The sequence below is a fragment of the Mus caroli genome, unplaced genomic scaffold, assembly GCF_978045245.1.
Source record: "Mus caroli unplaced genomic scaffold, Mus_caroli_1 scaffold_4, whole genome shotgun sequence".
NCBI classification, from domain to species: Eukaryota; Metazoa; Chordata; class Mammalia; order Rodentia; family Muridae; genus Mus; species Mus caroli.
Window position 1 is genome coordinate 109,342,688 of NW_028227259.1, and position 61,625 is coordinate 109,404,312.

Genomic DNA, 61,625 nt, shown 5'->3' on the forward strand with positions numbered 1-61,625 from the left:
AAATAACTTCTCTATTAGAGGGACAGAGATGGTCAAAGGTTAAGAGCATTTGCTCTGGCAGAGGACATATGGGCTGTGTCCCCAGCACACACATGGAGGCTTACAACCATCTCTAATTCCAATTCCAGGACATCAGAAGCCCTCGCAATGCAGGAAAAGTCCCCATATACATAAAATAAAAAGCAAATCTAAATAATGTTTTAAAAAAGAAATCACTTGTGTGACTTCACTGAAGAAAAAATAGTGTTCTCATATTTTTAATGCTACTTATATTTTATCTCATATTTTAATGCTATAAAGATGGGGACCTTCATATGTGGAGATATATGATACGACCAACATTCTGAGAAGTATGAAGCATAAACACACATTTCAATACGGTATACCAATTGTGGTGATTTTATCCTTAGGCTAATGGATTTGAATGCTTGGTCCCCAGTTGATAGAACTGATTGGGAAGGATTAGGGGGTGTGTCCTTGATGGAGTTGGTATCACTGGGGTGGCTTTGAGGTTACAAAAGACTCACATTCACATATAGCTCTTTCTCTCTGCCTTGTGCTTCTGCATCAGAGGTAAGTAAGACCTCAGCTACTGCTCCTGGGCATGCCTGCTCATCTGTGTGCAGGTTCCCTGCCATCATGGTCATGGAATCACCCTCTGAAACAATGAGCATCAAATAAAGTCTGTCTTCTGTACATTGCCTTGGTCATGGTACCTTAGTACAGAACTAGAAAAGTTACTAAGACATGAATATTATCAAATACCTATTTCTGTATAGAAAGAAAGAAAAGTTCTCTGTGGACATGTTGAAGCTTTCAGCTCTGGGGTTGCCTCCTGAGGATGAGGGAAATGGAGTTACACTGAGCAGTCTTGCAGTGTCATAGGCTTCTATTTCTTCATTCCTAACCAGGTAAACACTGCCATTACCAGTATGATGGTTTGTATATGATAGGCCCAGAGAATGGTACTGTTAGGAGGTGTGGCCTTATTGAAGTAGGTGCCTCCCTGTGGGTGTGGACTTTAAGACCCTCATTCTAGCATTCTGGAAGTCAGTATTCTGCTAACAGCCTTCAGATGAAGATGTAGAACTATCAGCTCATCCTGTACCATGCTTGCCTAGATGCTGCCATGGTCCCACCTGGATGATAATGGACTAAACCTCTGAACATGTAAGTCAACCCCAAATATATGATGACTTTTATAGGACTTGTCTTGGTCATGGTGTCTGTTCACAGCAGTACGACCCTAAGACAGCCAGCAAGTATTTATTTGTGGTCCATGAGATACTGAAAGATGCCTGAGGGAGAATGTGATCCAAAAGCACCCACAGAAGTGATGTAGGGTCTAAATAATGTTTTAAAAATAATATCTAAATAATGTTTTAAAAAAGAAATCACTTGAGTGACTTCACTGAAGAAAAAAAAAGTGTTCTCATATTTTTAATGCTACTTATATTTTATCTCATATTTTAATGCTATAAAGATGGGGACCTTCATATGTGGAGATATATGATACGACCCTCATTCTAGCATTTCATGCTAGATGATTAAAAACCCTGATATGAAAGGGTTTTACAGTGTTCACTATGGACTTTGATTTTGTTTGGGCAGAACAAATATCAACTTAGAATTCAGCCTCTTGGTCAAATATCTCTAGACACTTCCACTTTCTGTCTGAGCTGGATTTTCATGGTCTTCCATTTCAGATACCTTCATATTTTCACATAGAAAGTCAGCAGAATACACTGAAGATAAAATGGAAAATCTAGAGTAACTATTCCAGAGAAAATGAATGTAGATTCAGACATTCAAGACCCTTAGCAGCTTACAAGTAAGGAAATAGGTCTGATGTGGCTGTATCTATGATAATGAAGGTGACTATGTGCACTCTGGGCATTAGTTGACATGGGTAGAATTAGATGCCATTGGAGTTTGGCTCGACCTCAGGAAGTGTTGAGCTGATAGTTTGGTACAATTATTATGAAGAAACTCAGTGTTGGAATTATTGCTGTATGTATATGTATTTAGGGCTGACCACTTATGACTGGATAATCTAACAGGGGACTCCTACTTGGAGAACACAGATTCTCCCTCTCAGCAGCATTGATTGCCTATAGACCTTCATCTAGGTGGAGTGCTTGGGAAATTCCCCTAATGTGGCAGCCTACCCTCTGAGGATTTCCTGCCATCGTGCTATGTACACTGCCATGGAAAAAAGCAGTCAGTAGTCCTACCCTGAGCTTTCTAACACCTTTCTGAGTTCTGGGAGGCAGGCTGGAGTTCCACAAACCAACCACAGACCATTGTGCAGTAGCAGCAGCCACATCAAAAGAAACAAAATCCCAGGCTGACCAAAATCCTGCACTACATAAGGAAGCAGCAGGCAGCAGGCTGCAAGGACTACAGCAGCACCCAGAACTCCTAGAAACCTGTGACAAGCATCTGCAGAGGGCTTAGGCTGGGACAGTTTTCCCTGCCTGGTCTTACTTTCTTTATATGTTCACATTCAGACAATCTGGACCCAAGTGATCCTTAAATCTGTCTTCTGACTGGAACAGCCTACACGGTGGCATGTGAATACACGTGCATGCACAAAAATGAACGAATACATAGTACTTTTTGCAGGGAAAAAAAAAGACTGACCAGGTACAGAGGAAACCTGAGAAAAAGTATTTAAATCTGAGAGAAAGGAGAGCCTCAGGCTTCTCCCACTAGCTAGAGCTCACTGGAGCTTCAGCACTTGTCCTACAGTTGCTGGCCCTGGGACAGGCTCCCACCTCAGTTTCTGCTGCTACTTCTGTTGTCAATAGACAAGAAGTCACTTAAAGATCCAGACCTCCTGCATTAGAGACAAGGATGCAATCACACTTCTCAGAGTGGCACTGGATCTTTGCTAACAGCCACGAGTCTCAAGAGTTCAAATCCACTCCCAATGAATTGTTGGATGCCTGTGGCAATCAGTTTTATTTCATTTGAAGTTGTTAAACCTGAATTAGTAAGCAAACACCTTTGTTAGACTACAAGTCTTGAGGTGGGGACACTATCATCCCCTGTAACATAACTCAGTTTAATATATACATATAGCTATGCTCTCCGTAATCACTGGCCAGGTAGGATATCCTCAGATGAGTTAAGTAGCACTTATGTCTTGAGGTGGCAACAGATGTTTAATTGGATTTAATGTCTATTGAATTCTAACAAAATAAAGTAAAATTCGCTTTCTATCTGCCTACCTCATTCTTAGAGAAGTCTGGGGAGACTCAGTTGGAGATATTCTCTGCTTACCATACCAGCAGGTCAGGTCAGGAATAGTGTGTGTGTGTGTGTGTGTGTGTGTGTGTGTGTGTGTGTGTGCCTGATTGACTGACTGACTATCTGACTTAGATGTGGAGAATATATGTTTAAGAGCTGGTGACATATGAGTGGATACACTGGGGTTCACAATGTGTCCACTTCCTGTGTTTTAAAGACTGTTAAGTTAGAAGTCAGGATAGATATTTCACAATTGCCTTCTCTGCATTTGGGAAAATACTCATCACCAGCACACCTCTTTCTTGTAGACTTGACCTCTATAGAAACTTCTGCATCCCTTGGTGGTTTTACTTTCTGAAAATTATCTAAAACCGACCCTGGAAATTCTACCTTCCTTCCATCTAAACACGTGGTTGGAGCTCCCATGTTCTGCTTTCTCAGCTCACATTCTTCTCCTTTCTCCCTTGAAGTGTCTCAATCATCGTAGATATTCATTCTTCTTCTTCATGTTATCCTCAGCAAAGCCACTGTTCTTCTGTTCCTCATTGGTGATTTACATTTGACTTGTCCCATTTTTCCTCTCATAACTATTATTGACATTTACAGTGGCTTCAATGTCCATGTATTGACCAACACAACACACTGTTTCAGCCCTTGTAGTTTCACTCTTCCAAAACCATTGTTAGGCACTAGACTAAAATCCCACATATCAACAAAGCCTGATGTTTAATTTTGCATTAGTGAGGACCACATCTCACATTATATTTGGTCAAAGTTTTGTTTTGTTTTGTTCTGTTTTTTCTTTTTCTGAATGTTCCTATGTTTGCAGCTCTTCTTCCCCATCAAGGGATCTACCTTTGACACGACATGTTTCTGGCCACCTCAACAAAGTCACTACCAAAATTAAAGGCTGTGCCTGTCCCTTTAACCCAAAGTCAAGCAGCCTCTGAATGGGGAGTGAGGATGATTCAAGGAAAGTCAGAAAGAAGACTCAGAAACAAAACTTAGAATTGTGAAGGCTGCAGGTGAATAGCACATCAGCCTTGAGTTTATTTTATTAGTCTTCTTATATTCCTCAGTACCATGGGAAACAAAGTCACAAGGAAGCAGAAACAATGGGTTATGTACACACAGGACATCTGTTCCTATCTAGAAACTTCCCTGTTCCTTACAACAAAATTCATATAATTTTCATCCCTTTGACTTGAAACTCAAGTGTATTTCCTCTTATTGTTCCATGAGTCAGCAGGCCTGGAAATCTGATAGCAGACCCTCACCTGCCTTGACTGTGCCTGGCAGGCAGAAGCAAACAAAATGGATCCCAATAAAACAGCACCAAGATCTCTCCTCTACACAGTTCATTCTTTTGAACCTCCTATCTTACAAGAGATGAAGAGAGAGGAATTAAGCTTCTCCAAGATTCCAGAAATCATAGGAATGTCTATACTTTAATTTTGAAGTAATAAATTTAAGTACTTTTAAAAACAGATCATATTGTTCTAAAATAATATTTTTTGGATATGACGGGGCTATGACAGTAGTTATGATTGTTGGCACAAGATACACATGATCAAGCCAGTCAACATCCAGTATGGAGAAGCATTGAGCTCTTGAGACCCCACTCCTAGCTGAGGAACTACTAGCAGTTGATATCTGGTCACTGGGAAAGGGAGAGTGTGTTTGATATGGGGGTGTGGGTCATAATAAATTGTCCATGGTCTGGTAGATGGTGTCTAATGCCAGGGACATGAGGCCAGCATTAATTTATTCAGCGTAAAAAGAAAGAGGAAGAGGTGCAAGATGAGAAGACATGAAGGTGGGAGGGGAACTTGAGGATGACTTAGAGTAGCTGGGGGTGTGTACACTCTACTTACATTATATACATAAGTGCACTAATAAGGGTCCTGTGTCTCTTTACTCATATGGCCCCTTATCAATGTTAACAGTATATTCCTTTAAATCTTCCCTGTAAGTATGTATATGTGTAACCTGGGGACATGTGATGGAAGTCCCAGGGGACCTTGAGTTTGAGAAAAGGAAATCACATCCCTTGGAATTAGATTTACAGGTAGTTGTTTCCTGCCCCTGGAACCGAGCTACCCTGGATGAGCATTCTGCATCCCTGACCCTGAGCTATCTCTGAACTGTGCACCTCCCATGTGCCCCATGGATTCTCTTATAAGCTATGCTATCATTTCTCTTTTAGTACAGTTTCCTTATTACTTTGCTAATAAATAAATGTGATATAAAAACTGCATGCATAAATTGTATTGCCTGCTTCTAGAAATAATATTGTGATATATTGGTTACATAAAATGCATTATTGCAATTATTTTTAAGATAGGAAAGCCACAAAGGAAAACAACTTCAGGCTACAAATGTTAGGCTTCCTGGTACTCAAGTCTCGGTCTTGGGTGGCTTCTCCTGGCTTCTCCCATTCCTAGAAGCTGAGATTTCATCGTGCAGTGGTGAGTTTTAACTTACTGTCACTATCTTAACTTTTAAATTCTCTTTTCTGGCACTCTTCATGAAACATGTAAGACTGAGAATGTCCTGGAATACACGCATACCTTCAGCTTTTGATTCCAACATATTCTCCCTAGATGAAGCCAGTAGATCAGGCTTTTTATTAATCTTCCAGAGGGCATTTCATTTGTGTTCTTGTATGTTTGCATGGGATAGTAGCATTTCTAATAATAATCGCACAGTTGTATGGTGTTTTGACTTTATTTTTAAGATATATTTTAGCTCAATTTAGATCATTATACAGATAGTTTGACTGACATTTGTTTCTTGACTATACAGTACTCCAAGATCAAATCATATTAAAATTTATTGCGAATCTAACACAGGGATGATTAAGTAGTTTCCAGGATTATCACCATTATGATATCAGTGACTTTTCCTCTTGCTGTGATGAAATACCCTCACAAAACCAACTTATTGAACAGTTTGTTGAGCTCCATGTATCATGATAATACATTTGGTCAAGGCTGGAGAATGCATTCTGAGAGAAATCAAGGCTGGCTTTGTATGGCATCCACAGTTGAAGCCACAAGTGGTAGGGAGACTCCTTTCATCTTTCTACTGTGTCCTCAGTCCACAGGAATAGTGCTGCCCACACTTAGGATGGGTTCCCTACCATATTAACCTGAGAGAATCCTGTACAACCTATCCTGGGCTACATGGTACTCATAGGAGTACAGAAAACCTTGTTTTTTTGCAGATTCTATATGCAGTTAAATTGGCCAGAGGTGATCGCATCTGATGACTAAATGCATAGCTTTCATAGGAATGCTTTCAAAATGTGGTCTCTAAAGGCAAGCATTGTCTGTGCAGACATGTAGGAGCGGTTCTGTCTTCTGTGTGGGGCACAGATGTGCTCTAATCAGCACTTTTTATGTTTAAACCTCTCTGCAGAGTGAAAATGGAAAACAGGCAGTGTCAAAGTAACACAAAGTATATATCACAGTCTATCATTTTTACTAAAAAAGGGACCTTATACCCTTTTCAATCATTGAAATGGGAGAAAAAAGAAATGAAGCAACTTCTCTTATAATAGTATCGAAAAAGGAACCACTGTTTTTTTTCATATCCTCGATGTTATGTTTCAGTTGCTGTATCTCTCCGCCCATTTCTTGAGCTTTCTTCTTAAATCCTTCCTCAAGCAAAGCCTTTTGCTCCTAAAACAGTGAACATGACAGAGAAGTAAGTATTGTCAAGTGCTAACATTGTAAGACCTACAGTTTCAAAACTTCATCAAGGAATCCTTAGTGTATTTCTAAAAGCTTTCCCTTACCATGAAGAAGATGAACCAAAGTTAGACCTACATGTTATAAGGAAGCAGGGTTGGAACTTCATTAATCTTGATTCACTATGATTGTTTCAGCTGTGATGCTAGCACAGCTGTGAAGATGTGAACATGCTCATGACCACAAAAATGTCACTGGCCTGATTGCAGAAAGCTCAATCCATGGAGACTGTATGACAACTATATCATGCAGACAGTGGCAACTCATTGGATGACGAAGAAGCTGATTACAATTTTACTTGCAGGAGGACAATGAGAACCACTCCAATGTCCTGTGCTTCTTCAAAGAGGCTGCCTTTCTTGGGGACAGTTACAGAACCTGCAGAAACTGCCAGTTCACTGTGCCTTTCAGACTGGATATTTCCTTCAGTTTAATATCATCATAGATCATCTTGGGGAGGTTGGGGTGGGGCCATCAGGGTTGTAGGGGCATTCAGGTGCCTGATGACCTGGACAACCCAGACAGACCAGCTTCTGGCATTACTACACTACCTGGTTGGGAAGTTTGTTTAGTGAATCCTAAATAGATCATTTTTAAATATCCCAAGTCTATAAGCCAAACCACTGTAGTCATTAAAACCATGAAAGAGCAACATAAAACCTGATGTCTCCAGAGTCTATATAACAAGCAAAATTCAAAGTCTACATGAAACATAATACATTTTGTTGAGAGACTCTAAGCAATAATATATTATGATCATAATCCTCCCATGCCCTGGCTGCCAACTTTCTTCCACTGCCTGAGATATGAGGACCACCAGGAGAATGAGGGGCCCCACCTTCAGTTTCTTTTCCACCATCATGTTATGGTCTTTGATGAGCTGCTCTCTCTCCTGCTCCAGCTTCCTTCTCAGTTGCTCTAGGTTTTCCTTGTTACTTTTCTCTTGAGCCTCCATATACTCCTGCTGCTCCTTCTGCTTCTGTCTTAGCAGCTCTTGCTCCTTCTCTGCTGCCTCCTTCTTGGCACGCTCCTCTGATCCAGGAAGATTCAGGAAAGTGATGGGTCAAGTAAAATGTCTACATTCCAGAACCCAGAGAGCAATTCAATAATCTATAAGGAAGCATAGGAAACCAGACTTCCCCCTTGGCCCACACCTGGAGAGCATATTTCTGAAGGTTCTGGAGAAGACCCTGCCCAAATGGCTGACACACACCCAGAACTGCCTGTGGCTTCCAAGTTTGACATTCACAGAAATACAGAAAGCTACTGATCTTGGCATAGATTTACTCTGGCTTCTATCAGAAAGCCAGGGTTAGGAGTCTGACCTCTCCTGAGAGCCAAGAGACATGTACCTGCAATGGCCTTCTGCCCAGCAGTGAGGGCTGTGTCTGCCTGCAGGATGGAACTCTCGATGATGGCCTGTGACTGAAGAAAGTTCTGGAAGACTTCCCTTGCCTGTAGGACCAAGAGGGAGCAAAGAACCCTGGTAAATCCTGAGAGATTGAGGACCCTTGAGACTCACCAGAGTCCTCACTGTGCCTCATTGTTAAATGCCACAGTGAAGCCTGCAGATGGCCCAAGCTCTTTAGTGGCCCTGAATACTTCCTGATCTGTGGCTGCCTCCAGTAACCTCTGCTAGAGACACCTGCATCCGCTCAAATGCAGCCTGTCTATATCATGTGCAGCTGTGCATGCTGCAACCTATGATGCCTTCAGATATTTTATTCCACTGCATGATAGCATATAAGCCACTTGCTCTTCTGCTCTTGCTTGGTGTATTCATAGGCAAATCACTTTAGCTGCCCAGGCCTTCTAGTAGAGATGTGTGACTGTGCACAGTAGTGTGGGGGGGGGCATTTCTTAGTGCATTTAAATAACTAAAGAAAGGTCTAGAAGAAGTACTTACAACTGTATCACTGGCAATAACAGAGTAATATTTTAGCTATGTTATTACACTCACTACTCCATAGGTAGTATGGAGACTTATAGAGTTATCACTCAGAATACTTTGTGAGAATATTTCTAAGAATTCATAGTTAAAGGAGCCATTTTGCGCCAAACATACTCCTGGTAAAGCACTTGCATTGCAAAGCAAAGCCCTGGCTTTGGTCACTAACACCCACATAGAGCTAAAGGTGTCAGGCTACATCCTCATGCTTTTTATTCCTCTTAAGCTGTGTTGTGTATTCATGTTTTATGACATGCCCTTCCCTGTGCGCTAAGCTTCTGTTTTCCCTGCTCCTCGTCTTCCTCATATTCACATATTCCCTGCTCATCTTCACCCCATTCCCAGCATGGGAATGTTCCCAGGTCCTCACCTTCACTTCATCTCTATACCCCCTGCTCCTAATCTTCATCCCATTCCTGTGCTATTTGTTTCTCACCTTCTCCACTTTCCTACGCTCCTTGCTTCTCACCTTCACCCCTTTCCTACACTCCTTGCTTCTCACCTTCACCCCTTTCCTATGCTCCTTGCTTCTCACCTTCACCCCTTTCCTATGCTACCTGCTCCTCACCTTCACCCCTTTCCTGGGAACCTGCCAGTAATCATGCTCAATCTTCTCCCTCATGTCCATGTAGAGCCTATGTCCCCCAGGAACAGAAAATGTTGAGATATTTTCCATAAAATCCTTCGAAAGTCGATCCAGTTCTTCCTGGCAGTATTCATCAGATGCCTCTTCATTCTTCAACAGGAAAAGCACTTTTGCCTCACCTATTAATTCCTACAAAGGAAGTGTACAGAGATCTGACATAATTGAAGGAAAAGAAGGAATAAAATTCCAAGAAACATCGTAAAAGGGCCAACCTATTCCTCATGAGAAAGCATTCCAGTGTAATAAGAACTCACGGGAATGTGAAGTGCTAAAACCTGAACGCAGATGCTGAAAAAGCTGTGGAAGACCACAATAAATGTTCTTGGTGTTCCAGATCTTCAAGACCTTCTGCAAAGAGATGGGGTACATCCAACCATCTCTGGCTCTTTGTAGGTGTCACATCCTGGAATTCTAGCTTCAAGGACACAATGATATAACAAGGGGCCATAGAAGAACACTGGGCTGTAGTGAGACTCCAGTGAGAAACAGTTTCTTAGGAACAGAAGAATATAGCAAGTTCAAGGATGCACTATAGATGCCCTGGGCAGGATCACAGTCCACAAACATTAACTGGGTAAAGGATTTAGGACACTATATACTCATTATTCCATCTGTTACACATTACTAGACTGAAAGCACCTGAAAATTTTGGAAGGAGACATGTAGTCGTTCATAACTGTGTTATTCATGATACTCTGAAACATGTATCTTTGAATAATAAATGCACCTATGGCCAATGAAGACTCATCAACACTACAGTCTTGAAGGGGTAGAGCCATGACAGTTAATGACATCAACAGATTACCACCAGCTTCTTCAGGAATTGCTGATTTTCATCCTTGAAGGAATGCTCCATGAAGACAGCCATGGCTTCCTTCTCACAGGCTTCATGCACATCCAGCAGCTCCTGGAGCGTGTCTGTGGGAAGCCTCAGTCGCTGGGCCATCTGCTCACTATAGTGGCTGGCTGCCTTCTGCACAGCTACTGAGTTCTCATGCTGGGCCAGAGTTGTCACAGCATCATCCACACAAGGCACTGCTCCACTGTTGATGGCATCTACATAGGTTGTCACTAGAATCCCCAGTCCTTTGTGAACCAGAAGTTTTAAGGGATAAATAATAGGTTATAAGTGAATGGGGTCCAAGATGTCAAAACAATATTTCCAAATCTCACAACACATGCACATTCAAACACACACATACATGCAGACACACACAGACATACATACACACACATACGCACACACACACACACACACACACCAACTCCTTCAGCAATCTATCAGATTCTTTTTTGTATTGTCACTTTATTTATTTGGTTTTAAGTTCAGAATGTTAAAAAAGTTAATATCCATCTTACCTAATAAATTCAACTATCTATGAAAAGATAATTTTGCATTTAATGCTTTGAAGGAAAACAAATGCATGAAATAACAAGTCTCTGAACAACTAAATCAAGCCGGGCGGTGGTGGCACATAACTTTAATGCCAGCACTTGGGAGGCAGAGGCAGGCGGATTTCTGAGTTCGAGGCCAGCCTGGTCTGCAAAGTCAGTTCCAGGACAGCCAGGGCTGTACAGAGAGGCCCTGTCTCAAAAAAACAAAACAAACAAACAAACAAAAAAGAAAAAGAAAAAGAAAAGAAAGAAAGAAATCAAAGAAGATCTCAGAAGATGGAACAACCTCCCATTCACATGGATTGGCAGGATCAATATAGTAAAATGGCTATCTTGCCAAAAGCAATCTACAGATTCAATGCAATCCCCATCAAAATGCCAACTCAATTCTTCAACTAATTAGAAAGGGTAATCTGCAAATTCATCTCTAATAATAAAAAACCTAGGATAGCAAAAACTCTTCTCAAGGATAAAAGAACCTCTGGAGGAATCACCATGCCTGACCTCAAGTTGTACTACAGAGCAATTGTGATAAAAACTGCATGGTAGTAGTACAACAACAAACAGGTAGATCTATGGAATAGAATCGAAGACCCAGAAATGAACTCACACACCTATGGTCACTTGATCTTTGACAAGAGAGCTAAAACCATCCAATGGAAAAAAAGACAGCATTTTCAACAAATGGTGCTGGCACAACTGGCGGTTATCATGTAGAAGAATGTGAATTGATTCATTCTTATCTCCTTGTACTAAGGTCAAATCTAAGTAGATCAAGGAACTCCACATAAAACTAGAGACACTGAAACTTATAGAGGAGAAAGTGGGGAAAAGTCACATAGATATGGGCACAGGGGAAATTTTTCTGAACAGAATAGCAATGGCTTGTGCTGTAAGATCGAGAATTGACAAATGGGAACTCATGAAATTTCAAAGCTTCAATAAGGCAAAAGACACTGTCAAGAAGACAAAAAGTTCACCAACAAATTGGGAAAGGATCTTTACCAATCCTGAATCAGATTGTGGACTAATATCCAATATATATATATAAAGAAATCAAGAAGATGGACTCCAGAAAATCATATAACCCTATTAAAAATGGGTTACAGAGCTAAACAAAGAATTCTCAAGTGAGGAATACCGAAGGGCTGAGAAGCACCTGAAAAGATGTTCAACATCCTTAATCATCAGGGAAATGCAGATCAAAACAACCCTGAGATTCCTCCTCACACCAGTAAGAATGGCTAAAATCAAAAATTCTGGTGACAGCAGATGTGGGCGAGGATGTGGAGAAAGAGGGACACCCCTCCATGGTTGGTGGGACTGCAAGCTGGTACAACCACTCTGGAAATCAGTCTGACGGTTCCCCAGAAAACTGGACATAGTACTACTGGAAGATCCAGCAATTCGTCTCCTGGGCATATACCCGGCGCTGTGCCAACTTGTAATTAGGGCATATGCTCCACTATGTTCACAGCAGCCTTATTTATAATAACCAGAAGCTGGAAAGAACCCAGATGTCCCTAAACAGATGAATGAATACAGAATATGTGGTACATTTGCACAATGGAGTACTATCCACCTATTAAAAACAATGAATTCATGAAATTCTTAGGCAAATGGATGCATCTCCAGGATATCATCCTGAGTAAAGTAACCCAATCACAAAAGAACACACATGATATGCACTCACTGATAAGCAGATATTAGCCCAGGAACTTAGAATATCCAAGATACAATTTGCAAAACACATGAAACTCAAGAAGAAGGAAGACCAAAGTGTGGATACTTTCTTCCCCCTTTGAATGGGGAACAAAATACCCATGGAAGGGGTTACAGAGACAAAGTTCAGAGCTAAGATAGAAGGAAAGACCATCCAGAGACTGCCCCACCCGGGGATCCATCCCATATACAACTACCAAACCCAGATACTACTGCATATGCCAGAAAGATTTTGCAGACAGGACCCTGACATAGCTCTCTCTTGTGAGTCTATGCCAAGGCCTGACAAATAAAGAAGTGGATGCTCACAGTCATTTCTTGGATGGAACACAGGGCCCCTAATGAAGGAGCTAGAGAAAGTACCCAAAGAGCTAAAGGGGTCTGCAACCCTATAGGAGGAACAACGATATTAACTAACCAGTACCCCCTGAGTGGGAGGAGAGGCCTTTGGTATTGCGAAGATCATATGCACCAGTACAGGGGAATGCCAGGGCCAGGAAGCAGGAGTGGGTGGGTTGGGGAACAGGGCAGGGGGAGGGAGTGTATAGGGGGCTGTATGGATAGCTTTTGAAATATAAAGGAAGAAAATATATAATAAAAAAGAAATAAGAAGGAAAGGTGTATCACATTGTTTCTATGGCTAATTCTAAAAAGTATAGGTTTGTTTAAAAACTAGTATTTATATTAGAACTGTTTAAATATTCAAATTACATTTCACTTTTGTCATTCCAAAATGTAACATACAACACATCTGCTATAAAAGTAGGTGTCAGCTTTAGTGATTTAAACACAAATTCTATAATAGATTAAGTACCTTTTTACTGGTGATTTTGTTATCATTTGAGAATTTTATACAGGAATGGTGCATCTATAGATACCAATGATATGGTCTGCATTTTAAAGATTTCTAAACTACAGTTGTAAAATATATGCATTTTCGAGTTGGAATACATTCACACTACCATTGTATATATCATTAAAAACATACATGCTAATAAGTTCAACATATACTACTCTGTACAGAAGTGTGATTTAAAAATAAAAAACTCACCATTCCCAGTGACCTTAATTCCCTCTTTGAGGGTCTTAATCTTGGCATAAGTGAAGATATAAGAAACAAAAGCCTTTGTTCCTTCCCGAAACATAGGATCCAGTTGGTTTTCTGAGATAGTCTCAAGTTTTTGTAAGAGTTCTCTGTCATGCGTTGGCCGGTCAAAGACAAAACACTTCCGGTTAGGAAAGAAACGTCTGATGCATTCCCTGGCTGAATTGGATGCTTGCATTCTGGGATTGTTGCCTAGTGTTGGAGAAAACACAAAAGAACAGGAGTCATCTTAGCACAGAGAACAGATGAAGGAGGAGCTGGTCTATGTGAAATGTTTTGCACTTACAGACTCTTTAATATATCATGCAACATTTCTTTGCATGTCAAAGGTATAACAAGTTTGTCCTTGGTACAAGTCTGATGAAATATTTCAGGAGTTATTTGATTCAGTGGAGAAGCCTATGGCTGAAATCCACAGACCTGAACATGGTGTCAAGCATAGTGTAACTGTGGTGTCCTGTTCACTGAACAACAAGAGGCTAATGGTGATTTCTGGCCTAATCACTGCTTGTAGAACAAGAGTTGTGAGGGGGAAAAAACCCACAAATAAAGGGTAATCAAGTATTAAGAATAACAACATTGGCAAATCTAAGATCAATTCCATGATTATTAAAGGAGAACAACTTTAAGACTAAACAGAATTCATTTTTGTAAAAGTCAAATATACACTCATAGAAAGTAAAAGTGAGGAGGAGAGGAGGGACTGTGGACACATAGAGGATACATAAGTCTAGAGAGCTAATGAGTAACACAAATATAGAACTTCATGAAACTGTATATGTATGTGTTGTATATGTGTGTATTGTGTAAATATGCATATCTGCTTGTGTGGGGGTGCATGTGGAAAGAGTCATTCCCCACCTTATTGGCGAAGGGTCTCTCAGGTAAGTGGAACTCTCTAATACAGCCAGTCTGGCTACCCATCATGCTCCAGAGCTCTCCTGTGTCCTCATCCTGTGCACTGGATTGAAGGTAGACTATCATATCCACCCAGCACTGAAGTAATTCTGGAGATCTCACCTCCAGTCCTCACACTTGGCTGACAGTGCTTTAAGCATGGAGGCATCTCCCAGCCCATATATTTGGGATTATTTTTTCTGAATCAATTTTAGTTGTTAGCAGAAAGTTAGCAATGTGAGATGATAGATGTATCATTTGCTCTACTGAGCAACCATTGCCTTAGTATCTACATGTGTTCTATAGTATCCAGTTCAAAGCACAAGTTCAACACGGAAGTGTTTTCTGAAAATTGTATACAGTGCTGTTAACTTTTCATCAAAAAAATATGAGGATCTCTACAATTTTGAGGCTACCCTGTTCTACATAGTGTATTCCAAGTTAGCAAAGTCTATACTGTGAGATATTGCCTTCCAAAAATGAAAGAAAAAAAGAAAAAAAGAAGGAAGGAAGGAAGGAAGGAAGGAAGGAAGGAAGGAAGGAAGGAAGGAAGGAAGGAAAGCTAGTAGTTTGGCGGACACATCTTTAATCCTGATACATAGGAGGAAGAGGAAAGAGGTATGCTGTGAGCTCCAGGCCAGCCCATCTGGTCTACATAGAAATTAACAACAAGCTAGGGCTACACAGTGACATAGTGTTTAAAACTAAAGAATAGTTTAATTGTTGAATTGAAGATGATATGTAAATTGTAAGATTCTGCCTACTCCAAAAATGCTCCACAATGAATAATTGCTCTGATTTCACGGGCTGCTCTCTACCAACTACATGTCCAATGTTTAGAGAACGCAGACAGAAAATGAGAGCAACGAGCATTCCTGAATTGGTTTGACTCACAAGGCTCCATCAGCTTCATACTCAGGCTGACAATGCCCATGGAAATGGTTTACAGACCATGAATGTAACTGATTCTGATACTGTAGCATGAATTAAAATGGGTAGCTATGAAAGTCAGACTCAGGATAAACTATAATGCCTATGGAGAAGACATAGCCTGAGAAGACACATCTGTAGCAGCTGCTTTTGCAGACAACACAATCAAGGCAGCATCAAAAACCTATGTTCCCCCATAAGGAGAATGATATATATTTCTGTGAAATATTATTTAAGATGGGCTATTTACAATAAATTCATGAATAAGAATTAGGTAGCAAACAGTTTCTTAAAGGAAGGCAGACACAAAAACAGACAATACAAATGTCTGGACTTCAGCATGCATCCATTGACTCTACATGCTAAAGTATAAACTGGAAAGAACGTCATTTAGAATAATTTTGCTGTGCTATGGGCTCTATTCTTTCCAAATGAAATTAACAGCACTTCCCAAATGTTATCAACCAACTACCTATAAGCACTTCTGCAGACTTCCATCCCATTGTGAATAGGAAGGACTCCACTGAGCATGGGAGCCACTCTGCAGATGGCACCTCTCCCGAGCCCTCCGTCCCCAGCCTTCCCACCCCAGCCCTCCCTATACCTGGGATCAGCTTCAGGGCATTCTCCAAGTAGTCATCACTTGTGATGTCTTCCCCATTTAACTTCAGCTCTAGCATGAAATCCCGAACAATCCAGACAAAGTCTGGAAAGAAACTCACAAACTCTGTGGAATTCTTTATTCCATCAGGATTTGGGGAAGACTTTGCTCTGATCAGTTCAGTGAGTTCTGTGACATAACTGGCACTTGGCTAAGAAAAAAGGACGTCATGCACATGCTCTCTTGACTCTCTTATTAAATTAATCATTCTAAACACACGGCTTTGCCCCATCAAAAGACACACAGTGACAGAGCAGGACAGCAACTCCATATTCATTCCAGACACTCAAAGAAACATGATGGCTCAGATCCCAGAAGGATACTGTAGTTTCTCCAGGGAATCGTGGCTGATGGTGTTCATGCTGTTGTAGATAAAGGTGCTGCTCAGAAGCACACCAAGGGCAAAGATCCACAAGTCATTCTTAGGATCACCCTGGAAGATATGTGAAGGAATAGGGCTGAGCAGAGCACTCCTCAGAAGGGACTTGGGCTGGCCCTGTGGCCTTGTTACTCCAGGTACTCTGGGGGCCAGAGCAGGAGTAGCACAAGACCTTTACCTGGTTAAAGAAAGTATGTAAGGTCAGCCTGAGAAACTCAGTGGAATCTCTATCACTCTGTACAGAACAAAAACTTCAAGTGAAGCAAGGACCTCAACATATGATCAAGCACTCTGAATTTCATAAGCAAGAGGAGGGGAGAATAAACTGGAAGTCATTTGCACAGGAAGACTTTCTTAAATACTTCACAGATCACACAGACTCTAAGAACAACAATAAATAAATAGTGCTTTGTAAATAGGAAAAGGTCTTTAACAATTATAGGTCTGATAGATGGTTAGTATCCAGAATATATACACAACTTAAACAAAAAAAAAACAAAAAAACTTGATAGCATGCACTGCTACAGACCTTCTGGGTCACCCTCTAGGTCCCTTGTCTGAGTGGAACGAGTCTCTGGTGCAGGTGGGCAAGGAGTCAGCGGGAGTTGACAGACAGACTCAACACAAGGGACTGTGGATCGGAATGTAATTTGTCAAATCAAGCATCAAACTTTTTATACAAAAGAAAATAGGGAAGTTGGGTGATGCAGGCAAGGTAGAAAGAGGTTACTGGATTCTTACACAAAACAAAGGAAAACAAACATGGAAAAACTGGCAGGAACCAACTGGGGTAAAACTCAATGTTAACAACTGGGATCAAAAACAGCTCCACCTAAGGTCCACTTAATCTTAGAAGCCAGGGGGCAAGGGCTTCATGCCCTTGACATAGTTCCTACTCTAATCTATTGTATAGTCCATTCCCCCCCTAGGCCATTGTAAAAACTTGTTTGTGTATGGGTGTAACTCAGCTACCTATAGTTCTAAGTATCTACTCTGGTTCCTCATTAGGTCACAAACATCCTTCTTCCTAGATATTGGTAAATTTCTGTGTAGGGCAGTGACTTACCTATCCATGCCCAAGGTTGGATCAAAGACTGCCTAGAATCTAACTTACCTATATGTCAAAATAGCAATCCTTAGGAGCACTTGTGATAAAGCAATATTAAGGGAAAGGACACAGATCCATTTACCAACTAAAGCAAGGACATTGGAAAATTCTTTATACAGGATGCCAAGGTTCTAGAAGACTAAGTTTCCATGAACTTTTCACCTTGGCACAGCACCCAGGGTTTTGGGGCCTTTTGTGCTTATCACTACTGGAGTGGATTTAGCAATGCACTTCTTGGCATCCACAATAGTGTCTGCGTTGGGTGACTGTTCATTGGATGGATCCCTAGGTGGGGAAGTCTCTGGATGGCCTTTCTTTCAGTCTCTGCTCCACACATTTTCTCCTTATTTGCTCCTGTTCTTTTGTTGGTCTTTCTAAGCCTGATACAGCTGTCTCCTGAGAGTCAGTGCCAGAGGCTGAGAAATACAGAGGTAGAGATGCTCGTAGCCAACAATTGGACTGAGTATGGTGCCCACAATGGATAAGGTAGAGAAAGGACTGAAGGAGCTGAAGGGGTTAACAACTCCATAGGAAGGACTACATTATCAACTTATCAACCCCCCTAGAGCTCCCAGGGACTAAACCACCAACCAAAGAGACACATGGAGGAACCCATGGCTCTAGCCACTCTCCTGAGAGTCAGTGCCAGAGGCTGAGAAATACAGAGGTAGAGATGCTCGTAGCCAACAATTGGACTGAGTATGGTGCCCACAATGGATAAGGTAGAGAAAGGACTGAAGGAGCTGAAGGGGTTAACAACTCCATAGGAAGGACTACATTATCAACTTATCAACCCCCCTAGAGCTCCCAGGGACTAAACCACCAACCAAAGAGACACATGGAGGAACCCATGGCTCTAGCCACATATGGAGCAGAGGATAGCTTTGTCAGTAATCAATGGAAGAAGAGGACCTCGGTCTGTAAAGGCTCAATGCCTCACTGTAGGGTAATGTGAGAGTTGGGAGGAAGGAGTGGATGGGTGGGTGGGGAGCACCTTCATAGAAGCAGTGGGGGGGGGAGAAATTTTGGGGGAGGAACTAGGAAAGTGGATAGCATTTGAAATGTATATAAAGAAAATATCTAATAAAAACTGAATATGAAGAAAATAAGCAAAAATAAATGTCCCAATTTAAAATTTGGATAGAACTAAACATAGGAGCATTCTCAAATGATGAGACACAAATGGCAAAGGAACACATAAAAGGTGAGCCACTCTGTTGTACACCTGGGACACAGTCGGCAGAGGTGAGCTGCTTGCTGTTCCCTGAGTTCCACTGTCAGGCTGAAGGCTCTGCATGCCTCCCTGCAGAGTCCTATCAGCAGCAGGAACATCCAACTAACTCCCAGCACAACCAGATGGCTAAAGGACAGCATAAGAACACAACCAGAAAGAGCCAGGGCAATATGGCACCACCAGGGCCCAGCTATCCCACCACAGCAAGCCCTGGATACCTTAACACAGCCAAAGCACAAAATGATGACTGTAAACCCAATCTTATAAAGATGACAGAGGCTTTTTTTTGTGGTGTCTATGTGTATTTATATGAAAATCAAAGACTAATTTCTCATTTTTACCACAATTAGAAGTCTCCAGTTTAAAGGAACATGAAAAGAAATCCACACCCCAAAATATGTAGAGCGTGGCTTGCTGTTTTTCAGTTTGTTTGGCCATTGCACAGCAGCCCTTGCGTTGGTCTGTTTTCCAGCCAAAGGTCCACTGAGGTTGTTTTGACTAGAATGAAGGAGGTTCTTCAGGGCCAGCCCACTACTTACAAGCATGGGACAGTTTTCAGTTAACACCTGTTCTGATGGAGGCACCCTCCCCTAGGGCCATGCAGTCTCTATCTTTTGAGTATGTGACAAAAGAATAAAGGCTGTGGGGAAACAGGCTTTACAGAAATCAATGCCCGTTTGCTCTCATGTTTCAGGGTCTTCTGGCTAAAATTGCAGTATCCTGTGAAGACAGCAGAGTGGTGAGCTGCATCAGGAAGGTACAGCAGGGCTCTGCACATTCTCCTGGCGATGACACTGAAGATGGCTAACCAGCAGGAAAGGCTGCTCTCCTTATCCCAGATCACACGGATGGAGTTATGGGGGTAAAAATCCATTTTTGTATTAAAATATTATAAGTTGAAATTTTTATCTCTTCCATTTGTCCACATAAGAAAAGCTGAGTAAGAAAAAAATTGCAATCCTGACATTTCTAAGTAATTTAGAAATATTTACAGCCAGTGCCATTCCAGCTCCAGGAATTCATCTGTTAGATTCCTTGGGCTCAAGCTGTTGCAGCATGTGTTATAAAAATTCGCCTCTCAACTCAAGGCTTTTCATACTCACTCCAGATTTCGGCTCCACTGAAGTGACATAAATATTAACAATATAAATACTTTAGGAAACAGAACATACAAGAGCACAGCTGCCAGTGTAAAGGGAACTCATGTGGCTTTGACTTTGGCCATGGGCTCTGTTTCCTGTTCATACTCTATTTCCACATAGGCCCGTTTTTTCCGCAAAGGTCCTTTCAAGGGTGCTTTGCCTTTGTGCTTAGCCTTATGAGCCTCTTCTTCATTGGAGGATTCATCATCCTGGTCTTCCTCACTGTCAGTATTCAGTTTATCCATATCCTCAAAGTCACTCAGGTCACTCTCCTCCACCTCCTCATCTTCTACAAACTCTCTTTTCCCCACATCCTCTTCTTCGTCTTCATCTTCATCATCTTCTTCTTCATCTTCAGAGTCACTTTCTGCTTCCTGTTTCTCTAGGGCCTTGTCGAAGGCATGGATGGGGAAGTTGTAGATGTCGCCATACGTATCTTGTTGAAGTCTCTCCAGCAATTCCTTCTCAATAGCATTGTCCAACTGGGCAGCTATTAATGCTTTTTCCTCTCTTCGTTTTTCCCTTCGTTCAACCTTCTTACTCAAAGGAACAAGCTTCCTCTGTCGTTTCAGTGTAAGTTTTCTGATTCGAATCAGGTACTGGGTTATCTTGGTAAACCTCTGCTTACATTTGTGTCTGATAAAGCGGGGCCAATAGATCAGATTTTCATCTATTTGTTCCAGTGCTTTTTCATAGCTTTTACTAAGCTGGACCCGTTCCCAGAGACGCCTGGGGAAAGCTGCCCGCTCTATAACCTTCATGTACAGGTAGCACTGCCCTTTCTCTTCTTTAATGGTAGCATACTGACTATTTGCCAGGGGACAGGACGACCGATTGCACAGACCAGTCAGACTGTATTCATTTCTGCAAAAGCCCTGAGTCTTGGTTCTTATTTTGAAAGAACAAAATTGCTTGTTTCCTAGTGTATTCCAGATTACGTCGTCCGACTGCATCGTGCCGGCGGCTCAGCTCGCTGCGTTAGCAAGGACCAGGGAAGCAGCCACGCTTCTTCCGCGGAGCCACTTCCCGACAGAGGCTTTTAAAGAGGAAATGAGTAAATCCCTTAAAGGAATATAGGGAAATAGAATCAAACAGGAAATGAGTAAAACTATTCAAGACATAGAAATGGGAATAGAAGCAACAAAGGAAACACAAAGGGACAGAATCCTGGAGATGGAAAACTTAGGGAAAAGAACAGCAAAAGCAAAGGCAAGCATCACCAATAGAGTACAAGAGAGGGAAGAGGAATCACAGGTATAGAAAATTTAATAGAAGAAATTGATACATCAAGAGGGCCAGATAGTTTTCATGCAGAGTTCTTCCAAACTTTCAAAGATGAGCTAATACCAACACTCCTCAAACTAATCCACAAAATGAAAACAGAAGGAACATTGCCAGACTCACTTTATAAGAACACCTTCACCCTGATACCTAAAACACACAAAGACCCAAGAAAGTAAGAATTCCAGACCATTTTCCCCTAGTATCATTAATGCAAAAAAAATAATCAATAAAACACTTGAAAACCTAAGCCAAGAACATGTCAAAAATGTCTTCTACCATGGTCAAGTAGGCTTCATCCCAGAGATGCAGGAATAGTTCAACATACAAAAAATCCATCAATGATATACATCATATAAACAAACTGAAAGAATAAAAATATTATCAGGTCATTGCATGCTAGAAACAGCCTTTTGCAAAACCCAACATCGCTTCATGATAAAAGTGTTGGAGATATCAGGGGTATAAGTACCATAACTAAACACAATAAAGACAATATACAGCAAGCCAATAGCCAACATCAAAATAAATTAAGACAAACTTAAAGCAATTCTACTAAAATAAGGAACAAGGCAAGGGTGTCCACTCTCCCATATCTATTCAATAGAGTGCCTGGAGTTCTATCTAGACCAATGAGATTACTAAAGGAAATCAAGGAGATACAAATTGCAAAAGAAGATGTCAAAACAACATTATCTATAGATTATATGATAATATATATAAGTGACCCTAAAAATTTCACAAGGAACATACAGAGCAGATAAGCACTTTCAGTGAAATGGATGGGAAGAGGGTTACCTACAATAAATCAGTAACCCTCCTATAAACAAATGATAGACTGAGAAAAGAAACAGGAAAACACTACCTTTCACAATAGTCTGACAGAATATAAAATATCTTGGTGTAACTCTAACCAAGCAAGTGAAAGGCCTGTATGACAACAGTGTCAAGGTTTTGAAGCAAGAAATTGAAGAAGGTATCAGAAGATAGAAAGACCTCCAATGTTCATGGATTCCATACGGTTAAGGAAGTGAAAATGGCCAGCTTACCAAAAGCAATCTACAGATTCAGTGCAGTTCCCATTAAAATTCTAACACAGTTTTTACTATACCTTTAAAAAACCATTCTCAAATTCATATGGAAAAACAAAAACCCAAGATAGTGAAAAGAGTTCTGTACAAAAACGAACTTGTGGAGGTATCACCATTCCTAATTTCAAGCTGTACTACAGGGCAATTGTAATAAATCGACATGGCACTGCCATAAAAACAGATTGATCAGTTGAATAGAATAAAAAACCCAAAAATAAATCCACATACCTACAGACACTTGGTTTTTGAAAAGGATTTCAAAATCATAAAATGGATAAAAAGAAAGCATCTTCAAGAAAAGGTGCATTTAGAAGAATGCAATTAGTGTACAAAACTCAAGTCCAAATTGATCAAAGACCTCAACATAAAACAAGACACACTAAATCTAATAGAAGGAGGGATTATCCTTAACAAATTGGTTCAGGAGACAACTTCCTAAACAGAACACCAATAGCTCATGCAGTAAGACAAACAATAAATGTGACCTCAGGAAACTCAAAAGCTTCTGTAAGGTAAAGGACACCATCAATAGGACAAAATGGCCCCCTACAGAATGAGAAAAGATCATCACCAGCCCTACATCTGACTGAAGGATAATATCCAAAATATATAAAGAGCTCAGGAAATTAAACAGAACAAACCAAATAACCTAATTTAAAAATGGGGTACAGACTTAAGTAGACAATTCCCAACAAAGGAATGTTTAATGGCTAATAAGCACTTAAAGAAATGTTCAATGTCCTTAGTCATCAAGAAATGTAAATCAATATGATTCTGAGATTCTATCTTATACCAGTCAGAATGGTTAAGATCAAAAACAAAATGGATAGTAAATGCTGGTGAGGACATGCTATAAGAGGAACACTCCTCCCTTGCTGGTGGGAGTATAAAGATGCACAACTATGTCACAACTCAATATGGTGGTTGCTCAGAAAACTGGGTATAGTTCTACATCAAGACTCAGCTAAAGCTCTCATGGGCATATACCCAAACGATGATCCAGTATACCACAAGGACCCTTGCTTGACTATGCTCATAGCAGATTTATTCAGAATAGTCAGAGACTGTAAACCACCTAGATATTCCTCAAACAAAGAATAGATAAAGAAACTGTGGTTGGTTTATACAATGGAATACTATTCAGCTATTAAAAAACAAGGCATTATGGAATTCAAGTCAAGTGGATGGAATTAGAAAACGTTGGAGTCCATGGAATCATCTGACAAACTACATGAACACTGCTCTCAGTCTGACAGGATAGTTTATTGAGCATATGGCCCCGGACTGATCCAGGGCCTTGGTCCAGATTCAGAAACTAAATCATGATCCCAAGTTGGGTCCTACAGGACTTTTTAAGTCTAAGACCTAGGAACATCTGTGTGCATGTTATTCCACTAATCAGGATTTAGGAATAGGGGGAATTTCTTTAGGATATATCATTGGAGCCTGGTGCAAAATGGAAGACTTCTTTTACCAGCAGGGCTTCCCCTTCTCTGACATTGTCTGGAGATCCCTATTCTCCACACCCTCTACCTGGGGCAGGTTGAGCAATCCTTAGCAGACCTACAAAATTCCTTTCTGTCCCATCAAAACCCACCCAGCAAATACCTGGGATTCCTGACTGCCTCTCCATGAAATGTGGTAATCAAAGAACTTTACACCTTAGCCAATAATTTTCATTGTCTCTGAAAACTCCTTCCCACTCTTCATGGCCCATATATACCGCCTGGTTCACCCTGAATAAAGTGTATGCTTTCCAGCCCATCCCCAACTTGAATAATGGTATGTGTATAAGCTAAAATTGTGTAAGAAGTATTTCATCGAAGACCATCAGAGAAGGCCTTCACCTAAAGAGCTCCAACATTAAGATCCTTGGAGAAGACCTTCTTTTCCCATGCCCTCACTCCCAGCCAGTCCAGGATCCTGCAGAACTCCACCCATTCTGAACTCCCCTTGATTTTTCCAGCCAGGTGTGCAAGTCTGTACACACTGAGGAGGATCAATCAGAGGACATGGAACCACAGCTGTTCCCATAGAACACCCCCACATTTAACAAAATTAAGGTTTAGCAAGAACAGCAACACACATCCTGATTTAAAATAAACTATCAGGAAAACGTTGTGGGGAATTGCAGGCTGGTCTTCAGTCTAGCTGAGGTCTGAACCCCGATGGTCATAATTCACCTACATGATAAGGTAGGCGTTCCCTCATGCTCCTGGAACTCTGGCCCCTGCCTAAGGTACCACCTCCGACAGCCCCCACAAGAGATGCACAGTCAGTAGTCACATAAGCCATGGCCCAAGCTTCTGACCTTCAGGCTAAACTTCTCCCCAGTTACCTATCAACAGTGAAGACCATAAAAAGGGGTGCTCAGCCCACACTTTGCTCTCTTATTCCTTTGTCCTCTCACCTCTCTCTTCTCTCACTTCTCTCTCCTCTTCCCTTTCTCTTTGTCTTCTTTCCTTTCTTCTCTCTCTTTCTGCCTCTCTCTGTCTCTCTGTCTCTGTCTCTCTCTTTCTCTCTCTTTTTTCCTCCTTTCTTTCTTCTCTCTTTCCCCTGCATTTCTATAATAAAGCTCTAAAACCATAGAGTCTCTGCTCTGCTCCTTCAAGTTCCACTGTGCACTCTGGTCAGTGTTGGGAAGTTCTTCCCTCTTCCCTCTCTCCCACAACTCTGGTGGCTTTAGCAAAGTAGCTCTGGGGGGGGGTGTCCCCAGGCAGGACTGCCCCTTGACCACCCGCTGACGAGTGGGATAGAGGAATGCCCACCCAGGGATGAGTGGATAGGGTAGATAGCAGCCCTCCCACGCCTGACTGACCAGAGAATAGGGAAACTCTGGTGGGGTGTGGGCATCTTTTTCCTTCTGTTCTTCACCAGGGCCCCAGGGTTCCCCCTTTTTTATTTTGTTCCCAACAAAAAGTAATCAGAACAGTATGGTTTATATGAAAAACTTTCTCAAAGTGCTATTAACACATAATACAAGAGGAACAAAAGGAGATGGCAATGGATACTCCCTGTCTTGGAATATCATGGTGAATCCCATTTGCTTGTACAATTAGCATGTATCAATGAGTATTTTTAAAGTATGATAATAACAAAAACAAGGATATACACTAATGGGGCAGAATAAGAGACCCCAATGTAAATCCATGAATTAACTGTCCACTGATCTTTGACAAGGTGTCAGGAACACACAATGCAGGAATACAGTGTCTTCAACAAAGAATACTAGGGAACGAGGGCATTCATACACAGACAGCAAAATTAGATCCTATGCACATAATAGCAAAAATAGAGATGAAAAGGCAAGATGTGAGACTTTGCCCAGCAACCCCAACAGTGTAGAGATTCAAACATAGTGAGAGCAGCACCCAACAGCACAGCCACAGCACTCAACACTCAAGACGTAGACTCATCATGAAGTAGGTGTGGATAGAGAAAATGTAACAAACATGTGTAATGGACTCTGACATGGACATAGGAAGGAAGGTAGGATAGAAGGAAGGAGGGAGAGAAGGAGGGAAGAAAGGTAGGAAGGAAGGAGGAAGGGAGGGAGGAGGAATGAAAGAAGGAAGTAAGGAAGAAAGAAAAAAGGAAGAAAAGAAAGAAAGAGAGAGAGAAAGAGAGAGAAAGAAAGGAAGACAGAGGAGAGGGAGGGAGGAAGGGATGGAGGGAGGGATCAAGGGAGGGAGGGAGAGAGAGAAGAAGGAAAGAAAGAGGACACATGGGAAGACATGAAGCAAAAAGAGACAGGTAGGTAGGAAGGAAGAAGGAAACAAAAAGGAAAGAAGGAAGATGCACAGGGATGAATGATAGACAGGAAGAAAATAAAGAAAGGAAGGACAGACAGGAAGGGAGGGAGGGAGGGAAGGAGGGAGAGAGGGAGGGAGGAAGCAAGGAAGGAAGGAAGGAAGGAAGGAAGGAAGGAATCCTGTGGTGGAAACGTGTGGATGAGCATAGAATGCATCTAGGAAAACAGAATGACCAGGTTCAGAAAGGCAAACGCCACAAGACCCAACTCACATACAAATCTTAAAATATTGAACAGAAATAACACAGGGCTGTTTACCAATGTCCTGAGAAGGGCAGAATTTCAGAAGCAACTAGAGAAAAATCTATTCAGTTACCTAATAAAGTTAACAGAAAGCATGAAACATTGGGAAGAAAAATTGGGTTTCTAGTTATTAATATTATAACAGCAATGTTAGCCATGACACCAAAAAGTATGAGAAACAAATTCAAAATTTGACAAGTGGGGCAGAACCTGACCAAAAAGCTTCTTGCCAGAAAACAAAATAACCAATCAACAATACAGAACAGAACGGGAGAGCAATGTCTGCAAACCCCATGTCCTCCAGGGGACATTCAAACATATACAGCCAGCATGCAACCCAACAGCAAAACAAATCCAATACACCTCATAAATATGAGGAAGACCTTGAACATATGTTTCTGAAATGAAAGCATACAGGTGGTTGATAATTTTTGAATGGACTGTGAATAGCATTGACCCTCAGGGAACTGGAGTCAAAATGAGAAGTACATCATCACCATCTTAGGGCTGCTGCCACTAAAAAGAAAATAGATAACAAGTTTTGAAGGGAGTTTAAAAACAGACCCTGTGCACTATTGGACAGAACACCAATTGGTATAAACACTCTGGGTTGTGTTAGAACATTTCCTAAAATAATAAAAGTAAAAGTCTTTATGATCCAGAGATCCCATTTCTACGCATAACTAATGGTTAATCTTCATTGTTGACAGGATGGAACTTTACATCAAATCTCTGGTCATTTCTATGAGGGGTTGTCTAGATGATGTAGCATGGGGAGACCCATCCTAAAGAAGAGTGGTCCTATGCCATTGACAGAGTCTCCAGCTAAAGAGAAAGGAGGAAGAGAACTGAACACAGCTGTCATTCCTCGGCTTCACAGTAGTAGAGGAGATATGACCAACTGCCTCCTGATGACTGCCTTGATGGACTCTTCAAGAATCTCTTAGTAAGCATCACCGGTCAACAAAAAAAAACAAAAAACAAAAAACAAAAAAAAAAAACAAAGCCTACAGCCAATGAGCTGAGGCAGGAAATAGGAGGTGGGGCATCTGGAAGTGAGAGAGTCAAATCTGGGCACTAGTCAAGGGATGTGCCTGGAAATCTAAGGAGGAGATATATGTTAACCAGCTACTTAGCTGAACTCAAGTTAGAATTAGGGCAGATACTTCCTGGGATGCTGAGGAGAGGGATGGAGACGAGGACAGGTAAGACCAGCCATGTAGTTGAATGCAGGTTAGAATAATAGAGACAATAAATTAAGAGCAAGTTGGAGAACAAGCTTTGGCTTGTAATCCAAGCATTTATTAATAAACAATTAGTCTCAGACTTGTTATTTCAGGGAATAAAGAAGCCAGGAGAAAACAACTTGGATTATTTTATATAGGCAATATGTCTGGGACACCACACTCATGTAGATTGTTTTGTTGTTGTTGTTGTTCATTGGGGTGGTGCTGGTGATTCTTTTACAGCTCTCAAGGACTAAACCACCAACGAAAGAGTACATATGGAGGGACCCGTGGCACCAGCCACATATGTAGCAGAGAATGGCATTATCTGAAATCAGTGGGAGGACCTTGGTACCTTGAAGGATCAATGATTCCCAGCTTGGAAGAATACCAAGGAGGTGAGGTGGGACCAGATGGGTGGGTGTGAAGCACCCTCATATAAGAATGAGGAGAGGGAATAGGATAAGGGAATTGCAGGGAGGAAACCGGGAAGGGGGATAACATTTGAAATGTAAATAAATAAGATAAACAATAAAAAATTTAGAATAAATAAATAAATAAATAAATAAATAAATAAATATGAAATTCCAGCATGCCCTCCCTAAGGACTGTTATAACTTTTACCATTTATTTAAAAAATGTAAATCTGAGAGTTGTTCAGATGTCTGAATGGAAAGAATACTTGCTGTTCTTCCAAAGGACTGGAGTTTGGTTCCCAACATCCATGTTAGGCAGCTTCTAACTTTCTATAACTCCAGCTGTGGCCTCTGGCCCCCATGGATCCTTGTACTCACATGCATAAACCACAGGTAGAAACATATGCTACACATAATAAAAATAACAAAAATACATTTTTCAAAAATACAACCCCATTATCCCCAACCCCAAAATGTACCCTTTCTATCTCAGAAGACAGGTCAGAAGCCATTCTTCACCCACACAGATGGACAGATGCCACCCACCTTCTCAGCAAAGCATCCTTACACCTCACTGCTCCTGGTAGAAGTGGCACTGTGCTGCCTGGATCACCTTTCAAAACAGAAGGCCTTGTTCCTCTAGCAATGAGTACTGACAGGTAACAATACTCACAAGCCAGCAGTTTCAATGACAGAGGCTTCCAGAAAAGACTTTCAGGAATAGAGAGGCAACAGGGATGGAGACCCAGCATCCTTGACCAAACATAGGCTAGCTCAGAAGTTCTAGCCACAGCTCTCCCTCTGGAGATTAACAGAAAGAGGCTGGCCCATGATAGCTCTTGCCTATTTCCCTACGGATTCTTTCTAATTCCTGGATTATATCACAATAAACCCACATGGGATTCTTGGTGATACTAGGAACTTGTTTGGATGGAAGAACCTTTATTCTGTTCACTAAAATCTAACTACTATTCCTTAAACCCAGCAATTTTAACTGTTGAATAAACTTCTATTAAACAGAATCAAATCATTCACAGAAAGAGCAAGAAATAAAAGCATGCTTTGCCTATTAAGATACATGTCACTTTATCTGAGAGTGAAGTCTAAATAGAGCACTCTTTATCTCTCTGGTTGCAGTTCAGTCAGAATTCACACATAGAACATAGTTAGATAACAAGGGCACCGAAGGGCCAGCCTGAGCCTCCTCCTACCTTTTCCACATCCCCCAGGCCCTCAGTGTCCAGGAGGACCAGGGTGTGCTCTGGTTTGGTGGGGTGTGGCACGCACCACATCCAGATGCCCTTGGTCTGAGATTGCACAGTGGAGCCCAGAGGGAATCCTGCAGGGAAGAGACGAGGAGGAAAGTCAGGATGTGAGTGTCCTGTACAGGCAGCCTTGTGTGCTAAAACCTCAGTGCCAAGCTGCCAGCATTATTGTGAGAGATTCTGAAGGTTTTAGGACTTGAAGCCCAGTGGAGGATGCAGGTAACTAGAGAAGGAGTTTTGAAGGTTATAACTCAGTCTCCAGTCTCTTCCTCAGTTTCTGCCTGCCTCTTCTATGAAGCCAGTCCCAAGATAAATGAACCAAGAAATATGGAGTAAAATCTAAGTCAAGATAAGTGCCTCCTCATTAAGGTTTCTTCTTGAGTGTTTTGGTCACAGCCTTGAAAAAGTACAAAGAGCGAGCTATGCCCATGAAAATTGGCTGTAGCAGCAGAATGGAAGGAGTGTTGTGAGTACCTTAGCACTTGAAATGGTGCCCCATCTCCCCTCAAGAAGGTCTTCCTATATACCTCATGGTTTCCAAGCTATAATCAACATTTAATCGGAGAATGAAGCCATACAAGGGCTCCAGATGGAAACAAAGAGGCACCCATAAGGCAGAAAACATGGATCTCTCTGGCAAATGCAGGGAGTTTTTGGAGAACCCACAGTTGTACACACCTGCAATTCCTATAGGCAGGACATACATGGGAAGGTTGCTGGTAGTTTGAGAGACAGTAGGACCCCATGGCTTGAGACAAGCCCACCAAAAAGACTTCTCAAAAAAGAAAGAAACAAAGAAAGAAAGAGAGAGAGAGAGTAAGAGAGAGAGAAAGAAAGAGAAAAGAAAATAGAAAACAAAAAACAACAAACACAAACAAAAATGAAGCATGCAAACAAACAACAACTGCACAACACCCAAAGGTACTTTTGCAAATAGTGGGGAAATGCATGGGCTCCAAGACAGAGATAAGAAAAAAAAAATAGAAAAAGGAAATAGTCACCATATTTCTGCATTCAAAATGATTAAATACAGAAGTGTGCATCTATAAAAGGATATAAAGTCCTTTTCAAAGTTTTTTCAAGGCTTATTTATTTCTAAATAAATGATTCTTAAGATTTACTTATTTCATTTTAATAATATAAGAATTCTGCCTGTCTGTATGTATTGCAACATGTGCATGCCTGTTCCCATGAAAGGGGAAAAAAATAGCACTGGATCCTCTCAGGCTGGAGTTACTAAAAAATTTAAGTCACCATGTAGGTGCCAATAGCCAAACTTTGCCTGCATGAGCAACCAGTGCTCTTAGCCACCGGACCACCTCTCCAGTTCTACCTATCAGTGACTTTTAAAGCCTTAAGTATTCAAAGACTTTCTATCCTGATGGAAATATCTTGTTGAGAAAGGAGAACCTGCTTTAGGAGACAGGGGACTGAGGCCCAGGATCCCATTGATCAGGGCATCAGAAAAGTCCTCATCTTGAGCACTCAGAAGGGAGATTTTCTTTACCAGAATGGAAGGGAAGAGCACAGGAGAGATTATTGGGGAGCAGTAATGAAGGGATTCAATTTAGCATGAGAGGGTGGCTTTGCTAAAAAGGAGTTCTGCTGTCTATTGTTATAATTGGGAATAAGAATTAAGAAAATGTGACAGACACAGTCAAACCTTTGGCTGGTAGGCAGCATGCCACTCACCGTGATTCTGTCCCGCCAGACAGTTCATCAAATAGGACTTCCCTGTACGGTACAATCCAACAATAGCCACGACTACCACTGGCTGAGAAATCTTCTCCAGAATCCCTATGGCTTCCTGGTTCACGGACAGATGTTCATTGTGGTTTTCCACAAGACAAATGGGAGCCATTTGTGGTTGGGTCATAGCAATCTGCCAACGTAAATGAATCTATGATAGGAGAAAGAGTTAAAAGTCATTCTCTGCCTCACTGACAGCCAATGGCTCAGCGTCTAGGACCAATCCCTAGGTGACCTTTGTAGGTTTCCTGTTGGCATTGTGTAGCTTCATCTGGCAGCATGTAACCTCGAATCTGCAGTCCAGATGGCCTCCTTCTCTTCATTATTCTTCAAAGTTCTAAAGAAACGTTTGTAACACATGGGCTGCTCTCATCTATAAAGTTTTAATTCAGTATAATAAAATCTAAACCATAGTGATCTTCATCAAGGTGAACCCAGGAAACAACCAGCAAAGTGGCAGACTAGTAGTCTCACAGGCCTTGGTATATCCATGCATAGATTTCTATATGGCTGAAAATATGTAGAAATTGTGAACAATACCAATTAATTACACTGAGATGTGCAGCTGAATAAAAGGTGGGAATTACATGTGTCCTTGTTTGACTTTTTACTGCCTACCTCCACCCAACCTGACACAGGTCCTGTCAGCAGGAAGCAACACAGAGCTTGATTGCAACAGGCTGACCTGGGGCTAACCTGATCTCAGTTTTACCTAACTTGTGTTTCAAGTAGGGATTGTTTCTTGAGCATGAAAACAAAACCTCAACATGAGCAAATAAATAGAGAAAACAGACTTTGTAAGAGTAAGAACTGTTGTGCACAAGAGCATTCTATAAAGAATGTAAAAAGGCAACTCCAGAATGGGTGAAGACGACCTGTAAATCACATGTGTAATAAAGTTCCTTTAGAATTCATCACAGACAACTCAGTTCTAAACTGAGAAAATTGCTGAGGGGATATATCTGCAGAAAAGGCCTGCAAGCATACAAGAGTACACAAGATAATATTCAATATTGTTAATCGTCTGGCACGAGAGAACTATAGAATTTAAGAAAAAATTATTTGAAAAAGATTCAGTGTCCAAACAGGGAAGTACCGTTGTGAATGGTTTAGTGTCTTTAGTTCTTAGGATAGAATGTCAATCAGGCTATATTAGGGAAACATTGAATGCAAAATAAAGAAACTTTTCTTTACATGATTTCTGCTTTGCCAGGCTGAAGAACCTGGTGTCAGAGTCTAGAGTCACATGATCATGTGTGATTTGGCTTCTTATAACTCACTGAGGCTGAGGCTTGCTTTGGGCTAACAAATATATTATTTGAAATTAATTGTTTAGTTTTGCTGATGTTTGCAGTTTAAGCACGAACTAGGTTATTTTAAGAGCTACATGGTATTGTTGCTCAATAATTCTTCAGACCCTGTGACAAACATTGAGGAAGTCCCAATCAGACCACAAAACCATCACTTCATACCCACAAGGACAGTTACGAGGCAATGCAAAAATGAATACATGTAATCTGGAATTTGAACAACTCATGTGTCTGTCTTCTACAGCTAAAAACACAGAATATTCCCTCAGGGAAAATGGTCATGGCTTCTGAGAAGATGAATAGTTACATATGATCTAACAGCTCTTCTTTGATTACAACACAAACAAACTAGCAAACAAGGACTTGGATGGACCTCTGAGCTGTATTGTTCATCGCAGCTGTGTTTACAATACCCACAATGTGGAAACAGCCCAGTCTCCCACCAACAGATCACCAATAGATGCATACATTAACACAGTCTGATAGCACACACAATAGAATATTATTCAGCCAGAGAAGGGAATAAAATTAACTACTTTACACTACCTTGTAGACCTTCATAGACTTAAAGCCAGCCACAGACCCCTGCAGGTCAGACAACACATAACCTGCCTGCCCTGCTCTGCCCCCAGTCCCAGATGAGACTCAGGACATTATGCCAAGGACAGAGAATGTGTCAGTCCCCAGAACTCACTTGATTTCACAAGACAGTCTCTCTGCAGCTTAATCCCTTTAATGAGATAAGAAGAGCAGCCCAAACAAAATGCACAGAGCCCATGGGATCTCTATAACCCCCCCCAAAAAAAAAACAAAAGAAAAGAAAAGAAAACAAAAACTAAATATCAAGAGACAACTTTGCTATCCACTTATTAAACTTAATAAAAAGTACGTCAGGAAGAAACTAAGTTTATGTCCAAATAGATGTTTGCCAAGCCCTTTTGCTGAATTTTCTTCACAAGGTTCCTCCAGAGAAAGACATTCCTCTGCCTCTGAACCAGGGAAGGTGTTGCTGCTGTGGTCCCAGCTGAGGCAGGACCAGGGCTCTTCCCATAGTTTGTCTAACAGAGGAGGGCAGCCAGGAGTGTCAGGCTGCCACTTTGTATCTGTCTTTTATCAGAGGATAAAAAATCTGACCTTCCTAGACCTAAAGCCAGCCACAGCCCCCTGCAGACCAGAGAGCAGACCACAGACCCCTTTCCTCAGTTGCCACTTTGACTTGGAAATCAGGCTGAGGTCCAGACTAAGTTGCTCCTTAAAGAAAGGAAAAGTAAATATACCTGGTCCCACAGCACAGGTCCAAGTGCAGTTCTCAGCTGCTGCTGCCTCCTCAGGCTCACTTCTGCTCTCCTCCCTCCTGGTCTCTTTGCTCCTCTTTTATGTGTGCTGAACACACACACACACACACACACACACACACACACACACACACACACACACACACTCACAGAAACACTTACACTCACACAGGCAGCAGCAAAAACAAAACTAAAAGTAAAGTAAACCAAGGCATTGTTAACTTGGCCAAGACTGGAAGGGGAGGTCAGAGGATGCTTAGAATCAGAAAAGTCAGTGAGATACTCTGTTGCAGCCAAGGGACAGCAGGCCTCCACTGTGGACATTCTCTTTCTTTGGAACCCATCTCCAGTTTCCTCCAGCCTTATTGGCACAGATAAAGCACAGTAAACCCAGGCCCCCATCAGTGGAAATGACACAATCTGGAAGGATTGCAAGTGTGCTTTTCTCAGTGGAAATCCCTGGTGCTTCTTGAGTGAAGAGCTTTAATGTTTTAAACATGCATTTTCTTTTCTTTTTTTTTTTTTATATATTTCTTTGTTATAATTGGGTATTTATTTCAATTACATTTCCAATGCTATCTGAAAAGTCCCCACACGCTCCTCCACGCACTACCCTACCCACCCACTCCCACTTCTTGGCCCTGGCGTTCCCCTGTACTAAGGATTGCAAGATTGTACAACCACTCTGGAAATCAGTCTGGCGGTTCCTCAGAAAATTGGACATAGTACTACCGGAGGATCCAGCAATACCTCTCCTGGGCATATATCCAGAAGATGTCCCAACCGGTAAGAAGGACACATGCTCCACTATTCTCATAGCAGCCTTATTTATAATAGCCAGAAGCTGGAAAGAACCCAGATGTCCCTCAACAGAGGAATGGATACAGAAAATGTGGTACATTTACACAATGGAGTACTACTCAGCTATTAAAAAGAATGAATTTATGAAATTCCTGGGCAAATGGATGGACCTGGAGGGCATCATCCTGAGTGAGGTAACACAATCACAAAGGAACTCACACAATATGTACTCACTGATAAGTGGATATTAGCCCAGAAACTTAGAATACCCAAGATATAAGATGCAATTTGCTAAACGCATGAAACTTTATAAACATGTGTTTTCTAAAACAGGAACCATCACTGTTGCCATTTCTTCTGGACTCTGCCCCACAGTTACCTGGCAACAGCCAGGTGGGCCTGACTCACTATAAAAGGGGTTGCTTGTCCACTCTGCCTTCTCTCTCTCTCTCAATCTCTCTCTTGCTCAGATAGTCCTCTCTTCCTTTCTGACCCTCTTTCTTCCCCAGTCCTCTCCCTGCTTCCTCCTTCCTCTCTCTGTTCCTCTTTCTCTGTCTCTACTGCCCCCTCAAATCCCCTCTCCATGTCTTAAATAAACTCCATTCTATACTATACAATTGTGTGAGTGGTACCTCAGGAGGGCAGGATGCCTCAGCAGGAGCCCTCAGAGACACCACCTTCCACCTCACCATACCCTGCCTCCACCACACATATCCCTGGCTTGTTTTTCTTTTTCAGAAAACACAACATTGAACTAAAAAATGTTTTTAAAGAAGTAATTAAAGAGTAGTAAGTAGGAGTTGTGTTCCACGTAGAAACTAAGAGAACTCACTTCAGAGATGGAAGCTTAAAAATGAAAGCTTTATTTTTCTGAGCACTTAGGGAGGTAGCCAGTTTGGGATCTGTACTTTGTCTCTGATGGGAGATTGAACACCATTTGTAAAGGATGAAACACAAAGAAGGGGGGAGCTGCATAGTGATCAATTGTGTCTTCACAGGAAGGATTAAACAAGGGAGTGACCCTTGGAGACTGGGCCATATCCAGGCACCTAGCTTCAGGGTCCTTAATTTATTCTCCTAGACATTTGGTGCAGAACTCAGAGTGATAAATGGACAAAGGAGTAGGTCAGCAGCATGGAGGTAAACTGGTACCTTAATTCTACTTCAGTGAACTCTCCCCCTATTCATCTGTTGGGTCTACATGGCCACCCATTTGCAGGTCCAGATAGAACACACACACAGAGTCCACACCAGGACTGGGAAGAAGTTCATGTCAGCAGGTTCTTGGATTCCACTAAGGCCAGGGGAGTCTCTGGTCTGGAGCAAAACAGGGATGTGTCCAGTTCTTGTCAGTTGAGTGGCACTGCTGAGACAGGATTGAGGGGAACAGCAGGAGCAGGACTGCCTCTAACACTTGCTTAAGCCTTTTGTTCACTTCAAGCACTCAACTGAATCTACAAAACATCAGAATAAACCTGCATGTTCCTTTTCCTGGGTTTCTCTTTTGTATTATATTGAGAAAGAGAGAAAGAGAGAGACATGTGTTTGTGTGTGTGCACATATGTGTGTGTGGGTATTTGTTTGTGCACATGTGTGTGTGTGTGCACATATGTATGTGTGGGTATTTGTGTGTGCACACTTCTGTGTGAACCTGCCTAAGTGTACCTCTGCAAATGCACATATTTGCTGATGTCTGCAGTTGAAATTGGGTGTCTTCATCTATTGCTCTCTGATTTTTTGGTTTTTTTTTTTTTTTTTTTTTTGACAGTGTCTCTTGCAGAATCAGGACCTCACTGCTTTTCTATACTAGTTGAAGAATGAGCCTCAGGGCCTTGCTGTCTCTGACCCCACCCCAGCCTTGGGATTACAGACACACACTGCCCTGGCCAGCTTTTCATTCCAGATTCAAATTAACTTCCCCATGCTTGCATAACAAACAGTTCACTAAATAAGGCATCTCTTTAGGCCCTGAATTTGAATTTTTTTTTTTTTTTTTGGTTGAGAACTAGAATTTTTTATTCGTAAAATATTCTTAATGTATTGGGAAACAATTTATTCTTGATTCTGCCTTAAGGTTTGCTTTTTTTTCTTTTTTTCCTATGCTATATTTTATTAGATATTTTCTTCATTTACATTTCAAATGCTATCCCCAAAGTCCCCTATACCTTCCCTCCACCCTGCTCTGCTCCCCAACCCACCCACTCCTGCTTCCTGGCTCTGGTATTCCCCTGTACTGGGGCATATGATCTTCACAATATCCCAAGAGGTTTCCTCCCATTGATGGCTGACTACATATGCAACTAGAGACATAGTTCTGGGAGGTACTTTTTAGCTCATATTGTTGTTCCTTCTATAGGTTTGCAGACCCCTTTAGTTCCTTGGAGACTTTCTCAACCTCCTTCATCAGGGGCCCTGTGTTCCATCCAAGAGATGACTGTGAGCATCCACTTCTGTATTTGCCCCCTCACTGGCATAGACTCACAAGAGAGTTCTATAGCAGGGTTCTGTCACCAAAATCTTTCTGACATACAAAATGGTGTCTGGGTTTCATGGTTGTATATGGGATGGATCCCTGGGTGGGGCAGTCTCTGGATGGTCCTCCCTTCCTTCTCTGCTCTGAACTTTGTCTCTGTAACTCCTTCCATGGGTATTGTGTTCCCCATTCTAAGGAGAAACAAAGTATCCGCACTTTGGTCTTCCTTCTTCTTGAGTTTCATGTGTTTTACAAATTGTATCTTGGGTATTCTAAGTTTCTGGGCTAATATCCACTTATCAGTGAGTGCATATCATGTGAGTTCTTTTGTGATTGGGTTACCTCACTAAGGATGATATCCTCCAGATCCGTCCATTTGCCTAAGAATTTCATGAATTCATTGTTTTTAACAACTGAGTAGTACTCCACTGTGTAAGTGTACCACATTTTCTGTATCCATTCCTCTGTGGAGGGAAATTTCTGAGTCCATAAGGTGTCATAGATATATAGGCAGCTTGCGCTGTCTAGTGAGCTGCTTTGGAGAGGGCTTGGCAAGGGTGCCAACAGTTATTCTCATACTGAGCTATGTTTGTTTCTGATAAATACTAGAAATTCCCTTTTCCTCCCGGCTCTCTCATACTCAGAGAACCTTAACCATGGGATCCAACAAGGCTTTCAGAACTACAAAGCAAACAGAAACCTCAAAAGAAGTTGAGCCTACACAGTTAAGGAGATTTCTACAAGGTTGTCAGATGGAAGGCTTGGAGGTCCCTTCCAGACTTTCACAGAAATAGCTCATTGTTGCAGAAAGAGAATCTTTGACTTTTATTTTTTAATTGTTTTAGGCAGAGTTGATTTTATCCCTTCTGTAATAGGGTGATATATTCTTTGGTTTGAAAGCAGATACTGATGTGTTTTATAAAGCCAAGGACATGTTTTATAGAGTGAGGTATGATATGCTGGGAGGAGGTACCTCAGCAGGCCCATGCTGAGGCATCCCTCCATGTTGTGATTATAAAAAGATGAAGATAAGAAAACTCTGTTCTCTGGGGGTGTGGTGAGGTGAGGGGGAAGGGGATTTCTCAGGGGGCCCATGCTGAGACATCCCTTCCCCCAGAGTGACCAGCCACAGGACAGTATAGTAGAGTTGATTCTGGTCATGGGAAGGTGGTTAAGAGGGTAGTAGAGACAGAGAAAGGCAGAGAGAAGGGGATAGTAGAGAAGTAGAGGCTGGTCATGTCCACGTGGAGGGGTGGGGATGGAGAAGAGTCCAAGAGGGCAAGAGAGAAATAAGCAGGAAACAGGAGAAAGAGAGTAAGAGAGAGAGAAGAGGGGGGCAAACAGCCCCTAGTATCGTGGGCAGGCCTACCAGACTGTTGTCAGTTAACTGTGGGGAAGCATATACCAAGAGGATTGAGAGTGGGTCATGTTTTCTGTTTGTGGACCAAGACAGCAGGGAAGACCAACAGTGGAAGTCTATAAGCTCCAAATGGGAAAGGGATTTCTTCAGAGAGAGAGAATGAGCATGCCTAGTGCCTCACATCAGGACAGCAGGCTGAGGATTCGGACTGGTACCCAAGAAAAGAACAAACAAGGGATACAAGAGTTCCACTTTCTAACTAAGGATCATTTAGCAGCTACAGTAATAGTGCCCTGTATATCTGTGGGTCAGCATAACATGTGTTTCAAGTTACAACTTTTTGAGGGGTATTTTCCTGTCCAGGTGACTTGACAGGCTCATTTGGATGAACTCTTAAGGACAGGAACAATATAGCATGTCTTTACAATACTATCCTCTTTGGAAACCATTAGAATGTCATATCTGCCCCAAGGGTTAATGATATTGCCCAAAAGTCTAATTGTTTTAAGCAAAACTCATGTGACAGAGTAGATGACAATAATTTTAAAACAAATTTAAAAAATGAGTCTTTAAAATAGCCATGCTCTACCAGGAAGAAATAACCTTCCCTACTCTGCCTCATCAATAGTTTGTATCTACACAGTTGCTACCTCAACATGTGCCTCCTCCACATCTGCTTCCTCATACCTGCCACCTCCACACCTGACACTTCCACATCTGCCACTTCCACACCTGCCACCTCCACACCTGCTTCCTCCACACCTGCCTCCTTCACACGTCCCTTCCACATGCCTCTCTTTCCTAGATAATTTTATCATATGTAAGGTTAATCATGCTGCTTCTTCCCTCCCTGCCCTGGATTTGATGTTCTTATGGCAGAAACTGTGATACTTTCCCTCAGTTCTCATGGTGTATCAAATTCTAAACAGACACGTGGGAACAGGAGGTAATCACACCCTTCCTTAATATTAGAGATAGGAGGTCCAAAGCTGGTTATAGGAGAGTCCAGTCTCAATGCTCCCAAACCTGCTGATGTTTGAGTAAAGTAACTTCAAACCGTACACTCAGTAAGTAAAAACTTTACACAGGTTTCTATTCATTGTGTGCCAGGTGGTGTGTATACAAGTGCTGTGCAGTTCAGAGCAGAACACAAGGCCTGTAGAAGTTCCCTCTCTCTTCCCATCATAAGTCCCAAAGTGGCTCACATTATCAGGCTTGGCAAAACACAGAGTAATTTATACCACAGAGGGAGAGCTTTTTGGCAGTTCAGACACAATGAACAGTGTGATGTTACTGGAGTTCTCTCTGAGAACCATGGCATCTTTTTTTTTTTTTTTAAAGATTTATTTATTATATGTAAGTACACTGTAGCTGTCTTCAGACACTCCAGAAGAGGGCGCCAGATCTCGTTGCGGATGGTTGTGAGCCACCATGTGGTTGCTGGGATTTGAACTCTGGACCTTCGGAAGAGCAGTCGGGTGCTCTTACCCATTGAGCCATCTCACCAGCCCGAACCATAGCATCTTAAGGGAGGATGTATAATGACTCACAGTTCCAAGGATTCAGTCCTTCCTGAAAGAAAAGTATGGTGGCAGGAGCAGGGGAGGCTGGGTGGGGAGGAAGAGAGAGGTTTCCTTGCTTGTGCCCAGCTCACAGTTGCCTTTCTCTGTAGTCCTGGATCCCAGTTGTGACTGGAGAATAGGAACAAGAGGTAGAGCTGTCAATCAAGAGGTAGATCAGCAAATGAGGGAAGCCAACTTCAAAGGAAGACTGACACTGGTGAGACAGGACCTTGGAATACTAGTGGGAGAGGCAGCTGTTCCATGAAGGCATACAAAGAGCTTCATAGCTCATACCAAGGAGTCCACCTCTTTCCTTGCTCACTGCCTACTCCCTCTCCTGGGAGTGCTTCTGTACTCTTTATAAACTGTTCCATGTCTGTTTCTAACCATCTGTCTCCAGTGCACTGCATTGTCTTGGGAACAAGAGCCTAGAGCAAGTTCCCTCTGAACCCAGATCTGGGATGGGAAACTAACCTGCTTTTCCTCCTCCTCCTCCTCCTCCTCCTCCTCCTCATCATCATCATCATCATCCTCCTCCTCTAGCTCTTCTTCTTCCTCCTCCTCCTCCAGCTCTTCTTCTTACTCATCTTCCTCCTCCTCCTCCTCTTCCTCCTCCTCCTCCTCCTCCTCCTCTAGCTCTTCTTCTTCCTCTTCTTCCTCCTCCTCCAGCTCTTCTTCTTACTCATCTTCCTCCTCCTCCTCCTCCTCCTCCAGCTCTTCTTCTTACTCATCTTCCTCCTCCTTCTCCTCTTCTTCCTCCTTCTTCTTCTGTCCCTCTCTATTTCTCTCTCTCCCACACTTGTGTATGCCTCTCCCTCTCTATTTCTCTCTCTCTCCCCCACTTGTGTATGCCTGTGTCTCTCTGGTTGTCTCTGTCGTTCTGTGTTTCTCTCTGTCTCCCTGTCTTTCTATGTGTGTCTTTCTGCGTGTCTCTCTATGTCTCTCTCTTTCTGTGCCTATGTCTCTATCTCTCTGTCTCTCTGTGTGTCTCTGTCTCTGTCTATCTCTCCCTTCAACCCTCTCTGTGCTTCTGTCTCTATCATTGTCTCTCTGTGTCTTTGTCTCTCTGTGTGTGTCTCTCTGTGCGTTTCTCTCTCTCTGTCTCTGTGTGTGGCTCTCTGTCTCTCTGCCTCTATGTGGCTCTCTGTGTGTCTTTCTGTCTCTGTGTGTCTCTCTGTCTGTATCCCTCTCTGTATCTTTCTCTCTCTACCCACTAAGCCCCCAACATTTTACTTTTGTAGGCTTTTAACTGAGTCACTTCCCTTTCTATGAGTATGTGACTGACATAACTCAGCACGGACCATCATCCTTCTCACGGATGAGAAGGAGGAAGGAGCACATTCAGCATTCAGCACATCACTAGATTTTTCTGTATCCCTGTTGAGTTGATTATATCAACCATGATTACAATACTGGAGGTTGTGCACTTAGGAGTAACCATTCGCTTTTCATTGGATTTAAGGCCTACTCCATGAGATGGAGCCTTCACATGGCATTACTTAAGAGACACAGAATCTGAATTGTTATTCCAAAAGCCTAGAGGAAAATCAAATACTGATGCTCCAACAGAAAAACACAGCAATAAAGTGACTCCTTATGACATACTACTTGCCCATGGAGCAAAGTACCCGTGGGCTACCCTTGATCTTTTTGGTCTCCATCAGAGATGCTTCCTCTTGCAGTAGATACAAATCAACATAGAGACCGACAACTGGTCAATGTGCAGACAGGGAGAGAGTTTGGAACTCTCAGTCTTAACTGGGACATCTTCTTCATGCCTCTCTTCTCCAGGCTCAGGGAACTCCATGGAAGAGGAGGCAGAAAGATTGTGAGAACCAGAGGTGATGGAAGACACCAGGAAATGAATGTCCTTCAGGCAAAAGACTGACACACATAAACACACAGAGATGGTTGAAGCATGAACAGGACCTGCACAGGTGTAAATCAGAGGGGATCCCAGTGCTGAGATGGGTCCAGACACAGGCTCTATGCCTAACCAAGAAGGTATCTCCAACTGACAACTGCTTGCAAAGGAAACATCTGTTTTCTCCAAAGAAGTCAGTGGGTAATAAACCACATTGATGGGTAGAACCCATGCCCAGCATATGATGGCTAACACAAAAAGAGATCAATGGTATTTGTGTAGACATTTTATGTCAAGTTGCTTTCTTTTTTGTTGTTGTTGTTGTTGTTTTCATGGTGTGTGTGGGTAGAGTGCTTTCTTCCTTCCTTCCTTCCTTCCTTCCTTCCTTTCTTTCTTTCTTTCTTTCTTTCTTTCTTTCTTTCTTTCTTTCTTTCTTTCTTTCTTTCTTTCTTTCTTTCTTTCTTTCTTTCTTTCTCTCTTTCTCTCTTTCTCTCTTTCTCTCTTTCTTTTGTTTCTTTTTTTTATCTTTTTATTTCTTTGAGACAGGGTTCCTCTGTTTAGCCCTGGCTGTCATGGAACACACTGTGTAGACCAGGCTGGCCTTGAACTCAGAAATCCACCTGCCTCTGCCTTCCAAATGCTGGGTAAAGGCTTGTGTCACCATGCCCAGCTGCTTTTTTTTTTTCTTATCTTTTATTTATTTTTTTCGTTTTTAATTCTGTTTTGTTTCCAAAGATTCTGTGAGAATACAAGGAGACCAGAAAAGCACTTTTTCCCAACAGGCAATTTCACCCCCTCTATGCAGCCAATTACAAGCACAGTTAGCATCCCTGTGAATGGCTTTCCCTCCCTTTCCAGGGATGTTGCTCTCAGAGCTACACTAACAAATTTGTTTCCCACAAACTCTCTCACCAACTGAGTTCAAGTTGGTTCTAACTTGAACATGCAGTCTCAAAGTACATGCCCACCAAAAGCAAAGGCAAATCAAAGGCTCCTCCATTTTCCTGTGGTGCTTGAGCAAGCTCAAAGGCTTACATCGAAGCTGCTAGGTCCAGATCTGAAGCCTGCTGCAGCAGAAAAGATGCTGTGCTCAGGAGTGTGGCCCTGGGCTTGGGAACAGTGGTGTCACCTGATATAGAACTGGGTTCATTACTTTGTAGGAACCTCACTTCCAAATGGGAGACCCCAAAACTCAAAGACTAGTGTGGAGATCTCGCTGAAGATCTAGAATGCCATTTTTTTTCTAAAGACTCTGACTGTCACAAGTGAGGGAACCCACAGGCTCTCAACCCCTTACGATTGACTATATCCTTTCCTTTACCTTATTCTCCCACTCTTGGGGACCACGAAAACATTCTCTAATGGGACTATGGTTTCACTCTTTCATTGTTCAGGTCTCTTCTAGTATTTATATTCTCATTTATGCCTCTTCCCTGCTCTGAATGTATGTTGAGAGATTTTCAAAATCTCTTTTTTCAAACATTTATCAAGAATTTTCATTGGGTCATAAAATAATTATCTTCTCCTTTTCCCTTTTTACTATGTTTTCCCAGTAGGTATTCTCTAACAGATGACAGGGAGACTGTGGAAGATCACAGACAGCTGAAAATCACACAGCCACACTGATTTGGAAGCTCTGTGGGAGGCTTTCACTATGGAGGTCAGGGAGTCAGTAGACACTAAAGACTCACAATGATAGTTGTGAGACTTCAGTGAAGTTTTCAGCCAAAACCACCACCTATGCCAGGAAGCCTTTCTAGATGTGACACATAGGTATGACAGTGGGAAAATCCAGTGTCTACAAGCACTCTGCAGAAGTACCCAGGGTGTGGAAACATGGCTTACTTTGTAGATCCCTGGCCATTCAAGCCTGAGGACCTGAGTTTAGAGCCACATTTGAAGGCCACTTGCTGCAGTGTGCATATGCAAACTCAGTGCTACTGTGGCAAGGCACTTGACAGAGGAAGAAAAATACTGAGAAACACAAGAGGTGCCCTGCCTCACACAGCATGGGGAGCAAGGACCTCTACCACAGTGAGGCACACGTAAACATGCTTGCATTCATACAAACGTGTGTGCACACAGCATGCACACACACATAGAGACAGAGTCAGGAAGAAAGAAACTGAGAGACAGAACAGAGAAAGAGAGACTTTTTAAAAAATAAGAAAAATGCCACAGAAGTAAGTAGCTCAATTGTCTTTGTACTTTAATTTTGTAGTTAGGTACCTTGTTTAAAAAACGCATTCCTATTTTGCTGACACAGAAAGCAACTGAGTTCCCAGAAATGCCTCAGTTACAGAAGAGCTCAGTGCTTTCAGTTCCCATGAGAATCCTGTGCCAGGAAATGCCTTTTAGGGGCTGAGCTTTGTCAGGGTTGTCTCTCTGCATAGCAACTCTGCTAAGCTGGAAGTACATTCAGTTTGGAGGGTGAATCCTCATTGGTCAAACCCCCAGACTCACGATTTCATAACAGGTGAATGTATGCACTCTTTAATACTTTCTGTACTTCAACTGGATGTAGACAGGCCTGCTGTACACACAAGCATGGATATGCATACACACACACATGCACACACACATACACACGAACACACGATGCACACACAGTATAGTGCATAGATATGCATGAGCACATATGATATACACATACATGTACATGCAAGCGCATACATGACCTTGGGTGGTATAACAGGTCATCATTACAGGTCCCTGAGTTTGGTTCCCAATGCTCAAAACAGACTAAGGTGCCTTGGTTCCTTCGGATTTTCAAGTGCTGTAGTGTGCCAACACCATCAGACACCAGCTCATGCTCACTTCATAGCTTTCTTGCACCCTACTTGTTGAAAGCCTGCCTAAGGCTAACATGAACCCGAATTCACCTGGGAGGCAAGCTGAGCCTGAAAAGAGAGGGGAAACTAAGTGATCAAGAGAAAAATGGAGCCAAGACGAGGTTCCTGATCAAGGCTCAAATGTTTACTAAAAGTCTGAGCTTATTAAGGGGGAAACCCATCCACTTCCATGCCAAGTTTCTTGATGTTCTGATGCCAAGTTGTCAGACAGCCTTTTAGCAGTAAGTACCAAAATTCACAGGCTGCATGTAACTCCAGAAAATCTCTAGAACCAGATTGGCCTCATGGTAGGTGGTAGGCAGTGTCACATCAAAGGAAACTAGCTGAGTCTGAGGAGCTGCACCACAGGTGGCCCTGCCTCAGTGGCTTAAGGTCTGAACAAGCCTGCCTAGGTTGGAGTGGTTACACCTACTCCTCACGCTTACACCTCCATTGTGCTCCCCGTTCCTCACTCTTATTCCTCCCCCATGCTCCCAGCCCTTTACCTTCACTGCTTTCTTGAAGAGCCTCCAATAGTCATGCTCAGTCTTCTCCCTCATGATAGCCAGGCATTGAAACCATAGGGGCTGAATTCTCTCTGTTAGAGCCCCTGAAGCTGCCCAGCTCTCCCTTGGTGATCACAGATGTCTCTTCATTCTTCTGTACAAATCACCTCCTTATCTGCTACTGATTCCTACAAGGAAAATGTACAGAGATGTGACCAAATGGGAAAAAACAGAAAGGAACTTTCAAGGAACCCAGTAGACAAGTCAGTTTAACTACATCTCATGAGAAGCATATTCTGGTGTATTAAGACTTGGAATAAGTCAAAAATCAAAAATGTGACTTATTCACAGCTAAGAAGACAGTAATGACTTCCTTCTCACAGGCTGTGTGAGCATCCAAAGCTGCTGAAGCATGTCTGAGGGGAGCTTCAGTCACTTGCTTTCTGCTCACTGCACAAATGCTGAGTTCTTATGTGGGACCAGAGGTGTCCCAGACAAGGCACTAAATAGAGTTTGCAGTCCATACACCCTTGGGTGTATAACATTCACTGGATGGTGGTCATCCAACCAAGGACTGCAACACTGAAAAATCAAAACATGACTCCCAACCCCCACCCGTAGCTATGACTCCTTAGCTAGAAGTGGAATTCTGTGTACCCTTCCATCTGGCCTGGACTAACAACACTGATAGGATTTGTACCATTTGTGTGATAGAATTAACTTTTTCATTAAAACTACTCCACTGTTGATGGTATCCACCTAGGTTGTTACCTGAGTTCACAGACCTTTGTGAATTTTGTGAAAAGATACGAAAATATCAAAGCTCCAACTCAGTAAGATCCATGGCTCTGAGATTGAGTCTAAGATCACAAGCACTCACTGAAATGGAGTATACATTTGCCTTCCTCAAAAATTCAGTCCTTACACTCAACTCCACAGGATGTGGAGCCTATCAGGAGATGTTTAAGTGGCATGTGCAGAGGTCATGTGCCTAGAACTGGTGTTATTACAAAGTCTCCGCAGACAACTCACAGACCCTGCCATAGTGTGAGGAGACACCATAAGTCAGTGGTCATTAACCTAAATGACAACTCCTCAGACACCAACATGCTGGCACTCTGATTTTGAACTCCCAGGGTCCAAAGCTAAGAAACAATTTTCTGTTATTTTTAAGTTTACCTTCTTTGTTTCTGGGATTTTTAATTATGGCACCCAAAGACAAGAAAACATGAGTGTCTATACTTATTCTGACTGCATATTCTGCATGTTCAGGTTTACACTTCATTGCACTCTTCTGTGGGGTCTATCATTAAACATAGGGTATCACCTCTGTTGGTCCAGGCCAGAAGGAAATCCAGGGTGGAAAGGAAAAAGGGCTACACAGTTTCACCCCTAGCTAAGGAGTCATAGTTACTCGGGAAAAGAGTCGGATTTTTATTCTTTAATGTTGCAGCCTCTGGTGGGATGACCACTCACTAGAGAATGCTATACACCCTGGAATATATGGGTAGCACAATCTGTCCTTCACGGGTTTGAGAAACACAATGAGAAGTTGTGTGTGTGGGGAACGACAGAAGGTCAGTGGAGATGGGAATACAATAGATTGTATGAAATTCTCAGAGAGCTAATAAACTGATAGATAATAAACTATCAACATTCTAATATTATCAAAGTCGTCCACAAAAATATCCGTCCACAGTAAAATAAATTTGAAGGGAAAAGAGAGTTGAGAGGCTAAGCCAGACTATATTCATTTAAAATTATAAAGGATGTGAATATTTTCAGAACCTTGTAAGTTGGCACTTCCTTTGGCATGGTTAGAACTCCCAATGATCTTCTTAAGAAATAACTTCTTGTGTGGGGGACTTTTGGGATAGCATTGGAAATGTAAATGAAATAAATACCCAATTAAAAAAAAAACTCCAAAAAAAAAAAAAAAAAAAGGAAAGAAATAACTTCTCTATTAGAGGTACAGAGATGGTCAAAGGGTAAGAACACTTGCTCTGGCAGAGGACATGGACTCTGTCTCCAGCACACACATGGAAGCTTACAACCATCTCTAATTCCAATTCCAGGACATCTGAAGCCCTCTACTGGACTCCAAAGGCAATGCAGGTAAAGTCCCCATATACATAAAATGAAAAGCAAATTTAAATGTTTTAAAAAGAATCACTTATATGACTTCATTGAAGAAAAAAAGGTATTCTGATATTTTTGAGTTAATGCTATTTCATTAAAGATGGAGACCTTCATACATGTGGAGACACATGATGTCACCAACAGATCTGAGAAGTTGTAAGCATGAACACACATTTCAATATGGCATACCAATTGTGATGATTTAATCCTTAGGCTAATGGATTTGAATGCTTGCTCCCCAGTTGGTAGCACTGGTTGGTAAGGATTAGGGGTTGTGTCTTTGATGGAGTTGGTGTCTCTGGGATGGCTTTGAGTTTTCAAAAGACTCACATTCCCTTATAGCTCTTTGTCTCTGCCTCGTGCTTGTGTATTAGAGGTAAGATCTCAGCTTTTGCTCCACGGCATGCCTGCTCACCTGTGTGCATGTTCCCTGCCATTAAAGTCATGGAATCACCCTCTGAAACCATAACCCTTCAATAAATTATTTCTTTGTACATTGCCTTGGTCATGGTAACTTAGGACAGTATTAAAAAAATTAGCAAGGCATGAATATTATCAATTACCTATTCCTGTATAGAAAGAAACAAAATTACCGAATAATGTGCTACAATGAAATATTCAATTCACAGTACCACACCAGAATATGACTTAAAAGGAGACTCACCAATCCTTGACCTTGACTCCTGTTCCTAAGCCTTATACTAGTAAAGAGGTAAGAGCAAAAAACATTGAGTTACTGTAGAACGTTTGTATCCTAATTGTTTTCAGGTAACTATGCCATAGAATATTTTTTTAAAAATACTGAGTGGTCAAAGACAGAACACTTCCATCTGGGGAGTATAAATTTATACTCTGTGGACATGTTGAAGCTTTCAGCTCTGGCGTTGCCTCCTGGGGATGAGCGAAAGGGAGTTACACTGAGCAGTGGTGCAGTGTTTTAGGCCTCCTTTTCATCATTCCTACCCAGGTAAGCACTGCCTCTACCAGTGTGATTGTTTGTATGTGCCAGGCCCAGGGAGTGGTACTCCTAGGAGGTGTGGCCTTGTTGGAGTAGGTGTGTCTTTTTGGGTGTGGGTTTTGGAATGGATGTGGCTTGAAGACCCTCAATGAATGCTGTAATGCTCCCATTAGGACTTGATAATGGACTGTAACTCTGAACCTCTAAGCCAGCCTCAAATGTATGTTGTCCTTTATAAGATTTGTCTTGGTCATGGTGTCTGTTCACAGCACTAAAACCCTAAGACAGAAAGCAAGTATTGATGGTCAATGAGATACTGAAAGATCCCCAAGGGCGAAGGTGATCCAAAAGCACCCACAGAAGTGATGATTTCATGATATGAAAGGATTTTCCACAGTCTGCTATGCACTTTTGTTTTGTTTGGGCAGAACAAATATCAACTTAGTAGTTGGCCTCTTGACGACACTTCCAGTTTCTGTCTGAGCTGGATTTGCATGCTCTTCCATTGCAGTTACATTCATATTTTCACACAGAATGTCAGCAGAATACACTAAAGATAAAATAGGAAATCTGGAGTAACTATGAGAAATTGAATGCAGATTAACCCATTCAAGACCCTTAGAAGCATATAAGTAAGACATAGCTCTATCTATGATACCGAAAGTGACTTTGTACACACTGCGCATTGTTTGACATGGATAAAATTAGCTGCCATTGGAGTTTGGCTCCACCTTGGGAAGTATTCAGCTGATACTATGGTACAATTATTATGAAGAAACTCAGTGGTTGAAATATAATTGAAGTCATATGATATTTCTAATGACTTGAGAACTCATCCATTGTTGTTGCTAATAAATTACTGATTTATCCTGAAGACTAGACTACTGTATTCAAAACTTCAGTCCAAGGTGGAGGTCAATATAGTTGCTAAAGCCCAACAAGAAAGAGAGAAAATTATAACCTGGTTAGGTTAACCTTTGATCACTGAGGCATGCTGTCAAAAAAGTCACATAGTTTGGGACTTTGGCAAATTTCCCCTCAGATTTTTGTAAAGAATAACTAGGAGAATTTTCCATACTTATCAACAGAATGTCTTCCTCTGAAGGGATGTAAAGACATATCTCTGTGCATGTGCACATGAACATGTGATCTATTGAATCTATTTGGTATTATGGTGTGTGTATATGTATTTAGGGCTGACCACTAAGTTGAGATAATCTAAGAGGGGCCTTATACTTGGAGAACACTGATTCTCCCTCTCAGCAGCATTGAATGCCTATAGATCATCATCTAGGTGGAGGCCTTGTGAAACTCCCCTAATGTGGCAGCCTCCACTCTGAGGATTTCCTCTCATACACTATCAGGGACTAAAGCAGTCAGTTGTCCTGCCCTGAGCTTGCTAAAATCTTTCTGAGAGGTGGGAGGCAGCCTGAGCTCCTGAAACCAATCACAGAGCATCATTTGTAGAGTAGCAGCAGCTAAATCAAAACACATAAAAGCCCAGGCTGAGCAAAATCCTGCACTGCAGAAGGAGGCAGCAGGCAACAGGCTGCAAGGACCACAGCAGCAAATTGAAGTGCTAGAAACCTGTGACAAGCATCTGCAGAGGGATTAGGCTGGGACAGTCTTGCCTGCCTGGTCTTACTTTCTTTATATGTTCACATTCAGACAATTTGATCCCAACTGATCCTGAAATCTGCCTTCTGACTGGAACAGCATACATTGTGGCATATGTATGCACATGTATGCACACAAATGAACAATACATATAACTTTTTGCAGGAGAAAGAAAAGACTGAGCAGGCACAGCCTAAACCCGAGAGAAAGTTTCTCTGAGCCCCAGGCTTCTCCATTCAGCTAGAGCTCACTGGTTGCAGGCCAGGGGACAGGCTTCTGCCTCAGCCTCTGCTGCTATTCCTGTTGTCTACAGAAAAGAACTCACTTAAAGATCCAGACTTCCTGCATCAGAGACCAGGGATGACATCACACTTCTCAGATTGGCACTGGATCTCTGCTAACAGCCACAACTCCCAGAGTTCAAATCCACTTCAAAATGAGTGGTTGAATGCCTTTAGCAATCAGTTTGATTCCATTTAAAGATGTTAATCCTGTGTTACCAAACAAACACTTCTGTTAGACATTCTATGAGTCTTGAGGTGGGGGCATTATCATCCTGTGTAGCATAACTCAGTTCGATATATACATATATCCCATGATCTTGGTGATGACTGTCCAGGTAGGATATCCTCAACTTCAATAAGTAGCACTTTTGTCTTGAAGTGGCAACAAATGTTTAATTGAATTTAATGTCCACTTATTAGTAACAAAAAAAGCAAAATTTGCTTTGTGTAATCTGCCTTCCTCATTCAAGACGAGGCTGCTTGAACCCAGTTGGAGATACTCTTTGCTTACCACACCAGCAGGTTAGGAAGGATGTTTGTGTGTGGGTGTATGTGTGTGTGTGTGTGTGCCTGACTGAGATGTGAAGAGTATATGCTTAAGAGCTAGTGACATATCAGTGGATGCACTTGGGTTCACAATGTGTCCACCTCCTGTGTTTTAAAGACTGGTATGTTTGTAGTCAGGATAGATCTTCACAATTGTCTTCTCTGTGCCTTTGGGAAAATACTCATCACCAGCACACCTCTTTCTTGTAGTCTTGGGCACAATAGAAACTTCTTGGTCCTTTGATGGTTTTGCTTTCTAAAAATTATCTAAGACAGACCTTGAAAATTCTACCTTACTTCCATGTAAACACGTGGTAGGAGGCCCCAGTTCTCCTTTCTCAGTTCACACCTCTTCTCCTCTCTCCCTGGAAGTATCTCAGTCATTTTAGATGTCCATTCTCCTTCCTCACATTATTCTCAGTAAAGACACTGTTGTTCCATGAACATTGGTGGCTGACATTAAACTTGTTCCATTTTTCTTACCATAACTATTATTGCCATTTACCTGGACTTCAACGTCCATGAATTGACCGACCCAGCACACTATCATCTCAGCCTTTATAGTTTCACTCTTCCAAAACCATTTTTGGCACCAAACTGAAATCCCAAAGACTAACAAGGCCTGATGTTTACGTTTACGCATTAAATTGTCAGGACCACATCTGACATTATACTTTGTCAACCCTTTTTTCTTTTTCTGAATGTTCCTGCAACTCTCATTTCATATCAAGGGATTTAGTTCTGAAAAGACCTGATTCTGGCCACCTCAACAAAGTCATTACATAAATTAAAGAGTGTGCCTGTCCAGAAGCACAAAGTCAAGCAGCCTCTGAACGGGGACTGAGGGTCATTATAGGAAAGACAGAAAGAAGACTCAGAGACAAAAATTAGAAATGAGAAGGTTGCAGGTGAATACCACATCAGCCTCAAGTTTATTTTTCTTAGCTTTATTATATCTCTCAGTACCATGGGAAACAATGTCACAAGGTAGTAGAAATAATAGCTGATGTACACACAGGATATCTTTTCTTATCCACAGGATTTCCTGTTCCAACCACCAAGATGAATTGAATTTCCATCCCCTTGCATTGAGCCTCAAGTGTATTTCCTCTTATCGTTCCATGAGTCAGTAGGCCAGGAAATCTGCGAGTAGAGCCTGACCTGCCTTGACTGTGCCTGGCAGGCAGGCTTTCACTGAAGCAAACAAAATGGCTCCCAATAAAACAGCACCAAAATCTCTCCTTTACTCAGTCATTCTTTTGAACTTGACATCTTACAAGGCATTAAGAGAGAAGAAGTAGGCTTCTCCAAGATTCCAGAATCCATAAGAGTTTCTATGTTTTCATTTTGAAATAATTAACATAAGTATTTTCAAAATAACACCATGCTGTTGTAAAATAATATTTCCTGGATACTATGGGGTTATGACAGTAGATACGGTTGTTGACACAAGATACACACTATCAAGCTTGTCAACATCCAGTAAGGGGAGGCAGTGAGATCATGAGACCCCACCCCTAGCTGAGGAACTATTAGCAGTTGATATCTGGTGACTGGGAGAGGGAGAGTGTGTTTTCTATGGGGGTGTGGCCCATACTAAATTGTCCATGGTCTGGTAGATGGTGTCTAATACCCAAGGACATGAGGCCAGCATTAATTTATTCAAAGGAAGAAGAAAGAGGAAGAGTTGGAGGAGGGAAAGACATGAAATTGGGAGGGGAATTTGAGGATGACTTAGCGGAGTTGGGGGTGGGTACATTCTAAATATATTATATTCATGAGCACACTAATAAGGGTCCTTGGGACTCTTTACTCATATGGCACACTATCATTTTTATCAGTGTGTTTGTTTAAATCTTACTTGTACGTATGTATGTATATGTGTAGCCTGGGAATATGTGATAGAAGTACCAGTAACCACTGGGGGTCAGAAAATAATGTCAGATCCCTTGGAGTTAGATTTACAGGTAGTTGTTACCTGCCCCAGGAACGGAGCTACCCTGGTTGAACATTGTGCACTCTTCACCCAGAGCCATCTCTGAGCTGTCCATCTCCCATGTGCCCCATGAACTCTCTTATCCTCTATACTGTCATTTCTCTTTTGATACAGTTTCCTCATTACTTTGCAAATTAATAAATATGATATAAAATAGGTATGATATAAAAATGTCATGCATAAATCGTATCAACTGCCTGTGGAAGTAATATTTTGATATGTTGGTGACATAAAATGTATTATTTAAATTATTTTTTAAAAAGCAAAGCCTCAAAGGAAAACATCATTAACTCAAAGGAAAACATCATTAAGCGGCAAATGTTATGCTTCCTGGTACTTAAGTCTTGTTCTTGGGTGACGTCTAGTGGTTTATGCCATTTCTAGAAGCAGATGTTTCATCATGCAGTGGTGAGTTTTAACTTATTGTCACTATGACAAAGTGTGTTTTATCTTATAAGTATAGCTATAAAAAGTAAAATTCTTCGATTTATCTAAATTTATAAGATTCGTGTAGCCACTTCATTTGGTTTTTGATTGGTCTTAAAGGTATAAATATGATCTATATATCTTGGTCATAGAGAATTGGCTTATAAGTATTTGGGTATGATTAAAAAGGTATAACACTGGTTACAAAGTTAGCTTAAAAGTAGTAACGCAGGGCTAGAGTCATTTTCAAACAAAAGCACCTGGCATAAACCAGCCCAAAAAACTAGTCCCCTAAAGATACTTCTAAATTGAGATAATATTTTATGTAATTCTTATCCTAAAAAGTAGACTTACAGAGATAAGATTTTAAAACAACGTCTATTTAGTGGAACATTAAAATTTGCATTGTCATGCATTCATGAATTGGCAGCCAAACTTTGTAACGTGATAGTGATGTTTCTAGTATTGATTTTAAGGAGAATAAATTGTTTAAAATTGGGTCTTGCTTTCCAAAAGTTATAGATATATTCTAATATTGCAACGGAAACTTAAAAATTATGGTTAAAATTGCCAATGTTCCATTGACTACAGCTTGCAGTTTGATTTCAAATTTAAGATCTTTAATTCACCTGTATATTGTAATTAAGATAATTATAAGAGTAATCATCTTTAAGAAAGAGTATCAAAAATTAGAGGCATAGACAGTTAAATTGTTCCTCTAAAATCGGTCCTTATTACAGGAAGGCCAAAATGCTCAGATTAAAAAATATTTTACTTTGAGTTAATGCAGGGCTCAAGGCAGCCCCAGAGAAGCTTGTAACCTTCTTTTATTTTGCAAACAGTGCCCAAGAAAGTTTTTCCCTGTGTTCAAGAAAATTTCTTTTTAACTTTGTTACAGATCTATTCAGATGTTTAAAATAATGCTTAAATTCAGAGAGTTTTGCTTTCAGTGAACTGGTGATCACTAGATAATTTTGCTTGTAGGTATGGCTAACATAGCTTTACAATATGTAAAAAATTTTTATTGTCTGCTTCAATACAAGAAGCAAAAATTTTAATCTTTCAGTATATTTTGTTTCCTAAGGAAAAAGTATTTTATTAGCTAATGCCTCTAAAGAGAAGTTTAAAGTTCTGGGGAATAGTTGTTGCTCCATAAGATTCAGAGGCAATATATTTTTAATATTTAAGGTTTTAGTTACAGAAAATCTAAGAAAGAAAAATTTATTTGCTTCAAAATTTTTATTTTCAAAACCTCCAAGAGATGTTTTGTCAACAATTTAATGTTACACATGTTACTGAGATATTTTATAATTCTCAAAGACAAGGTATTGTAAAACTTTAAAAACTATACCTTCTTTAAAAACAGAGAAGGAGGGGAATTATATCCCCGTGCACATTATTTGGATCATATTTTTGGTTTTGGAAAAACTGGATATAATAGTGTCTAGGGCAGATAAAAAGGATCCACTTATTGGCACATGCCATGATCCTGTTCAGATACTTAATAAGGGGAAAAGGGGGAATGTTTCTGTTTTTTCCACAGAATGCTACGAGAGCATGCTAGCTTCCAATGTGACAGGCTGAACTGTGGCCTGTGAGTGCCCTGACAGTGGTGTCCAGAAAGCTGTGTTGAGTGCACAAAAGAGGAGAAATCGGAGAGCAACCACTTACAAACAGATGAAGAAACTTCATATCTCCACAATGGGCTGCAGCAAGGAGTACCAACCTGGTGCCAACTTGAAATAAAAACAACTAAAAAAGCTGAGTCGTGAGGCAAAAAGACTGGTACAGAGAATGTACAAGATGCTTTCGTCAGAGACACTGTTTTTTGCCATTCAGGCCAGCTCCTTATAGCTATGAAAGTTTGTGTACCTTACCTATATGCTTATTGTTAGATAATTTTAAGAGTTAAGATCGCCAATCTGGACAAGTCTTTTTTTTTTTTTTTTTTTTTTGGTTTTTTTCGAGACAGGGTTTCTCTGTGTAGCCTTGGCTGGACAAGTCTTTTTATATTCATTTTAATTCGTGTCAATTAACTAATTGTGTAGATCCTAATTTAGATAATGGAATCTGCTGTTATGATTTTGTTAAAGAGACCTGCTTATGTTTTGCTGCCTATTAGTTAGGAAATGATCCTTGGTTTAAAAATCTGGGAATGCAAACTTTGAAAAGGTATCTACCACAGCAGCTATGTACTGCCTATTTTGTTAATGATAAGCATAGGAATATTTCCATAGCTTTGTCAGAGCAACATATTATATAGATAAAAATTTGGAGGCAAAAGGGGTCTTAGAAGTAGTAGTCTTAGCACAGGACAGGATATAGCATCCTAGAAAGTCCTTGAGCTGACCATGGGCTTGGAATTCAGGAAGACTGTTGCCTATTCAGTGACATTCAGAATTGCCTCTGGCATTACACTATCACTTTGAATAAAAGCTAGGTCACTGTCTTACACAGGAATTTACCATCATCTAGGAAGAAGGAAGTTTAAGACCTAAAGAGGAACCAGAGTAGATACTTAGAGCTATAGATAGCTGAGTTATACCCATACACACGTATTTACAATGGCCTAGGGGAAAGGTGGACTACCAAAACTGGTTTTCAACCTCTCTCTGGCTTTCAACCTTGTTGCCCTCCCTTTTAGGGCCCCTATTGGGACTCCTATTATTGATTTCCTTCCGTCCTTGGGCATTTCTTTTTTTTTTTTTTATAATTTATTTTTTATTGGGTATTTTCCTCGTTTACATTTTCAATGCTATCCCAAAAGTCCCCCATACCCACCCTCCCAATCTCCTACCCACCCACCCCCCCTTTTTGGCCCTGGGGTTCCCCTGTACTGGGGCATATAAAGTTTGCAAGTCCAATGGGCCTTTCTTTGCAGTGATGACCGACTAGGCCATCTTTTGATACATATGCAGCTAGAGACAAGAGCTTCGGGGTACTGGTTAGTTCATACTGTTTTTCCACCTATAGAGTTGCAGTTCCCTTTAGCTCCTTGGGTAATTTCTCTAGCTCCTCCATTGGGGGATGTGTGATCCATCGAATAGCTGACTGTGATCATCTACTTCTGTGTTTGCTAGGCCCCGGTATGGTCTCACAAGAGACAGCTATATCTGGGTCCTTTTAACAAAATCTTGCTAGTGTATGCAATGGTGTCAGCGTTTGGAAGCTGATTATGAGATGGATCCCTGCATATGGCAATCACTAGATGGTCCATCCTTTCGTCACAGTTCCAAGTTTTGTCTCTGTAACTCCTTCCATGGGTGTTTTGTTCCCATTTCTAAGAAGGGGCAAAGTGTCCACACTTTGGTCTTCGTTCTTCTTGAGTTTCATGCGTTTAGCAAATTGTATCTTATATCTTGGGTATCCTAAGTTTCTGGGCTAATATCCACTTATCAGTGAGTACATATTGTGCGAGTTCCTTTGTGATTGGGTTACCTCACTCAGGATGATGCCCTCCAGGTCCATCCATTTGGCTAGGAATTTCATAAATTCATTTTTTTAAATAGCTGAGTAGTACTCCATTGTGTAAATGTATCACATTTTCTGTATCCATTCCTCTGTTGAGGGGCATCTGGGTTCTTTCCAGCTTCTGGCTATTATAAATAAGGCTGCTATGAACATAGTGGAGCATGTGTCCTTCTTACCGGTTGGGACATCTTCTGGATATATGCCCAGGAGAGGTATTGCGGGATCCTCCAGTAGTACTATGTCCAATTTACTGAGGAACCTCCAGACTGATTTCCAGAGGGGTTGTACAAGCTTGCAATCCCACCAACAATAGAGGAGTGTTCTTCTTTCTCCACATCCTCGCCAGCATCTGCTGTCACCTGAATTTTTTCTCTTAGCCATTCTGACTGGAGTGAAGTGGAATCTCAGGGTTGTTGTGATTTGCATTTCCCTGATGATTAAGGATGGTGAACATTTTTTCAGGTTCTTCTCAGCCATTCGGTATTCCTCAGGTGAGAATTCCTTGTTCAGCTCTGAGCCCCATTTTTTAATGGGGTTATTTGATTTTTCTGGAGTCCACCTTCTTGAGTTCTTTATATATATTGGATATTAGTCCCCTATCCAATTTGGGATAGGTAAAGATCCTTTCCCAATCTGTTGGTGGCCTTTTTGTCTTATTGACGGTGTCTTTTGCCTTGCAGAAATTTTGCAATTTAATGAGGTCCCATTTGTCAATTCTCGATCTTACAGCACAAGCCATTGCTGTTCTATTCAGGAATTTTTCCCCTGTACCCATATCTTTGAAGCTTTTCCCTACTTTCTCCTCTATAAGTTTCAGTGTCTCTGGTTTTATGTGGAGTTCCTTAATTCACTTAGATTTGACCTTAGTACAAGGAGATAGATATGGATCAATTCGCATTTTTCTACATGATAACCGCCAGTTGTGCCAGCACCATTTGTTGAAAAAGCTGTCTTTTTTCACTGGATGATTTTAGCTCCCTTGTCAAAGATCAAGTGACCATAGGTGTGTGGGTTCATCTCTGGGTCTTCAATTTTGTTCCATTGGTCTACTTGTCTGTCACTATTACAATACCATGCAGTTTTTATCACAATTGCTCTGTAGTACAGCTTTAGGTCCGGCATGGTGATTCCACCAGAGGTTCTTTTATCCTTGAGAAGAGTTTTTGCTATCCTAGGTTGTTTGTTATTCCAGATGAATCTGCTGATTGCCCTTTCTAATTCGTTGAAGAATTGTGTTGGAATTTTGATGGGGATTGCATTGAATCTGTAGATTGCTTTTGGCAAGATAGCCATTTTTACAATGTTGATCCTGCCAATCCATGAGCATGGGAGATCTTTCCATCTTCTGAGATCTTCTTTAATTTCTTTCTTCAGGACTTGAAGTTCTTATCATACAGATCTTTCACTTCCTTAGTTAGAGTCACACCAAGGTATTTTATATTATTTGTGACTATTGAGAAGGGTATTGTTTCCCTAATTTCTTTCTCAGCCTGTTTATCCTTTGTATAGACAAAGGCCATTGACTTGTTTGACTTAATTTTATATCCAGCTACTTCATTGAAGCTGCTTATCAGGCTTAGCAGTTCTCTGGTGGAATTTATAGGGTAACTTATATATACTCTCATATCATCTGCAAAAAGTAATATTTTGACTTCTTCCTTTCCAATTTTTATCACCTTGATCTCCTTTTGTTGTCTAATTGCTCTGGCTAGGACTTAAAGTACAATGTTGAATAGGTAGGGAGAGAGTGGACAGCCTTGTCTAGTCCCTGATTTTAGTGGGATTTCTTCCAGCTTCTCACCATTTACTTTGATGTTGGCTAATGGTTTGCTGTAGATTGCTTTTACTACGGTTAGGTATGGGCCTTGAATTCCTGATCTTTCCAAGACTTTTATCATGAATGGGTGTTGAATTTTTTCAAATGCTTTCTCAGCATCTAACGAGATGATCATGTGGTTTTTGTCTTTGAGTTTTTTTATATACTGGATTATGTTGATGGATTTCTGTATATTGAACCATCCTTGCATCCCTGGGATGAAACCTACTTGGTCAGGATGGATGATTGTTTTGATGTGTTCTTGGATTCAGTTAGCAAGAAATTTATTGAGGATTTTTGCATCGATATTCATAAGGGAAATTGGTCTGAAGTTCTCTATCTTTGTTGGGTCTTTTTGTGGTTTAGGTATCAGTGTAATTGTGGCTTCATAGAATGAGTTGGGTAGAGTACCTTCCGTTTCTATTTTGTGGAATAGTTTGTGAAGAATTGGAATTAGGTCTTCTTTGAAGGTCTGATAGAACTCTGCATTAAACCCATCTGATCCTGGGCTTTTTTTGGTTGGGAGACTATTAATGACTGCTTCTATTTCTTTAGGGGATATAGGACTCTTTAGATCATTAACCTCATGTTGATTTAGCTTTGGTACCTGGTATCTGTCTAGAAACATGAACATTTCATCCAGGTTTTCCAGTTTTGTTGAGTATAGCCTTTTGTAGAAGGATCTGATGGTGTTTTGGATTTCTTCAGGATCTGTTGTTATGTTTCCCTTTTCATTTCTGATTTTGTTAATTAGGATGCTTTCCCTGTGTCCTCTAGTGAGTCTGGCTAAGGGTTTATCTATCTTGTTGATTTTCTCAAAGAACCAGCTCCTTGATTGGTTGATTCTTTGAATAGTTTTTCTTGTTTCTACTTGGTTGATTTCACCCCTGAGTTTGATTATTTCCTGCCTTCTAACCCTCTTGGGTGAATTTGCTTCCTTTTGTTCTAGAGCTTTTAGGTGTGTTTTTAAGCTGCTAATGGGTGCTCTCTCTAGTTTCTTTTTGGAGGCACTCAGAGCTATGAGTTTTCCTCTTAGGAATGCTTTCATTGTGTCCCATAAGTTTGGGTATGTTGTGGCTTCATTTTCATTAAACTCCAAAAAGTCCTTAATTTCTTTCCTTATTCCTTCCTTGACCAAGTTATCATTGAGAAGAGTGTTGTTCAGTTTCCACGTGAATGTTGGCTTTCTATTAGTTATTTTGTTATTGAAGATCAGCCTTAGTCCATGGTGATCTGATAGTATGCATGGGACAATTTCAATATTTTTGTATATGTTGAGGCTTGTTTTGTGACCAATTATGTGGTCAATTTTGGAGAAGGTACCATGGGGTGCTGAGAAGAAGGTATATCCTTTTGTTTTAGGATAAAATGTTCTGTAGATATCTGTTAAGTCCATTTGTTTCATCACTTCTGTTAGTTTCCCTGTGTCCCTGTTTAGTTTCTGTTTCCATGATCTGTCCATTGGTGAAAGTGGTGTGTTGAAGTCTCCCACTATTATTGTGTGAGGTGAAATGTGTGCTTTGAGCTTTACTAAAGTTTCTTTAATGAATGTGGCTGCCCTTGCATTTGGAGCATATATATTCAGAATTGAGAGTTCCTCTTGGAGAATTTTACCTTTGATGAGTATGAAGTGCCCCTCCTTGTCTTTTTTGATTATTTTGGGTTGGAAGTCGATTTTGATAGATATTAAAATGGCTACTCCAGCTTGTTTCTTCATACCATTTGCTTGGAAATTGTTTTCCAGCCTTTCATTCTGAGGTAGTGTCTATCTTTTTCTCTGAGATGAGTTTCCTGTAAGCAGCAAAATGTTGGGTCTTGTTTGTGTAGCCAGTTTTTAGTCTATGTCTTTTTATTGGGGAGTTGAGTCCATTGATATTAAGAGATATTAAGGAAAAGTAATTGTTGCTTCCTGTTATTTTTGTTGTTAAAGTTGGCATTCTGTTCTTGTGGCTGTCTTCTTTTAGGTTTGTTGAGGGATTATCTTCTTGTTTTTTCTAGGTCGTGGTTCCTGTCCTTGTATTGGTTTTTTTCTGTTATTATCCTTTGAAGGGCTGGATTTGTGGAGAGATAATGGTTGAATTGGGTTTTGTCGTGGAATACTTTGGTTTCTCCATCTATGGTAATTGAGAGTTTCGCTGGGTATAGTAGCCTGGGCTGGAATTTGTGTTCTCTTAGTGTCTGTATAACATCTGTCCAGGCTCTTCTGGCTTTCATAGTCTCTAGTGAAAAATCTGGTGTAATTCTGATAGGCTTGCCTTTATATGTTACTTGGCCTTTTTCCCTTACTGCTTTTAGTATTCTATCTTTATTTAGTGCATTTGTTGTTCTGATTATTATGTGTTGGGAAGAATTTCTTTTCTGGTCCAGTCTATTTGGAGTTCTGTAGGCTACTTGTATGTTCATGGGCATCTCTTCTTTAGATTTGGGAAGTTTTCTTCAATAATTTTGTTGAAGATGTTTGCTGGTCCTTTGAGTTGAAAATCTTCATTCTCATCCACTCCTATTATCCATAGGTTTGGTCTTCTCATTGTGTCCTGAATTTCCTGGATGTTTTGAGTTAGGATGTTTTTGCATTTTCCATTTTCTTTGATTGTTATGCCGATGTTCTCTATGGAGTCTTCTGCACCTGAGATTCTCTCTTCCATCTCTTGTATTCTGTTGCTGATGCTTGCTTCTATGGTTCCAGATTTCTTTCCTAGGGTTTCTATCTCCAGTGTTGCCTCACTTTGGGTTTTCTTTATTGTGTCTACTTCCCTTTTTAGGTCTTGGATGGTTTTATTCAATTCCATCACCTGTTTGGTTGTGTTTTCCTGCAATTCTTTAAGGGATTTTTGTATTTCCTCTTTAATGTCTTATACTTGTTTAGCAGTGTTCTCCTGTATTTCTTTAAGTGAGCTATTTAAGTCCTTCTTGATGTCCTCTACTATCATCATGTGATATGCTTTTAAATCCAGGTCTAGCTTTTCAGGTGTGTTGGGGTGCCCTGGACTGGGCAAAGTGGGCGTGCTGGGTTCTGATGATGGTGAGTGGTCCTGGTTTCTGTTTGTAAGATTCTTAATTTTACCTTTCGACATCTGGTAATCTCTGGAGTTGTTATAGTTGTCTCTGTTTAGAGAT

At 41.2% G+C, this 61,625-nt stretch overlaps 1 protein-coding gene and 1 pseudogene across 1 annotated transcript; both read right to left on the reverse strand.

Annotated features, from left to right (window-relative positions):
- Nucleotides 1–6,059: 6,059 nt before the first annotated feature.
- On the reverse strand, nt 6,060–33,909 carry LOC110294295 (guanylate-binding protein 6-like). The gene is given in 12 exon segments (XM_021162424.3): nt 6,060–6,842; nt 6,845–6,935; nt 7,843–8,036; nt 8,357–8,459; nt 9,521–9,727; nt 10,404–10,684; nt 13,767–14,012; nt 16,252–16,448; nt 16,632–16,741; nt 29,451–29,578; nt 31,197–31,404; nt 33,841–33,909. Coding segments are annotated over 11 exon segments (1,821 nt in total). The 5' UTR covers nt 31,381–31,404; nt 33,841–33,909; the 3' UTR covers nt 6,060–6,762.
- Nucleotides 19,328–21,192, reverse strand: LOC110294296 (protein MAK16 homolog pseudogene; annotated as a pseudogene).
- Nucleotides 33,910–61,625: the final 27,716 nt, after the last annotated feature.